The sequence below is a fragment of the Lactuca saligna genome, chromosome 9 (genome assembly GCF_052625555.1).
Source record: "Lactuca saligna cultivar CGN05327 chromosome 9, ASM5262555v1, whole genome shotgun sequence".
In the NCBI taxonomy this organism is placed as follows: Eukaryota; Viridiplantae; Streptophyta; class Magnoliopsida; order Asterales; family Asteraceae; genus Lactuca; species Lactuca saligna.
Window position 1 is genome coordinate 32,585,223 of NC_136425.1, and position 69,778 is coordinate 32,655,000.

Below are 69,778 nucleotides of genomic sequence, written 5' to 3' on the forward strand. Positions count from 1 at the left end.
CAATATTTAGAAAACTAAATTATTGAAGTTTATGGCACACAAATGAATATTGTAAAGGCATGTCGAAAATGCATACCCTAAATGGTTGCTGAAGTTTATGACACACAAATGCATGTCATCTTCATTTATGACAAGGGATTTAATAATAGGCAATGTGTGTCATAAATGCGCGTTGTAAGGTTACGACACGCAAATGCGTGTCGTCTTTCTTTATGATAGGTCCTTCATTGATACACGTTGTGTGTCGTAAATGAGCGTCATGAATGTGTGTCATAATTGCACATCGTAAATGTGTGTCGTAAATAGACGACACGCAAAAGCGTGTCGTCTTTCGTTTACAAGGCCTTCCTTGACACGCATTCACTTTTCGTATTAGCGTTTTACGACACCCATTGTTAATCGTAAAAGGTTGCTTTTCTTGTAGTGTGTGTTGTTAAAGTTCAAGATCTTGGGTTGCAAGATCGAGGGTGTTGCTTCCTGAGGCTTGTGGATTTCTATCCTCATTCTTTCCACTTCCCTCCTATTTTCCTCTTGTTGCTAGGAGACCTGTCGTTCCAGCTTTTTCATCATGGCAAATACCTCGTTGTTGGAAATCAGCACAGGAGGATCCTGGGGTCCTAAGGTAATGACTGGAGACATATTTTTCTTCGGTGCTTCTGAGGCTTTCTTAGGAGCTCCAGGTAAAGGAAGTGAAACGTATTTAGAGGAAATGGGAGGAGTGGAGGAAGATCGACCAAAGTGTATGAGAGGTTGTGATGTTCGGAATAAAGCAAGTATGTAATGTAAATAAAAACAACACAAGTTGTTTACAAGGAAAGCCCTTGATCCTTTCTGGGATCTGCGGCATAAAACCTTGGGAAGTGATAATGATCACCTTCCTTGATGATTTTATTGATTGAAATGGTTGGTTACAGAAAACAAATGTAAAAAATATGAGTACAAGTGCTATAGTTATGCTAAGTATCATGTGTAATGTGATGAATACAAGTGATTTATATAGTCAAAAGCGAATAACAAGAATTCCAAAAATTCGGGGATCCTCCGAGATCAGCTTATAGACGTTGCATGACTTAGTCCTTTGGGTCTTTTGCATGGTTATGACTATTCGTTGAGACTTTCGCTGGTTATTATTGCACATGTGAGAAAGATAATAGAATATATATATATATATATATATATATATATATATATATATATATATATATATATATATATATATATATAACTGTTATAAATGTGAGAATAATAGTGATCAGGATCTTAAAGTATATTTGGGATCCTGAGGTCCGAGAATCCTAAGATTTGAGGATCCTTAAGCTTGAGGATCTTATTGTAGCTCCGAGATCCTATCCCTAAAAAAATGAACATTAACTTAAACCCTAAAAAGATCTAGCAAAGCAAGCCTCAATGTATGATTTGTATACCTTCTGGAGATGAATAATGAGGTGTAGATTTTGGATCCAAGGGCTTGAATGCACCGGGACTTCTCCAATGATCTTCCTTCACCACCAACAACACCAAAAAATAACACAAAATCTTCAAAACTCACACTTAAGGGTTAGGGTTTCGATATACCGGCTAAGAGGGATGGAGGTTGGTCATAAGAAGGTCCAAGGGGGAATAGGATGCTTAAATATGGGACACAACCCTAAAAATTTAGGTATTTGGAAACAACATGAGTAAGCCCAACATACTCAATGTGTACGCCCAACATACACAACAAAATTCACGATCCTTTAATGACTTATGCCCAGCGTACACTTCATGTACGCCTAACATAAGGACCTATTTTTCAAAATAATTTCATTTTTAGGTTGAAAATGGAAATACCTGGAAAAGTTTTGTAACGCCTGGTTTTCGGTATGAATTTATTTTCCAATTATTTATATTTTCTGGGAAGACTCGGTGAGTTGGAAGCCTCATCTCGGCGTATCGAGTTGTTTTCGGCCACAAAGTTTAATGAGTAAACTCCGCGAGTCTGGGTGTCTCAACTCGGCGATTTGGCAACCAAGAACAAAACCTTAATTTTTAGGGTGTTTCACCCTATCTAAAGGCCTTAAGTCCCTTGGTTGGCCTCCTTATTAGCCTCCTCTGTCTAGAAACCGTAAAATCGATCATTACCTTCCTTTATTGAGTGTGTGAGCTTGAGGAGATCCTTGAATGTTCATTTTTGGTTCTTGTTGAAGGAGATAAGGAATTGGGAATTACTTGGCTTGAAAGAGTCTTGGATCCAAAATCACTAGCTCATTTGCCAAGTTTTTGAGGTATCAAGTTCTCACATTCCTTAGTAATTGCTTAGAGCTATTCTGTGGTTAGATTGTATGCATTTAGCCATGGTTGGTTGGTTGTTAGGGGATCACGACATCCCAATGTTTATTCTTTCAGATATAAGATCTTCATGAGATCTTTTGGCATAAAGGTGCCAACTTTATGGTCTTAAGGGCTTCATGAATTCATTAAGTCCTACTTTGAGCCTCTTTTGAGCATCTTATCCTCTCCTAGTCATGCATGTGCATAAAGTTGGAAACTTTACGTGGCCATTCAGCTTTAAGGGTCAGATCTACAGTTTGGGGTTATGCCTTTGGTGATTTAGTGCTTAATGATTAAGCCCTCACCCTATTAAGCCTTGGTTTTGGGTTTGAACCTATTTTGGTGGTTCCTAGGGGTAAATTTGGAAACTTTACCATTCTAGATGCCATTTTAGTTGAGATATGAGTTGTAAAGCTCTTAGTTTCAATAGTGTCGGCTTAATGAATTAAGATGTTGGGTTTTTGGCGAACTCGAAGAGTTTATTGATAAAATCAGCGAGTTGGATCGGTTTCTTTCCAACTTTGTAGATTTATGGAGAAGCACGGCGAGTTAAAGGACAACTCGGTGTGTTGGGTCAACTCTGGCCATTGACTTTGACTTTGACTTTAATCTTTGACCAAGTTTGACCTATAAGTGGATTTTAGGCATTTTGAGTTGTATTTAAGGAAATCGTTTTTGTTTAGGGGTTGAGTAGAGTTGATATTCGTAACTGGGATCTGTTTAGCTATCATTCGGTATACAAGGTGAGTTTCCTTACCGGGTTTAGCGGGTCGAAGGCACCAATTTCGATGCAAGTTTATGTTATGCTGTTAGTATGCTAGCTGTCTTTGTGACTCTTGCATGTGTTTGTGTTTGTGTTTATATGTTATCCAGGCTAAGGCCGGATGTCAGGCGGGGCATGATGAATATTTGTATGATATGCATCTATGTGATTATTACATGTGTATGTGTTTATTTGATATATTTTATTGTATGTTGGGTGAGGCCCATTTTATCGAGCTCAGCTTGATGTCAGGCGGGGTCCGATGTTGGGCTGGGACCGACAGGGCGGGGCACACTATATGTTTATTGTATGGTTTCTAGGTGGTATTTGGGGGGGGACTAACTAAGCTTTCTGCTCACGGTTTTCAGTTTATGTTTCAGGTACTTCCGATTGTAAAGGGAAGAGCTTGGGATGACTACATCGTACACACCATTAGGATTCCACTTATGATGTTTTACTCTGATTTTATGGCAATTGATACATTGGTTTTTATTTGAATCATTGGATGATATTGGAAAATACTATTTTATCTATTATTAAAATGAAATTTGTTTGGGACCATATTTTTGGGTGTTACAAGTTGGATTCAAAGCCTTGGTTTGAAAGATTATGGCACACTCTCGAGTGGTTCAGAACTCAAACTAAGGACTTGGTATAAATTTTCAAAAGAAAAACATTTTTATAAAAAGGATTTCTAAAAGGGGAAAGGGTGTGGTGCATGCAATCAGTCGAACTCAAGTAAGTTATCCCAAAATACCCATACATATTATGTTATGTTTTGAATTTTGAATCTGTGAATTGCATGCTAGATTAGGGCTAAGGGTTTAGGAGAGATGTCTTTGTATGACTACTTGTTAAGATTATAGATTTGCATGTTAGTGCAGATCAGTCAGTAATAGGATCAGTTGATTAGGTTATGCTCTGTTCCGATTACTTGATGCTCAAATGTCGCTTGCTTTGTGCTTTTAGGAGTTATTGCTAATTTTCAGGTAGTTGGTAAGAGAATATGTTAACATTACATATTATGGAAACTAAATAATTTCATAAGGTTAGGTTTAACTCTATTGTGAAGCTCCTGTTTAAGTCCACAATTATATTGAGAGACCTCTCATTCGAAGAATTATCTAGTTTTTATAATATGTAATTTTATTCATGAGCTAGTTAGAGGAGGTTGGCGTGAGTTCCTTCTGCAGATGATGGTGGATAATGGTGTGAAGTTTGTCTTAGAAAAACCTAGGATGAGATTTAGTGTTAGGAGCCTTAGTTATGAGGGATCTGTTGGTTATAGAGCAATTTGGCTGAGTTAAGGCACTTCTTGAGGAAAGTATGGATAGATGTGGAAGGTAGTATGGGCCCATACTACTAGAAGCAGATGATCGGTACTCGATTCAAGGAGGGCTGCAATGAAGCCAGGGAGATTGTGTATTTATGATTTCCCCGATATGCACATCAATGCTTATTCTAATAGCTTTATGGTCTATTTTCAGTATAGTGGTATTGTGAGGCTGGCTAGTGGGAAGTTCCGGTGTTGGCGAGGGTTCAGGCTCGGGTTCTGGAGTTGGACAACTTGATGACCAGACGAAGGAATTCATCATGTATGAGATTACGCGCAATATCCTTGATCAGACTCCTATGATCTTTGGCACAATCAAAGATGGTATTCTGGAGATTCTTGATGAGAGATTGGGTGCCTTTCGTGATGAGATTATGCCTTTGATCGGGACGCACTCTCTGACCTTCATGGAGTTTCAGGCGTGTGCGGCGCTAGAATATCATGGGCTAGGGACCCTATTATGAGCAACAGGTGGTTGGAAGATGTTCCCAATGCCTTTCGTACTAGCCATTGTCCCGAGGGGGACAAGGTCAAACTAGCTCCCTGCCTTCTAAAGGACAGGGTACGTGATTGGTGGAAGGAGGTAGGGCATACTTTAGGAGATGATGTTATTGATTCGATGACCTGGAGTGATTTCTCGACCAGGTTCTGAGCCAAGTTTCACTAGTGATTGATGTGCAGCAGCTGCCGTGAGAGTTCTAGGATCTCCGTCACACTACTGAGATGGTGAATGAGATCACCGCAATGTTCAAGGAGAGGGCACTATTAGTTTTGGCGTATGTAGCGGACGAGGAGATGAAGAAGGCCCGGTATCATGAGATGTTGAGGAGTGATATTCGACAGTTTGTTAGCCGATCTAGCTATAAGACGCTGTAAGACATGATAGTGAGGGCTAGGGAGAGGGAGATTGACTTAGAGGTAGAGAGGAAGAAGAAGCCAGATTCAAAGGCGAGTGTTGAGGGTTCAGGAAAGAGGCCCAAGGTATCTGATTCTAGATAGAGAGGCCAGCATGGTCGTAGCCGTTGTGGAAAGTGTGGAAAGATGCACGAGGGGACGTGCGGAGGGGTGGGTTCTAGTTGCTTCAAGTGTGGCCGGATTGGTCATATCAGTAGAGATTGTATTGCTACCACCCCCATCACTCCACTATCTGATCTAATTTGCTTTCAGTGCAACCAGAAGGGCCATAAGAAAGCCCATTTTTCAATTTTGGCTGCAGCAGGACCAGTGCACGCACCTGTTCATATGACATTGAGGATTACTGATGGGCGTCAGGTCCGGGAAGATGCGCCAGCGGCAAAGAGCAGCATTTTCCAGCTGACGGTGGAGGAGGTGCGTGTAGCTCCTGATGTTGTGACAGATATGTAACTTCTCCTTATCTCTTTACCTATATTAAATTGTTGGTTATGTTTGTGTTTTATTTTAGGATCGTTCCTCGTGAACAGTATCTCTGCCATGGTATTATTTGATTCTGGGGCTACCCGATCTTTTAAATCTCTTGTGCTTTGCTAGAGATTTGTTGGAGCTCCAGGGTAGTTGGATTGTTCTCTTGATGTGGATATTGTTGATAACAGGACGGTCGGGGTTGCAACGATTCTTTGGGATTGTACCCTTCAGTTGTTCAGTGAGCGGTATTCGGTTGATCTGGTTCCCATTCCTACACGGGAACAAGGTCATTGTGGGAATGGATTAGTTGAGCCCTAATGGGGTGGTGATTGACTGTAAGAAGCATTTAGTGCGGGTTCGGACCCCAAGTGGGGGATAGTTGGTGATCCAGGAAGAGAGACCACAGTGTGGTCCGATTATGTGTTCAGCAGCGAGAGCCAGACGGTATCTTCATCAAGGTTGTTCAAGTTTTTTCACTTATGTCATGGATACCCGGGATTTGGGTAAGGCAACTTTGGGTGATGTGTCAATTATGCTCCAATATCCGGACTTGTTTTTGGAGGATTTGTCTGGGGTACCTCCAGAGAGGCAAGCAGAGTTCAGGATTGATTTGATTTCGGGTGCAGCTCCGATAGCCAAAGCACCATATCGATTGGCTCTTCCTGAGATGTAGTAGTTGTCTACATTACTGTAGAAGTTGTTAGACAAGGGATTTATCAGGCCGAGTAGTTCACCTTGGGGAGCCCCGATTCTATTTATAAAGAAGAATGACAGATCCCAACGGATGTGTATCGACTACCGGGAGTTAAATAAGGTAACGGTGAAGAACCGTTATCCCTTCCCGTGAATTGATGATCTTTTCGACCAGCTTCAAGGTGCATCTTGGTTCTCTAAGATCGATTTGCAATCGGGTTATCATCAGATGCGAGACCAGATGAGGATGTGCAGAATACAACTTTTCAAACTCACTATGGTCATTATGATTTTGTGGTGATGTCATTTGTGCTCACCAATGCTCCTATCGCATTCATGGATCTCATGAACCGCGTGTGCAGATTGATGTTGGATCGGTCTGTGATAGTCTTTATTGATAATATCTAGGTCTATTCCAAGACGCGAGAGCAACACGAGGAGCACTTGAGAGAATAGTTTGAGACATTGAGGAGGGAGAAACTTTATGTAAAATTCTCCAAGTGTGAGTTATGCTTTTGCGAGGTGCAATTCCTAGGGCACCTTGTCAATCAGAAAGGTATTCTGGTCAATCCGGCCAAGGTCAGGGCCGTGATGCAGTGGGAGGTTCTGAGGTCTCCATCTGAGATTCAGAGTTTTCTCGGTTTGGCGTGTTATTATCAGAGATTCATCTATGATTTTTCCAAGACTGTTTTTCCATTGACCCGGCCAAGCAAGAAGTTTGTGACATTTTGCTGGGGGCCTGAGCAGCAGGCAGCCTTCAAGACTCTTAGACAGCGCTTGTATGAGGCGCCGATTTTGACCTTGCCGGAGGGTTTCATTGATTTTATGGTCTATTAAGATGCCTTGATCATGGGTTTAGCTGTAGTATTGATGCAACGGGGTCGCATGATCACTTACGCTTTGAGGCAGCTGAAGTCTCATGAGGCGAATTATCCGATGCATGATTTAGATCCCGGGTTGTGCTTTTCTCCCTCAAGATTTGGCAGCATTACCTGTATGGGGTTCGTAGTACTATTTACACTGACCACAAGAGCCTAAGGTATTTGATGGATCAGTTGAACCTAAAATGAGTCATTGTTGTTGGTTGGATGTGGTGAAGGATTATGACTCTGATACCTTGTATCACCCGGGGAAGGCCAATGTGGTGGCCGATGCTCTCAGCCACAAGGCGGTTGTGGCTCCAATCCAATATCTATGCTTGAGGAACACCATGGTTACTCTGTTGTTGGAATGGATTCGTGAGGCACAGGTTAAGGCTATGAAGGAAGAGCGTCAGAAGTGTGAATGGATTGTGGGTCAGGTGGCTTCCTTCGGTTATGATAGGCGTAGATTGTTTACTTTGCATGGGAGGGTCTGGGTTTCATATTGGGACGGGGTACGCCAAGTTCTGATGGAGGAGGATCACAAGTCGAGATTATCCATTCATCCCGGGGCAACAAAGATATATAGGGATCTTTAACCTGGGTATTATTGGTGGTCGTGCATGAAGCGGGATATAGCATGGTTTGTGAAGTGGTGTTTGACTTGCAGGAAAGTCAAGCCTGAGCATCAGTGACCTCACGGCAAAATGCAGCCTTTGGAGATTCCCATATGGAAATGGGAAGACATCACGATGGATTTTATCACGAAGCTTCAAAGGACCGCGCGCGGAGTGGATTCTATTTGGGTCACCATGCATCGATTAACTAAGAGCTCACACTTCATCTTGATCCAGGAGAGTATTTCTGCAGAGGAGATAGCCGAGATTTATGTTCATGAGGTGGTGGCACGTCATGGGGTGTCGGTGTTGGTGGTTTCATATCGGGGTGTTCGTTTTACTTCCAGGTTTTGGAAGCGGTTTCATGATGAGATGGGCACTCGTCTCCATTTCAGTATGGCTTTTCATCTACAGACCGATCAGCAGAGTGAGCTGACGATTCAAACTCTTGAGGATATGTTGTGTGCGTTTGTATTGGATTTTGGTGGGAGTTGGGATATGTATCTTCCGTTAGTGTAATTTTTGTATAACAATCGTTATCAGGCTAGCATTGGTTTACCTCCTTTCGAGATGATTTATGGGAGGAAACACAAGACCTCGATTTGTTGGGGCGAGGTCGGTCAACGGGTCATGGGGAGTACCGAGGTGGTACTCAAGACTACTGAGTCGATTTAGCAGGTTCAAAGCAGGCTCCAGGAAGTTCAGAGTCAGTAGAAGATCTATGCCGACAAGCATCGGTCAGAATTGGAATTCTAGGTGGGAGCTATGATTCTCCGGAAGGTGTCACCTTGGAAAGGTGCCAGGCGATTCAGGAAGCGGGGCAAGCTGGGCCACAGGTATATCGGTCCCTTCATGGTTTTGGCTCGAGTGGGTCGGGTTGCGTATCGTCTAGATCTTCCAGCCGAGCTTAGCTAGATTCATAGCACATTTCATGTCTCTCAGTTGCGGAAGTGCTTGGTGGACAATTCTGTGGTTATACACTTAAAGTATATTCAGGTGGATGACCGCCTGAATTATATTGAGAGACCAGTCGCAATATTAGATCGGAAGACGAAAACCTTGAGGAACAAGGTTGTGGAGCTAGTGAAGGTGCAATGACTACACCTCCAGGGGTCGGAGTGGACTTGGGAGCCCAAGGAGGAGATGAGGGAGCATTACCCAGATTTTATTCGAGGCATCGATTTTTGAGGATGAAGTCGGATTCAAGCGGGAGAAAATTATAAACCCTGGTTTCCGGTATGAATTTACTTACCAATTATTTATATTTTCTTGGAAGACTCGGCAAGTTGGAAGCCTCAACTTGGCATATCGATTTTTTTATAGCTGCAAAGTTTAATGAGTCAACTTGGTGAGTCGGGTGTCTTAACTCAGCAAGTTGGCGGCTGGGAAAGAAACCCTAATTTTTAGTGTGTTGCACCCTATTTAAAGGCCATAAGTCCCTTGGTTGGGCTCCTTACCAGCCTCCTCTGTCCAAAAACCCTAAAATCAAGCATTACCTTCCTTTGTTGAGTGTGTGAGCTTGAGGAGATCCTTGAGTTTTCATTTTTGGCTCTTGTTGAAGGATCTAAGGAATTGGGAGTTACTTGGCTTAAAGAAGGAGTCTTGGATCCAGAATCACTAACTTATTTGCCAAGTTTCTGAGGTATCAAGTTCTCACCTTGATTAATAATTGCTTAGATCTCTTCTTAGGCTAGATTCTATGCTTTTAGCCATGTTTGGGTGGTTGTTAGGGGAGCACGACATCCCAATGTTTATTCTTTCAAGATCTCCATGAGCTCTTTTGGCATAAAGGTGCTAACTTTATGGTCTTAAGGGTTTCATGCATTCATGAAATCCTTCTTTTGGCCTCTTTTGAGCATTTGGGCCTCTCCTAGTCATGCATGAGCATAAACTTGGAAACTTTACGTGACCATTCAACTTTAAGGGCCAGATATGTAGTTTGGGGCTATGCCTTTGGTGATTTAGTGCTTAATGATTAAGCCCTCACCTTTTAAGCCTAGGGTTTGGGTTTGAACCCATTTTGGTGGTTCCTAGGGGTAAAGTTTGAAACTTTACCCATCTAGGTGCCATTTTAGTTGAGATCTGAGTTGTGAAGATCTTAGTTTCGATAGTGTCGGCTTAATGAATTAAGATGTTGCGTTTCTGGCGAACTCGATGAGTTTATTGATAAACTCGGCGAGTTGGATTGGTTTCTTCCCGACTTTACAGATTTATGGAGAAACAGGGCGAGTTGAAGGACATCTCGGCGTGTTGGGTCAACTCGGTCCATTGACTTTGATTTTGACTTTAGTCTTTGACCAAGTTTGACCTTTAAGGAGCTTTTGGGCATTTTCAATTGTATTTAAGGAAATCGTTTCTATTTAGGGGTTGAGTAGAGTAGATATTCGGAACCAGGATCTGTTCAGCTATCATTATGTATTCGAGGTGAGTTTCCTTACCAGGTATAACAGGTTGAAGGCACTAATGTCGGCCCAAGTTTATGTTATGTTATTAGTATACTAGCTATCTTTGTGACTCGTGCATGTATTTGTGTTTATATATTTTTCGGGCGGGGCCTGATGATTATTTGTATGTTATGGATCTATGTGATTATTGCATGTGTATGTGTTTATTTGATATATGTTATTTTTTGTTTGGTGGGGCCCATTTTACCGAGCACGGCCCAATGTTGGGCGGGGACCGGTGACAGGGCGGGGCCCACTATATGTTTATTGTATGTTTATTCTATGGTTGCTAGGTGGTATTTTGGGGGAACTCACTAAGCTTTGTGCTCACGGTTTTCAGTTTATGTTTCAGGTACTTCCGGTTGTAAAGGGAAGAGCTCGGGATGACTGCATCGCACACACCATTGGGATTCCGCTTATGATGTTTTACTCTAATTTTATATCAATTGATACATTGGTTTTTATTTTAATGTTTGGATGATATTGGAACATACTATTTTATCTATTATTAAAATGAATTTTTTTTGGACCATATTTTTTAATGTTACACATGTGTTACAAACCTGAAGAAGAAACTTGGTGAAAAGAAAGGAAGTTGGTTTGAAGAACTTCCTTTCATGTTATGGGCAGATAGAACCACAACTAAAATGGAAATATGTCAAACCCCATACTCTTTAGTATTTGGGGCATAATTCATGATCCCCACAGAAGTAGTAATCTCAACGGCAAGATACCAGCTCCAAACTCAATACATCAATAATAGGATGCTGATCGTGGATCTTGATACAATTGATGAAATAAGGGACCTCGCCAAGATCCATATTGCATCTCATCGGCAGAAGATCGCTAAAGCCCATAGTAGGAGTATCAGGATCTGAAGATTCCAAGTAGGAGAATTGGTTTACATAAAATCATTGCAAAACACCAAGGATCCTAAATATGGTAAGCTAGCACCTAAATGGGAAGGCCCATATCTCACCAGTTCAAAAGCATGAAAGGGGGCATGTTGGATGGCTACTCTAGAAGGAAACCTGTTACCGAGGTCATGGAACACAATACATCTCAAGACATATTTCATGTAATTCAAAGTCACAATGTTTCATTATAACAAAAACAAGGTATGTGCCTACTTCTTGCCTTCACTTTTTTTTATTATTATTAATTTTTTCTCTCTCAAAGAACATTACTGACATAAGCATCGTAGGGGCTTTAGTTAGGCTAACGCCCACCCTAAGCTAACATTTGCAACATGCAAAATCCCAAGGATCCTAGTCACTATGAATAGAGACTAATCTTCTCTCGTCCAATTAAGGGTACTTAATCCCCTCTAATGTTTAAACAGTTAATAACCTCTTTCCTCCGTGTTTAGGTTTCTACACCTCGCTTAAACGCACGATATCTAACTATGGGAAGTGAATAAAGGGATCATTTTATGATTTAGTGACTTGGAAACCCTCTTATTTATAAACATATGTTAAGATCCTAAAGTTTAATCTACGTTTTATAACATTGTCATGGTATCTTAAGTTAGGATCATCCTCATAATATCTTAAGTTGGGATCTTCCCCAGAATTTCTTAAGTTGGGATCTACCCCAAAATATCGTAAGATAGGATCTTTCCCAATATTTACTAAAGTGGATTTTTCCCCAGTGAAGGCTAAGTAAGGATATTCCTCAAAAAATTCCTAAGTTGGACCATCCAAAGAAGGATCCTCTCTATAAAAGAACACGTGAAAATAAAGGGCTTACAACACAAAACTTCTCTAAAAGATAGATGCCTAAAGGAAAATTCTAAATGCCAAGACTACATCTAAGGATCATCAGGTTTTATCTATCCTTATTTCCTAAAAATAATTTTCTTTACAATAAGACTCTTTAAGGCTATAATTAAAAGCTTATCTTTTTTAAGAATCCTAATTGTTTCGAGATCTTAAGAAGATGATTGGTTGTCTCAGATTATTAGGATCCCAAAAAGTTCTTGTAAAACCTAAACCTTTTAGGATATTAATCATCTGGAGATCCTTATGAAAGCCTAACCTATTTTGTTACCACAATAACATCAACCACACAAAATAATATGTAAACAACCATATCATTAAAATAACAAAGGGGTGCCCATCAACCCCACAAAAAAGAGAAATATTGTTTTACTTACTAAAATATTAAAAAAAAAATTAATTAATCAAACCAAATCCTAGGCTCGACTACCTCGAGCCGGGGTCTTTAATGTTTTCTCCTCCTCTTTTCTTCTTCTTCTTCTTCTTCTTCTTCTTCTTCTGTTCTTCCTCCCCCTCTCTCTTCTTATTCTTCTTCTTATTCTTCTTCTTCTTCTTCTTCTTCTTCTTCTTCTCCTTCTTCTTCTCCTCTCTTCTATTTTTCTCTACAGGATCCTGACTAGCATTAACATGCTTACCAATCAACTTAGCCGGGGCTTCACACCAACCGACTACGTTCCAGGATCCTGCATTCCCCACATCCTCTGCAAGGTTGACCTTTTCCTCCCAAACGGCCTCAATTACACTGCTTTTAAGCTCAGTAATAACCTCCTCGATCTCCAGAGAGGGCTCATCCTCTTTATCCACCTTCTCCCTGCTCAACCTTTCCACCCTCATCAGGAGATCCTCATTCATTGCCTTGCAGACCATATCCTACTCCTTCAAGGCTTGTTTGGCCTTCCCAACCATGATCCTCAAATCAACGGTGGATCAGGAGATGTAATCAGATACTTGAAAAAAAAAAAGAATTCCTTCATAAAAAGAGAAATTCAAAAAACAAAGACCAAGATTCAAAAGATACTTACAACTTGAGACTATGAGACCAGCTTCTTGAGTGCCTCCTCAGCTCTGAGATTTTCCAGGCTCAAGTATGTTCCCTCAACATTCTTCCTCTTCTGAGATCCTGCAGTTTTGACAGTAAGATCAATCTAAGCCCTATTTGGATGAAGGGAGGAGGAAGCCTTTTATTTTTAACCATGATGAGACCATTGGACATATCGTCTTACAAATCAAAGAGAACAAAACGAGCACTATAACATGTGGTTTTGGATCATGTGCATTACAAAGGATCCTCATTAATTTAGGATCCCAAAATTAAAACAAATTAAAAAGAAGGATTCTTACCGGTGGCCATTGGAGTAGTGGTGGAAGAACCCTCTTAGAGACAGGAGTGTTCAAACTTGAAAGATCTGTCATTAGCAGGAAAAGCAAGGAAACTCGATGCCTTATCTTTCATGTTCGCAGCAGCAGGAACAACTTCTTCAAGCTTCAAATCTGCATCAAAATAAAAAAGATAAGAAAGTGAATCTCAAGATCCTCAACATAATAACTTAATCCTACTCTTTTTTATCCAAGTTTTTGGAAAGAGATCACCATCGGTGTTAGAGTCACATCTCACGAAGAAATACTTTTCTTTCCAAGCACCATCGTTTTGCTTGGACTTTAAAACAAGATGTGATTTGTTTAGTTTAACTCTTAATAGGAAACGAGAAGAACCAAAGGTAGAAAGTTCATAAATGTGGGCTAACTCGGGTACGCCATTGTTCAGATCCTTGGATTGATTCAATCGTCTTACGAGGCTTCAACTGCCTCGATGCGTGTGCTATCACGTGCCCCCTATGCATCAACACCGCACCCATACCAGATATGGACGCATCACAGTAAACTACAAAGTCCTCCACCACCTCGGGAAGGGATAACACTGGGGCTTTGCATGATCTTTGGCAAATAGTCTCAAATGAAGCCAACTGCTTGGGTCCCCAAGCAAAAGTAAAACCCTTCCGAGTCATCCTGGTGAGAGGGACGACAATCTTGGAGAAATATCTGATAAATCTCCGATAGTTGTAGGCCAAACCCAGAAAACTCTTGATCTCGGTGGGGGATCTCGGCACGTCCCATTCTGGTTAACAAGGTGTCCCAGGAACTAGACCTCTCGTAAACATAAATCACACTTGGAGAATTTGGTGTAAAGCCTCACCATCCACAATACCCCAAGAATCTCTCTCAGATGTTCCTCATGCTGCTCTATGGATCTCGAATACACCAAAATATTGTCGATGAACAGGATCACCAACCGATCCAACATAGGCCTGCATACCCGATTCATGAGGTCCATGAATGTTGCCAGTGTGTTGGTGGGCCCGAAAGGCATCACCATAAACTCGTAGTGCCCATAACTAGTCCTAAAGGCCGTCTTCTGGATATCCTCCTCGTAGACTCTCATCTGATGATATCCAGACCTCATATCGATCTTGGAAACCAAGACGCCCCCTGCAACTAATCGAACAAATCGTCGATCCTCGGAAGTGTATAACGGTTCTTGACCGTCATCTTGTCAAACTCCTAGTAATCAATGCACATCCGGTGTGAACCATATTTTTTCTTAACAAAAAGGATTGGCGCTCCCCACGGCGAACTACTCGGTCTGATAAAACCCTTCCCCAGCAGCTCCTGGAGTTGTGAGGATAACTCATGCATCTCTGGTGGCACAAGGCGATAAGGTGCCTTGGCGATAAGTGTTGCTCCCGGAACCAAATCGATCCAGAACTCCACCTGCCTCTCGAGAGGTAACCCCAGAAACTCCTCAGGAAAAACATCCAGAAACTCACACACTATCGGAACCTCGGAGATAGAACTCGGCCTCTCTGTAGCAACCCGCATATCCATCACATACGCCAAAAATCCCATACAACCCTGTTGTAAACTCTATCTCACTCTGGCAGCATAGTAGAAACCTGATCCAAATCTGGTACCCTCGCCATACACCGTAAGCACTCCCCCACTAGGGTCTCGTATAGTCACCATCTAATGCTCAAAATCGATCATATCTCCAAACCGACTCAACCAGTCCATGCCCACGATGACACAGACATCACCATTCGCGATCGGTACCAGGTCTAGAGGAAACTCAACCCCAAAAATCTCCAGTACACATCCACGGATCACATCAGTAGCATTTTATAGAAACCCTTAGAGGTCGACTCAATGCCTCACGTCAGATACTGATGTGACGACTAAAATCTAACGTCACGAAAGATCGACTCGCACCCAAGTCAAATAACACCAAAGAAGGTACAAAATTCACTAGGAAAGTACTTATACATAGCACAATATAAGCACAACATAACTCAAAATAGCATAAGAAAAAGAACACATACCGGCCACGACGTCTGGTGCTGCGCGGACCTCCTCTGCTATCAGCTGAAAGGCTCTCCCACGAACCCTCGGGATCTCGACCTTCATTGGTTGACTGTCAGTAGCACACAAAGCAGCTGGTGCAGAACCCTGAGTTAATCCCTAAATGATCTTAGGACACTCGACCTTCCAATGGCCGGTCTGGTTGCAGTGAAAGCAAACTGCAAACCCCTTAGGGCAATCCTTCGCCATGTGCCCCTCTTTGCCACACTTGTAGCAGATCCATGCCCGACACGTCCCCTCGTGACTCTTGCCACACTTCCCACAAGTGCGGCCCTTCTGGCCCCCAGCTCTCGTATCAGCGGGCTTAGCCCCTTTCGTCGCTTGCTGCGATTGCACTAGTCTTCATTCCCTACCCCGAGACTCCTCCTCCTCTCTGGTCTATAACTCTAGCTCAATCACCCTGTGCCTTGCATTGGTCTGAAGGTCAGCCAATGTCCAATATGATGAGTTCACCACGAACTCCCATATATCTCTCCTTGGTATTGTCATATAATAACTCACACGTGCCTGCTCAGTATACATGTGCTCAGGTCAGAACAACACCCTATCATGAAACATTTGGGTAATCTCAGTCACCGACTCTTTCTTCTGCTTGAGAGACAGAAACTCATATTCCAAACGCTCCCTCTCCACTGGTGGAACATACTCATCTCAAAACAGCTGTGTGAACCTCTCCCACGTCACTACAGCATGGTTTACAGGAGTAAAATTGGCAGTCACAAACTTCCACCAGTCCTTACCCCCCAGGAGAAGTTGGTTCAACGCAAACCGAACTCTTAAATGATCTGGGAATGAACATGTGTAAAAGCACCCCTCAATTTCAGAGATCCATCTCATGGCAGTAATCGGATCCTATGTCCCATCGAACTCTGGTGGCTTCATGTTGCTGAACTCCCATAGCAACGAGTCACCTCCCTGTGGCCTGGCAACGGAGACAGTTGTGGTGGCTATAGCAGCAGCAGCCTCGGTAACAGCGGCGTACTGCTCATCAAATTTCTCAATCAGGATGGTCTTGATAGACCCAAACATCTCCGGTATCGCCTCTCATATGGTTACGGCCACCTCATCATGAATCATCCTGCAAATCTCATCATCGCTAGCCCCACTACTCCTTGGGTTGTTACATGTACCCACCATGATATCTCTGAAACACAACACAAAATCATCAGAGACTTGCTCGAGTATACTCACACTCGATCACTCACCCCTACTTTCTCCTTGGCATACTAAAGACTCTTACTTGGACTGTCTACAGATCCGGTGCTTTCAGTAGTATGGGCCTAATACTACCTTCCACACCAGCTTGTAGTCACCCCAAGTCCTCCTCCTAGGATCCCAATTTACAAGTACTCTATCTCTCATGAATAACAGAAAACTCTCTCAGTATACCCATCACAAGCTTGTCTAGGTATCTCTTCTAGATTTTCACTCGACTCAAAACTCTCTCTAGGTGATTCTTGCTAGATACTCTTACTCAGCTCAAACTCAAAGCACATAACAGATAGCACCAACTCCTAGGCTAAGGCATCACAAATCAGGCAACTCTAGTCTTAAAATATGAAATACTTAGCCTATCATCTAGCAAGCTAACTAATATCTCAAAAATATCTCATAACACAAAAAATAAGGGTATTTTGAGAAATCACCGTTCGGGCTCTGGCTAATTGTACACACTGCTCCAACTCGTTTTCTCTTAAACTCTATCTCATTTTGGAAAATTATTTCTTTTGAAATTTTTTCTCAAATCCTCAGTTTGAGTCCAGACACATACGAAGATATATCTGAATCCCTCAAACCAAGGCTTTGATACCAACTTGTAACACCGTAAATTTCAAGCCAAATAGTTCATAAAAATAAACATAGTAAACTCATTTTACATTTTCTAAAAAACCACAAATATTTAAAATGTCATCAAAATCCACAAAGTAAAAATCATTATCCCAGAATCCTCAATATCGTCTCAAACAAGTGTGTACAATCATGTCGGTGCCTTCCTGTGATCCTGAGAAGTGCTTGAAACACATAACACATAACACGGTAAGCATGAAGCTTAATGAGTTCCCCAAAATACCACGCTCATCTCATTAGCCTCTCATGGCTATATTCGAATAAGACCCCCGATCAATGTGTCTCAGTGGGACCCTCCAATCCCATAACTCAGGTGGACCCTCCAATCCTAACTCGGTAAACTCAAAATTATACACAACATAAATCACATAGACATAATGCAAGATATCACAATACTCAATGTAAACACATAAGACCATCCGGTCACACATATATAACCTACTCATGGTATGTATAGTGAGAAGACTCACCTCGTAAGGAATCAGATAACCTCGAACTCAAATCACTGGTCTAGCCTCCGCCTAACACATACGATAATTATCCTTAATTAATAAAGACTCTCAAAGAAGCTAGACTAACCCTTCTATGAACTCATAGAAGGGTAAAAGACCATTTTAGCCCTCCAATGCCCTAATAGTCCACAAATTGACCAAACCCTAAAAGTCAACCAAAAGTCAACGGCAACGCGTACAAGCTCTCTATGCTAGGTGTACTTTGATGCCATGCATGCATCGGGTTTTGTCAACCCTACGCTGCTGTGCGTACTGGGATTACGCTCGGCATACGCCCCAATTTTGCTTTTCCTACTCGTTTGGTCTTAATCATTTAAGACCTTAGTTCATATCACAGATCTAGACTCCCTAAAGGCTCTTACTCCATAAAGTTTGTGACTTTAAGCCTTTGTATGGCTAATAAAGTCACAAACACCCAAAACTCTTATTCTCTTATCTCAAAATGCTCATATCTCATGCATGGGTTGATTTAAACGTCCAAGTCTTGATTTTTATGACACTGCACCACTAAAGACACTCAAAGGAGCTGATCATAGTCTCTGGAACTCAATATCTCATAAAGCATCCAACTTTGGGACTAAAATCGTAAAATGATCTAACATGATGCACATATCAAGTGAGTGAGAAAGATATGAGTTTTATACCTCTAAATGAAGCTCCCATCATAGATATGCTCAAATCCACAGCCTGGACTCCCACTCCTTATTCTTCAAAGCTCCTTTTTCACTCCAAGAACATACAAGATCACTAAAATGCTCTCAAATGGACACACGGGCTCAATGAATGAGAATTAGGGTTTGAGAGGGTTGTTTGTCTGAGGATGGTGGCCAGGAATGAGGCCATGATATCCTTTATATTGGGACACACCCCAAATTAGGGTTTTCACTTTGGACCTAGTACACCCAGCATACTAGGTGGCTTCCGCGTCAAAAACACACACATGAGTACGCTAAGGGTACACACGCGTACGCCTTGTGTACACATTTACCACCTTTTTCTCAGATAAGGGATAAACTTGACAATTGCCAAAAGAACAAGGGTTTATAATGTATACCTAGTCTTGGGATGTTACATTTGTCATTTTCTAAAAGAAATGATTTAATATTATTTTCTGTAAATTGACAGTATAATGGTTAACTTAATCAATATTTTACAGTTTTATAAAATTGGTTGAGTCCACCATCTAAGACCACCCCCACCGCAGACATTTCCCACTCCCCAACATAAAATCCCTCACCCAAGGACCCCTTCCCCACAATCAAACTATCACCACCTCTAACAAACCCATTATTTTCTCCATGTTAACCATATAATCTTCTTAGGTGACCCTAAGTGAAGATGTAAATTCAATTACTATCATATAATAAAATAAAAAAGAATTAGGCATATATTTGCTACATATCTATGCCCTCTCCATTATGGTTGTCCTCTTGATATCTTTGTCACTTTCTTCTTTGCAAGGTTGTTAAAATTGTGTTTTAATTGTATAATCGGACGATTCTATGATCATACACATGAATATCGGTCTCGATCTCATTAAACTCATTTTTTTATAGAATCGTAGTGGGATCGTAAAATTGAGTCGTAGAATCGTTCCGATCTTACACTTCTTTTGTTTCTCCCATTTGAGCAATGTACTTTACCTTCCAACTTCAGATAGCCATAACTTGTTCATATGTACTTAGATTTTAATGATCTTTATATCTACGAATTGGTATTCAAGACAACTACAACTTTCTTTTAAATTAATTTGGCTAAAAACTAGGGGTGGCAATTGATGACACGACACGATAAAAATACACGACACGAAACAAAATTGGGACGAAAATGAAATTCAAATTCGTGTTCGTGTCAAATATAAAAAAACATGAAGTCGTGTCGTGTCGTGTTCGTGTTCAAAATTTGACACGAAATTGACACGATTTAGCATTTTTCGGTCGTGTTTTTTGTGTTTGTCGTGTTTATCGTGTTATGTATGATTAAGTATTAAATAAACTAATTAATTGTTATATTACGTCATCTTTTTCGTATCATGTCGTGTTTGTTGTTTTTTAATCGGTTCATTTTCGTGTTAGTTGAAAAAAAAACACGACATCGTGTCGTGTCGAGTTCGTGTTACAAAAAACTTTGTCATGTCGTGTCGTGTCAGACAAAAACACGACATTATGGTCCGATTTGTCACCTCTATTAAAAACTACTATATTTTTATTTTTAACGCCATAAACAAAGTTCTAAACATTTTAGAGCTTGTGGATGCATCATTTGTTATGTTAGATTAGACTCAAAATGATATATTAATAATATTAGCTATCACAAATGTTTTGAACTTTGTAGAACTCTTGGGCAATCAACTAATGGATGGAGATATATTTTTCGTGTGCTGAATTTATAATTTCATTGTATTTGTAGAATTTTACGATCCTAATTTTACAAACCTGAAAATGATCTACTGTGTTGCATTCAATGACCGCATTGTGTGTATTGTTTGTGTATTTTGATATTTTCAATTTCGCTTTGACACAATAGCTAATCATTTCTAATTACAAAAAGAAGTCCCTTGTTTTTGCCTTTATTTTATTAGTCCGAAATTTCACTTTTCAGTCTTTTTAAAATTACTTTTATCCTATTACATCATTCATTCCCTTTTATTATCACTAAATATTCTTAAAGAATAAAAGTACCTTTTGGTGTTCTTTTATTTTTGTTTGATTAGATTTGGGCTTTTTCTTATTTTTAACCCAACTTCTAAATAGGCTAAAATCTTCTTAAGCTCCAAGTTAATCTTTTTGCCATTTGAATATTTGATATTTTAACAAACGTGATGGACATGGATTGCATATACGATCCAGAATTTTATTTTTATCCAATTCGGATTTTATCCAAAAAAAAAAAAAAAAAGCCAAATCGGTTTTTGTACAATATATGGACCGGATTATCCGATTGAATATGGAATGGATAATGACTTAAAAGAGTAATATATTTTTTTAATTTGTAAATATTTAGTTACTGATATTTTTTTCTGTCCATATTTACCCTTTCAACTAATTAAATTGTATACATTCAGTTTTTATGACCGGTTATTCCAAGTTAGTCAGAGAAAATGACTTAATATGGTAATATATTTTTTATTTTGTACATATTTAATCATTAATATTTTTGTACACATTTAGTCCTTAATATTTTTTTGTTTCAAAATAAATCATTTTTGTTTTTGTAATCATTCAGTACTTATGAATTATTTCTGTAAGTTTTTCTCACATCTTACATGTGACAATCATTGATAGGTATTTGGGATTGTTGATGCTGATGTCCATCGCGATCTCGACTGTTTGGTTGCGTAAGTCTTATGGTTTGGCTTAGGTCCTGTGTGCTGAATATCGTAACTTCTTCATACGGTATCATATTTTAACGATCTTTATATCAACGTGTTTGTTTTTTAATTCTACTATAACTTTCGTTAAGATTACTCCCGTTAAAATGTAATATATTTTTACTTACGATTTTATTAATAATAATTAAAAAAAAAACATTCATACATGTATTCATAAAAAACGTATGGATATAAAAATATATTACTTTTTAACGAGAATAATCTAAACGAAAGTTGTAGTAGACTAAAATAAGAACGCATGGATACAAAGATCGTTAAAATCCAATATTGTATGAAGAAGTTATGATATTCATAACACATGACCTAAGCAATCAAGTAGTCGAGATCGTGATGAACATAAGCATCCAACGGGCAGAGCCCCTGGCTGGGATCAAAAATAGTTTTTTCAGATAATTGACCATTGGTTTAACCCTTATCCAAATACCAATTTTTATGGTTTTATAACAATTTGAAACTGTCATATGATAGTTTTCAGACAGATATCATAAATCTGTTTTTTGGTCATTTTTCTGGTACATCTTGAAAAATATTTTCACGGACATTCTCTGATTTCTTATCTCTAAATTTCATATAATTGAATATTCGATTTATACTATCGAAATATTTCAATTTGATAGTGAACCACGACTTTCAGAAAATCCAAACAATCTGTTCGTCTCCTATTTCTAACATAGTTGTTACTAATAGGTCTTGTTTTTATTAAAATATATATGAGGTAAAAAAGATTGTAAAAAGGTTGGTAATAATGTAGGTCTTATGTTTATTAAAATATATATGAAGTAAAATGTTTCAATTGGTTTCTACTTTCTTGTTTGAAAAAATATTCATACATGGCGTTTTCACTTTGCGGAAATCTTGTACGCTTACTTAGACACGTTACTTTCCACGTTTACTTGTAAAATTTCCCACATGTTGATGTTCCATTTTCCCACTTTTCTGTTAGTTTGTTTTCTGTTTAAAAGACTTGGTCCTAAGTAAATGGCTCATTAATTTTTAAAACTTTTATTTATTTATTTTGAACATATTTAAGAGCTATAAAAGTATAAATCAAATGTTTTACAACCAAAAAACAAAATAATAGCAATACTCTAACAATAATAACGAAGACAAGGTGTTTTTGTTATTTATTTTTTTTCCTTTTGTCATAAACACTTTACGTACACTGAACATATTTCTGTATAAATGAATTGTTTTAACGTACAGACAATTTTTATTAGTCCGGGATCCTTTACAATTTGAAAAAAAAAACATTAATTATTTCATTTGTTGTACTATTTATTTTAATAATATATCCGACGATGAGTTAATAATTCAAATTCACTGAGTATTCAATTTAGTTGACATGATATAATAAACTGGTCAAATAGGTTATTGGATCGTGCATTATATAGGGGTGTTTGGATAAAATAAAATTAAAAAAAAATAAAAAATAAAAAAGTGTTTATTGTTTATTACTACAATAAATTAATTTGAGTGTTTAGAAAAAAAATCCAGCTTATTAAGCTAAATAAGCTAATTTTAATAAGTATATTTTCCCATGCTTATTGTTTATTGCTTATTCCCACCACAAATAAGCTATAAGCAATAAGCTAAAAAACTAATTCAAACACCCCTATAATCTTTAATAAGACTCGCATTTCCCCTTCTAAGTTGGAGGATATAATTCTTTGAACGGTGTTTAATTGGATTAAAAATAAAATGAGTTTTGGAAATTGTAATCGGGTAAATTGGTGTTGTTACTCTTTATAATATATATATATATATATATATATATATATATATATATATATATATATATATATATATATATATATATATATATTATGGCTTGTTAGGTAGTGATTTTAATAATAATTTTGTATGTTCAAAAAAGAAAAAAACAAACAAACAAATAACCCGTACAATGCTCATGACCAGTTTTTATAGTTTTTATACATACTAAGAAAAATCTTTTAGTCAAAACGTTGTTTTCCATATTATTATTTTAAAACAATATATTAATAGTTTTCCATATTATTATTTTAAAACAATATATTAATAGGATTCTAAAATTTTAAATGAACATATCAAACATTTTGCCAAGAATTGACAAATCTGAAGAAGTAAAACATTATTCTTTTCAAAAAATTCATTTTATGCACATGGGTCTCATATTTTTTTTTAATAAATGTTATTATAATTAAGCATAAAGTATACATGGCTATCATGTTAAGAATTTTAATTTTTCAAAAACAATTCTAATAACATATGATTTGAATTTTTATTGAACAGATTTACGTTTTAACCGGTTTTGATAATTGGTTTGGATTTTAAAAATAATAATTTGGATATTAATTGGTTTATTTTTTATTAATAATTAATATTGGGATTTTTTTATATTTGTTCTGATGACATATATAAAAACTATTAATTATGAAAAATATTATCATAATTAAATATAAAATTAATATTGGGATTTTTTTATATTTGTTCTGATGACATATATAAAAACTATTAATTATGAAAAATATTATCATAATTAAATATAAAATGCATTAACTATTAAGAATATATTCTATAATTAATAAATTTCACATTTAATTATGATAATATTTACTATAATTAATAGTTTAGTTAATCCTTTTTATGTGTGCCTTTAGAGCACATCTTAGAAAATCTCATTGATATTAATGGATTTGACTCGGTTTCCAAAATATAGTTAGTTTATTTTTTTTTATATGTTACTAAAATGTATCATTTACTTTTTTAATAATTATTTTTTAGAAACTCATTATTAGTAACGAAAATAACCATATTAAGCATTTTATATATTCGGAAGGGAGTTGAACTCTGTATTTCGAATAAAAATTAAAAATAATAAAGAAAATAAAATAAAATATAATATCTAATACCGTTAGGTTATAAGCATTTTGGTTGATAAATATTAAATGACTTAATATATTATATCATAGTTTTTTTTTTTGACTCAACTCATTAAAAATAACGTAATTAAATGTTTAACACATTGAACAACATTATTTTAAATGGTTATTGTTACTGTAGCTCAATCAACTATCGGATTCTATTTTAGATGATCTTTTGTGTTTTTTGCGTTCGAATGGCATAAAGTCCATTAACATGTTTATTAAGGACATGTGACTTGTTTTAAGAGGTTTCCATGCCAAATACCACATAAATTTTATTTATGACACTTTCACCTTCACTGCTAAATCAGCACTCAACAAATCTATATCCTATGATTTTTTTTTATTCCCATGAAAATAAGTTCTCATTCATCAATGATTTTGTTTCTTTCCTCGTGAATTACAATTTATATATTCAATACGATGGTTTTATATATTCAATGTTGTGATTAAAAATCTTCGTGTTGTATCATATGATTCCATGAGATGGATTATTTGCTTGATTCTATTTATTTATCGATGGACTCATTTTTGTCTGATTATGTTTTTGGGATTACAATGGGTTTGTCGACTGATGGTGTTTTTAAATGTGTTGATTTTGATAGTACGCTTCGTTTTGCTGAAGACGATGATGAATCGAAAGGATTGAAGCTAAACTCTTTTCTTTAAAGTCATCTCTCTTCTTCCCTTGTGTTTTGGTTTTGATATTAGACTGTTTTTTATAACACTTGGAGGGTGGAGTTACCAGATTTTGTAGGGGTATTAAGAAAACTAGACCATATAAATTTCAATTCACTTTCAGCTATGGATCCAAATCCTAAGAATGTATCTTTTGCAATAATAATAATAATAATAATAATAATAATAATAATAAAAAGAACAACAAATATTTAATCACATGTCTCGTTCTGTTAATCTTCTCGCTATTGTTGTTGCTTAGGGCATTTCCTCTTTTTCTCATAGTCGATACCCCTCGATTTGGCTTGAAACTCACGAACCTACATTGAAAACCGGCCCATTTTCGACGCACCAAATGGATCATCGTTGTCAGTGCCACTGCTGGGTCCGGTGCTCTTCATGGGATAGTAATGTCGGTGATTAACCCAGTCGTAGTCCCCACTGTCACAATTGCATATGGAGCTTGTTTATCCACCAAGGTTGATAAACATCAATGGAATCCAAATCGAGTGGAGGAAGATAGAGAAATTTGGAGCGCGAGGTATAGAGAAGGTTACTCCCAAGTTGGTAATAGTGTTATAATCTTATGTGGCAGCCATATCATTTAATGAAAATGACTATCTTTTGTTATCATGGAACAAATACCGACTACAATGGGTAAAAGTGACTAAATAAGCATGTTAGTCATAATTTTATGCCCCTAAAATAAAAATAAATAAATAATAAGGGACATTTTAAAGGCTACATTTCAAATTAACATTATATGATTTCATTTTAAATAAACTATTTTAAACATGATATGTGTCTTATTTATGAACTTTCAGTATTAATAGTTTTAGTTGTACAATATGTTATAATTACTTATAATTATCATTTTATCCAAATTAATATAATATACATGCTTATAAAATATATTTAAATAATGATTTTGACATCAATTTAAATTTATTAATTAGTTTGACATTGTTATAAAGTAGTTTCTCTTTCGTAAACTCAACAAGTTAATGTATCAAGATTTGAATATATAATTTTATCAATAGCAATCTATCAAATAACTTACGATAAAAACAATATGGTTTTATTTAGGAAAAAAGCACATAAAGAGCATGCATTTAATTAATTAAGCCTATATTTAAGGAGCCCGGGGTGGTTGTGTCCCATGTTACTAGTTCATATAAAGTTCTCACAAAAATGCATGTCAAAAGTAAAAACGAAGCTCAAGATATCCTCAGCGCCATACCCGGCGACGATCAACGTTCCCGGAGCCACAAACGCCGGAGATGTATCTGTTTATCGGTAACTATCTGTGTGTTTGCCGTTGGTCTCCTCATTCTGATTCTAGCTCTCACCGTCTTCAAATCCAAAAAGCCTGTCACCACCGTTGACTCCGTCGTCCTCAAAGATGTAAACGCTTCTGTCAACCTCATCCCGCCGATGGTTTCTGTGAACGTCTCCCTTGACATATCTATCTCCGTCAAGAATCCTAACAAAGTCGGCATCAAGTACAGGAACAGCTCCACCGCTGTCCGGTACAAAGGCAAAGACATCGGCGACGTTCCTATCCCTGCCGGAATGATTGGTGGCGGCGATACCAAACAGTTGAATCTGACGGTGACTGTTTTTGTGGATCGATTGGCGACGGATTTGGACATCTATGGTGATGTTATCAGTGGGAACTTGCCTTTGTCAACTTATACTAGAATCTCTGGTAAAGTTCGTATACTGAATTTGTTCAACATTCATGTTGTCTCTACTTCGACCTGCAATTTGAAAATCGATATCTTGAATAGAAAAATTGCATATCAAAACTGCCATTACAAGAACAGGTTATAGAGGAAGCTTTGTATGTAATTGTGTGCATGTTTTGTTGTAGAGATAGAATTTTGGATGTTATATCGTATTTGGCTATTCACTTGTTCGTTCCATCCTTGTTCATATTTGTTCTCATAAGACATAAATAATGATATTAGTTGCATGTTATTATTATTATATAATCAGCAGTGTAGCACAAAGAAGGAAACCTATAGAGGTTGGTACAAAACGAGCTTTCAAATTATAAGTCCCCATAATTATCGAGGATAAGCATGAGATTGATGTCAATCAACAAAAAAATGATAAAACGTTGGACAAAATTCTCTCTACCACCTTGATCCTCATCATCACTTTCTTTTATTATACTTTCATTTCTCTTTCAACTAGGAAATGATCGAAATGATCGCCTCTCACTTTCTATGTTAAAGGCACTTGTATTATGCAAATGAGGAATCAGAAAGAAAGAGAAAAGGTTGGGCATGGTGATAGATATTTCCACTATATAGGCTTGCTTTGTATGGTCGATTTTATAAAGGGGCAGTATCCTGATTAGTTTCAAATTTGTATGAATTTTATGGGTTTGAATTTTAATTTTCGAGTTATTTACGCGCGTATGATCCATACATTTTATTAAATGAGTTTGGTATGGATCATTGTCGATTCGCTCCACCTAAAACCCGCCTCATATATATATATATATATATATATATATATATATATATATATATATATATATATATATATAAGATGAATGCTCGTGTGTGTTGTGTAGAAGCATCAATATAGCTGAAATCTCTACAAACATATGTTTTTTAAATATAATAATGTTGTTTTTAAATTTGATATAATAATTTGTATACTAAATAAATATAATATATTGATTATTTTGAAAAATAATTACACGAATGGTCCCTATGGTTTGGGGTGATTTGCGCGCTTGGTCTCTAATTTATTATTTTAACTCGGAAGGTCCATACTATTTGTTTTTGTTACGCGCTTGATCTCTACTGTTTTTTTTTTTTTTTTGTTACGTGTTTGGTCCCCAACTTATTCGTGTAATTTACTCTATTTTGAATTATATGATAATATATACATCTATTAAAACTATATAATCTCAATCTTTTGAATGACATCTACCTGCGGGTTATTCATGAATAAAATTAAATATAATATATGTTTTAATGTTATTTATAGTTGTAGTTATGTTAATTATTTTTTTTTTAATTTATTTTCAACGTTTTAATTTCTATCATTGTAATTATTTAAAACATCAAACAATTTTTTTGATTTTAAAAGTAACAATATAATCATTTATATAAAGTTATTCTCAACTATTGTTATTGTAAGTTATTTTAAGATAATTATTTGACAACATTTAACGATTATAAAAATATCTTTAGGAAATATTTTAGTTAAATTGATCTTACAATTTAGTTTTTACATTTAGCACTACAATTTATCATTTTTAACTATTCACAAAATATTTTGTGGGTTTTTAAGTGGAACTTAAATTTATATTGAAGTTGACCCTATAATATTATATTTAAATTAACACTTTAAGTATTTTGTCCAAACTATTCAATAGTTGTAGCTTTAAAATGATAATGGTTTACATACAACAACATATTAAATCCAACAAATTAAGTATAATATGTTAAAAGTTAAAGACATAACTTTATACGTAGAAGTAAAAATATTATTTTAATATTGAAATTTAGTTTATTTATGATTACATTTTATGTTTGATACTTATGTAACCTTATTAACCAATTTATAATCATTATTAGAAAGAAACTACAATTTATCACTTTTAACTATTTATAAAATATTCTTTAGGTTTTTAAGTTGAACTAAAATTTATATTTAAGTTGATTTTGTAAGGTTATATTTAAATTAACAATTTAAGTATTTTATACAAATTGTTCAAAAGTTGTAGTTTTAAAATGATAATGGTAACATACAACAACATATTAGACCTTATATTAAGTATAATATGTTAAAACTTAAAAACATAACTTTATAAATAGAAGAAAATATATTCTTTTAATATTGAAATTTAGTTTATATATAATTACACTTTAGGTTTTATATTTATTTAACCTTATTAACCAATTTATAATCATTATTAGAAAGAAATTGCAAAGTCATGGGAATGTGGTGAAAAGAAAAATGCTTCATTTATAAGTGTATATATATATATATATATATATATATATATATATATATATATATATAGAGAGAGAGAGAGAGAGAGAAAGAAAGAAAGAAAGAAAGAGAGTTACGTTCAAATATTTCTGACGATTATTGTGTGCTTGAAAGGACCAATGAGATTTTAGAAAAATATAAATCATTAAATTTAAGAATAAAGATAGCTTGGTCATTTTTTCTTTTTAAACCAAAAAATAAATCTTGTATCTTTGGAAAATCATTAAATGAAATATGCAAGATTTTTATAAACCCTAGCTTCCTTCAAATTATCGATACTTTTTTTTTCATCTTCAATTTCGTTGAACACAATTAAATAATAAAAATATTTTTTAAATTGAAATAAAATTATTATATATCATAATATAAAGCAACAAGTCATTTATTATATAATAAATATAAAATACGTAGATGATATTTGTTATCAAAATCTTACATGGGAGGATAATTGTGTGCAATCCGAAAAAGAAAATATAATAAAATAAGCAATTGAATGTAGATTCTTGATGCATGGGGAATGAATTGAAAATCTTTCATATAGGGAATTATAAAGTAATTATGGAAATTATATTTCATTCCTTTTGTAAACCAACCACATTTTGTATTGGATTTTAGTTTACAATTCCTTTAAATTCCTTAGGAATCCAACGAAACAAACGACCTCTAAGAATCCAACGAAACAAACGACCTCTAAGGGTATGCATGATACCATTGGTTTTTGAAAACTTTATATATATAGATTATATTAAAAAGGTAAGATTGATACATGTGTAACTCTTTATGGAATCACGTAATTTACTTAAAATAAAAAGAAACAAAAGAAAAAAAAAAAAAAAAAAAGGTTGGACGCCTATGGGTTATACAAAAACGAAAGATCATAATAGGTTTATAAAGTTGATGTATTATTTTACAAACTGACCCACAAATTTGTAAGAAAATAAAACAGAAATATAAGCTAAACGGTAAACAATTCTATATCTTAATTCTAGAGATACAATAATATTTGATTACATACTATTATAATTTCTTTATCCCTTAAACAAAAAAAAAAAAAAAAACGTTTGATTTAATTTGGTAAATATACTTATTATTTGTTTTGAAACATTTAGAATAGTTGTTTGTAGTTTTTTTTTATTAATAACTCGTCATTAGTAAGATATTTATTAGTATTTTTTTAAACGGTAAATACAATTATATACTAAACTACTCGTAAATTATTTAACATATATCCACAGTGAAACTTGAAGTCTTGACCTCAATGAAAGAAAATAACACCGGATACCGCTGAGCTAGAAGCTCTTTGATGTTAAAGCTAATACTATACTTGCATTAGATTTTATTATTAATAACCCGCTGAACCAACATTTAATTTTTTTACCATTTATTTTTTCATTTATTTTAATTTATACACCCGTGACTTTGAATCCTAAATAATAAATTACAATGCATTCGGTAAGCATTGTAATTTATTATCTTTATGCTTAGGCCTTATAAGGGTTATTTTCATGGTGTATTAATGGGAACGGTTAAGGTTAGTTGACCAACAATTGTTTCGTTTTTGCTAATTTTTATAACAAATTATCATTTTTTATCAAAGTATTTGAATGTTTATCAATGACTTGGCTGGTTCATGTACAACAATGTTAGTTTATTTGCTATTTGACGAGGCCATTTAAGCTTTTTTTACGTAGATGAAACCTAATTTATTTTATATGATTAATGATTATGACTTTTAAATCACATTCATTTTGTTATTTTCATAAATCTATTGTCAGATATTACTTAATTTATTAGTTTTCATATTCATTTGTTATTCTTCAACACTTTGACATGGTAATTTAAGCATCATAGTCACAATGACTTTGTTTTTGGTTTTGGCTTATTGAGGTGGAACCTTATTTACTATTTTACCCCTTAAAAGCCTATATAATAATACCCATAATTGTCTCCAAGCGCTTGGTACAAGTTTGACGGGTTGGTATTCTCCTTGGAAACTATCATATTTCTATGTAAACACAATTTGGTACTTCTGCGAACAGTTGATATTGAATGTGCAAAAGATCTACAAAGATTAGCAACCGTTTGCAAATCTATGATTAACATTATGTTTTTAAAGTTTCAATGTTATTAATTTTATAATCAACCGTGTAATACACAATTTATAACCTAATTGATAATAAAAGAAAGAGAAAGCCTTATATGCTTACAAAACTTGCATGCTCTCTCCTAGCGTCCTAGGTGGGGCAAGCACTCTAACTTTTTTTTTTTAAATGATAAATCTAAACTACTATTTAAATCTATATATGTTCACAACGGGACTTGAACCCTCAATCTCAAAGTGGAAAGGCAAACACTCTAGCTAAAACACTATTACACCAACATAAACAACCCACCCTACACGTATGAATACAATGGGATAGTTAAGTGGAGGCGTTAAAGGTCGATCAACATGTTGGATGAGTTAGACTTATTGTTTTTTTAGGATTAATGTCATGAATATAGTAACCTTTCATGTTTGTTCCATTTAGGTACCATTTATTTTTGTTTCATTTATGAAAAAAAGGTAAGATATGGTTTATTAAATATTTGAACGACTTGACTATTGAGTTAACAAGGATGTACATCTTATTCCAAATCATTCCATCATATATAACCTACTTTTAGTTTCGTTCCACTTACCAACCTTTAAATTCTTTTGAGTTTTAACCACTAAATGTCTAAAAAACTAATAAGTTTCTGGAAATTCTTTCATTGTATAACTCTGTACAATTAGATACATCATTAAATGAAATTTTATACAATTATTCAAATACAAAAACGTATTTTAAATTTTGACTTATTATGTTAATCATATAAAAAATAAAATATTTTAAGTGTTTATACATGTTATGAAACTAATCATGCTATATAGAAGAAATACATAATATAGTGGTGTGTTTTTCTTCTTTTACTTGTCAAAGGCATATAATAGTGTGTTTTGGATTAAAATGATACCAAATAGGTATTTTCTTAAAACTTTGACAAGATTAACATAAAAAAATAAACAAATCCCAATAATAACTATCCATTTCTAGAGAGGGGAAGGGTGGGGTGACTTCCAAATGAGATCAAAATGATACGAACTAAATAATATATTTATAAGAGATTAATTTATTATTATCAATTAAAACAATTAAATAAGTGTTATTCATTGCGAAGTGATTTGTATATAACAGTTTTTTTCATACACATCAATTTATGTTATAAAGAAAAATTGTTTTATACAAATCAACTCCTAGTATTTACTAATCAAAAGCAAAGTAATAAATAAAATAGTTTATTTATTAAATTAAATTAAATAATTTATTTAATAAAGCTAATTAATTAATTAATGAGTTGAGTTACTAACCTGGTTGGCATGACAATGCTTTTCCAAAGTGCATACAATAATTTAAATATAAAAAGAGACAATTTAAGCATTATGGATATAAGCAACAGCTAAAATCTTAATACCATCTCTCTCCCAAACCTAGAAACAAGCACCCATCTCCTTTATTTATGTCGGGGTAAACGATCAAGCACAGAACAAACAAGGGAATGTTATATTTTGGGTATTGATGTCTAGCAGCATTCTAATTACATCGTCAGGATACTGCTAATAGTAACCAATCTTGATTACATTCTCATGCATGAAGATATCCATTTTTAAGAGGTATTGAATTCTATCATCATATAGTTGTGCTTTCGGTTGATCATAGTTTTAATTGGATTGGAATTTTTGGGGATTTTAAATTTTAAGTTGTTTAATTCTTCCGACATGCATGGTTCTATAACTATTTATTAATCATCTAATCCCCGACAATATAATTCGATCCTCCTTTCAACTTTACGAGTAACTCCTCACCTTCATTCATGAGGATAGCAATATACTTTAAGAAAGCATAGTACTTTGGTTTAAAACAACATTGCATAAACATTTAAGTTGATACAAAATAAGTAAATGAAACTAGTCAAATATAAAACAAAGGGTGTTCACTCAACATAATAAAAATATAACCCAACTATTATAAAGAAACTAAATAAATAGATACCAAAAGTGGAAGGTGGTGGTTACCAGTTGTAAGAGGGGGGAGGGGGGGTGTTGAAAGTATGAGGTAGGGTTACTCGTGTGAGATGTGAGAGAGGTGGTTACTAATCATAAGAGGTGGGGGATGGGTGGTTACAAATTATGGGTGATTGGGGAAGCGAGATAACATGAGTCTGATAATTGTACACTAATGGTCGGACTGCAAATGGAAAGTATAGTTGTCATATCTACTAAAAGTATCAATTACAAGAAGGGGGAGGAAGCTTTTATGTAACCTTTTAAATTTCAAGGATAATGACTTGTAAAAGTAACTAAATTTAGATGTCTTAGTCATTAAATTTATTTTTGCGTTCGATCCACCATTGAACTTCTTCAGATTGTTTAAAAAAATACAATTATGGACGATTATTGTAGGTGTAAATCAAATATGTAAACATCGAGTCACTAATTTTTTTTATACTTTAGTAATTAATATTTTTTTTGTACAAAATCAATCACCAATATTATTTTTATTTGTAAAAATACTCTATTTATGTGTAAATTCTATTTATTCTTTGAATAAATTATGTAAATATATATTTTTTGAACAAATTATGTAAGATTAATAGTAAAATTATATATGAAATTAATAAAAATGACTAAACTTATATATCAAAAAAAGATATTAATATCTAAACGTGTATTAAAAAAAAGCTTAGTGACCAAAATTAGATATTTTATTTAATAATGACTAAAAATATATAAAATATTTATTATAGTCTAATGGTGTTTTCTCAATGATCTCAATAAATTCAATGATAAATCAAATCTAACAATAAATTTAAAGTTTAAAGATAGAGAAATTAAATTGATTTCTACTTTTTATGCCTACAAATGTTCCTACCCAATAAAATTATGATAAGTGTTATCATTCCATATTTTTTTAACTAACTCATTAAGGCTATATTAGGAATATATCAATTACAATTAAATTGAATAATGATTTGTCATAATTTTAGTGAGTAGGAATAATTGTAGGTATAAAAAGTAGGAGGTAATTTAAATTCTCTTACAGATAAAATTAAAACCAAACCTAAAATTAAATACTTGATTTAAAGACTAAATATATGCAAAACCTAAATTTGGATTGGCTACCATAGTTATCCCTAAATTTAAGCTTATATGAATATTGATATTGTTTATGTTTATATAGATAGCACTAGAGATTAGAGATATAGATGATCGGTTGAAAACCAAATATAAACCCCAAGACGTAACCGTAATTATCGGGTTTTTTGTGTTTTTTTTTATTTTGGGATGACGAGAACGGGAGTATAAGCAATGTGACTGTGGCCTTCATTCATACTTTACCAATTTTATTAATACAAGTAATCGGGGAGATTCGCCTTTTTCGTTGTTTCTATTCAAATCCATTCAATTATATGATTCTTTCAAATCTAGTAGCATTCAGAAGATCAACATCTACTCAGAACTAATCAACTCTCGCGGCGTATACTTCCTGAATTTTCGATTGCAAAAATGTGTTTCCAATACCTAGATTCTTAATGAAGGGGAATACAAGGGCTTGGGAGTGGTAGTGGTACTACTGGTACTGGAAGCAGCAGGAGAGTTATGATGGCGAGCAGCAGCGGTAGTGGTGTTAGTAGGCCGCCGCCACACTGCGGTGGTCGGAGGAGAGTGGTTGCTACAAAGAAGCGTGACTGGACCAACTGGCTCTCAGTCAACAACAGCGTCAAGAAGATTCAAAGACGTGAGATTTCTTCCAAACGCCAACGTTCCGTTTCCATCAGCAATTCCGTCCACCGGTTTAGGAACATCCGCTTGACGGTAAATCCTCCCTCGTTTACCTTGTTTTCAGCCAATTTTGCAGCAATTTTTGGAAATTCAGTGATCTAGGATGACAAAAACTTGATATAAGTTGATTTTAGGGATCCATAACACCTTGTTATGCATTTAGATCGACCTAATCTACCCATTTGGGAATTCCCAATAGCCATGATTGATCAGACAAGAGTGCTAGTTCTCTTAAACAAACACTTAGATCTTTTTATTTTGTCCTTAATCATGTTTGATGTTTACATATGGTAACATCATCATTTGTATTTCATTTAAAGCACTCATAATTGGATCAGGAACAATATAGCACCCATGATCCCAAGGAAAGCTCATCATTTGCGTTACCATTCTTGACAAAAAGGGCGAAAGTTGTTGAAATAGTGGCAGGACGTGGTATCATATTCGCTCTTACAAGTTCTGGTGTTTGTGCAGCTTTTAAAAGAGGTGATACTGATAGATCGTTCCTACATTATATTCCATTGTTGTCAATTTCTGGTTATATTTGAAACAAGAACATTCTTAATACTTTCCATTTGTCACTCTAAATGCAGATACAAAAAAGAGGATATGTTTCTTGAATATCTTTCCAGATGAAGTCATCCGTAGCTTGTTTTACAATAAAAATAACGACTCATTAATTACTGTGTCTGTATATGCTTCAGACAGTTTCAGTTCACTCAAATGCAGATCAACAAGAATAGAGTCAGTTACTCAGTTTCCACTTTCTACTCCTTAACTTTATATATGTTCTGCTTTTTAAATTATATATTGATATTTGATGTTTATATAAACTGTAGATACATAGAAAGAGGCAAACCAGATTCTGGTTTTCCTCTTTTTGAGTCTGAATCCCTCAAGTGGCCTGGCTTTGTGGAATTTGATGATGTCAATGGGAAAGTTCTTACCTATTCAGCTGAAGACAGGTACCTTTCTGGCTTTCTTTTTATATAATATCACATTTTCCTAATTTGGCTGTGTAAATGTTGTTGCTGATTTCTATTTTCTTCTTGTTTTCAGCATATACAAGGTGTTTGACTTGAAAAACTATACACTGTTGTACTCTGTAGCAGACAAAAATGTAGAAGAAATCAAGATCAGGTTTTTATACAGAATTGATGTACACGAATTCAGGGATAATATTTCACAATTATAATAATGATTTTTGTTTTATGACACAGCCCTGGCATCATGTTATTGATTTACAGTAGGGCTGCAAGTCATGTTCCTCTTAAAATACTTTCAATTGAAGATGGAAGTGTTTTAAAAGATTTCAATCATTTACTCCATCGAAACAAAAAGGTGGAATTCATAGAGCAATTCAACGAAAAGCTTCTTGTTAAGCAAGAAAACGAAAATCTCCAGATTCTTGATGTATGTTCATATATCATTTTTATGGATGTTAGTTAGTTACATTTACATATAGTTTATTTATTAAGTTATTGAAATAAATTACTAGGTAAGAAATGCTGATGTGAAAGAAGTTGGAAGAACAGAGTTCATGACACCATCTGCATTCATATTTCTATATGAGAATCAACTGTTTTTAACATTTAGAAACCGAAGTGTTTCTGTTTGGAATTTCAAAGGAGAGCTTGTGACATCATTTGAGGATCATGTGTTATGGCATCCTGATTGTAATACTAATAACATCTACATAACTAGTGATCAAGATCTTATAATTTCCTTCTGCAAACCTACTGATTCAGATGATCAATCCACTATTTATGGAGATGGAAAAGGTACGTTCAATGTTTTTATTAAATATATTAACATCTGTTATGTCATGTGATGATGATGATGATGATGATGATGATGATGATGATGTAGTTGGTTCGATTAATATAAGTAACATATGGACTGGAAAATGTGTGGGTAAAATAAACTGGAGGAATGGGTGTTTGAATGAAGAAGATGAAGATGAAAGGAGGAAAGTTGCAGGGGCACTTGAAGAAGTGACAGCTCTTTACTATGATGAAGAACACAATGCCATTTATACGGGTAATGCTCATGGTTTGGTTCATGTTTGGTCTAATTGAATTTAGAATGCAACAGATTATGGCTTTTTTTTTTTATAAGTTAAATAGTTTTATGTGTGTGTATATATATGATGATGATGATGATGATGATGATGATGATGCTACTACATATAGCATATGGTGTTTATATATATATATATATATATATATATATATATATATATATATATATATATATATATATATGTTAGAGAGGTTATGTTGAGTAATGGTATACTTATTTGATGCTTGACATTTTGAGACTACAACTATTGATGAGGTCTTGTGGTTCTTATTCTTTTTTATTGCATTGACTTTTTGAGTTGTTGAATCTTGATTTGTTGTAATTTTGGAGCTTGCTAAAAAGAGTTGACACATTATAGGTATTGATTTTGTCACTCTCCTTCAACATAGTGACAAAGGTGTCCTAATAAACTTATGGATTGTTTTTTTTAAACCATAAATTTAACATACTCCTAAACTACTTCTTAAATCCTCTTCTATCTTGTCCATGGTGAGCTTTTTTCATATCTTTCACCCAAGTGTCGAAACATGTGTGTATCGGTGAAAATGATTATTTCATACACATTAACTCTCAAGTTATAATTCTTAAATTAGTTTGGTATAAAACGATACGATAATATGTACATATACTAGAATAATGTCATTCGTTGACCACATGAATAAAATTAAATACAATTCTCAATTTAGTGTTAGTTGTTATGATTATTTAATTCAACAACTATTTATGTTGCTATTTTTTATTTCGATCAATTATTTGAATTTTCAACCATTGTTTGTGAGACAACATGTAATTATGATTTTATGTTAATATAGAAGACTAAAATCTGACATAGAAAATTTTATTTTCTTTACATTTGTATCATACTAATGAACAAATTTATAATAATTATTAAAAACATTTAAAAAGTTGAGGGAGTTTCAATATGATGCAAGAAAGTTGACATCTATTAATAGACATAAAAGCAAAACTTGCAAGCCATTTCCAATGATGGTAGAGGTTGTGAAGCCATTTCCAATGGTAGAGGTCATGACTCATGAGACTATTAAAGATATGGGTTGGTAGCGGAGTGATGATGGGTTTAAGGTAAGGTAAAGGAAGAGTAGTAGTGGTGGGAATGTTGTGTGTATGATTTAGTGTGCAAGAAACAATGAATTTACTTAATTGTTAATTATACGTGATATATGGGGTCACACAAAGACATTAAAATGGTATGAAATAAATAATATATATTTTTCGGTTATAAATTTATTATTTATCGACTAGAATAAGTAAATAAATAATTGGTTATTTATTATATAGCAAATAAAACTAAACATATAATTAAAAAGGTTTATTTATTAATTAGTTTATTTATTAAAGCTAATAACTTATTGATGGTAATTAATTAAATGGATTGAACATGTGGGATTAATCATATATGTCATGTTATGTACATGACATTTTGTATGCCTTAAGCTTGACGAGTTAAGTTCAGATCAGGCTATGTGGATGAAGAAGTTCATCGGAGACTTCGATGTGGTTCTAAGCATTGAAAAATTCATAAAGATCTACTATGACAATGAGGGTGCATTCGGTTTTTTGCTAAAGAACACAATTCACACAAACTCACACGACATACACTCATGAAATATCATTATATTTGAAAGGTTGTAGAAGAAAGAGGCCTTATCCATCAACATAATTGCATTGGGCATGAAGTTGGTTGATTCGTTTACCAAGCAAATACAATAGACGAAGCATGATTCTCAGGTGGGTTGGCATTGGATTTGCAAACGACTTGGCTAGACTAATTTTATTTTAGTTGATTAGATGTCAAGGAACTAAAAATTTTCTATGGTATAATGATCATTATATTAAGATCTTAATATATGTTAGGAACAATTATTTTCATTTTGTTCATTATTGTGTTCCATTTCCATTTTTACTTACTTCCTTGAATGCTAGTTTATTTGGAATTTCGACATCTATTCCTTTTTATGGAAAGATGTTATGAATTAAGATTGATGTGAGGTGTTAGTTAATTACCCATAGAGATAGATATTGCATGGAGATGTGACTATACTCTCATGTACTTTATAAAAGTCAAATATTGGATATCTCCTACTTAGATATTACTTCATGGATCACATCACAAATAATTCTAAAATGGTAATATCTTACGTCCTTAAAACAGAGATACATAAGATTCTTGACTTAGTCTATTATGCTTTAGCACAACGTTGTTTGTAATTGTCACCCATAAATGGAATGACTAGGTGTGACATGATGGGTGGGTGCAGTCTATGTCGACAACGTTTATTTGTTTCTTCTAACCTATAAATGTTTATTTGTTTCTTCTAACCTACAGTAGAAATGATATCAATGATTATGCTAACACTAAATGCATGGCCATGCTTAGAATGGATTGGTATTGGGTCAATTGTGCAATTTGTTTTGTTTGTCACCATGAATCTATGTCGGTAAACAAAATATTGAAGGTCTATATCAAGAACAAAAGGATGCTTGATAACTTACCTATAAGAAAATATTGAAGGTCTATATCAAGAACAAAATGATGCTTGATAACTTACCTATAAGATTGATTCATAGCTTTGGGTTTTTGATTTCTTTACTTGTTCTGGATATAATATCATATGTTACTTTTGGAGTGCTTCTATACAGTTGTAGTGTCATGTGTAAGTGAGAGTCTGTTGGAGATATGACGATTGACACAACAAGTTGATAACACTACTAATAATATATATGCATATTGAGTTGCACACAGAGGGCAATCTAAAATATCGATAACAATAAATATAGGGATTAGTTTGTTATTCATCAATAGTTAGATGGTTTTAGTTAGAAACTATAAAGGAGATAGGCTTTGCTTTGCAATTAGGCATATTTGAATTATGACTAGATGATTATGTCATTATTCAAATTGAATTACCTATAAAACTTCTCTTTTGGCATCCCTTTCCAAGCACTCCCATATTATAACTCTTTCTCCACCCCCTCTCTCACATTTGTTTTTTTTTTTTTTTTTTTTTTTTTATAAAAAGCATTCTGCGGTCTAAAAAAAAAGAACGTGATTCCATAAGTGAGCATGTTCCACTTGTGTTCCTACTGACATTGATTTTTCCAAAATGACATTGGTCTTCTATTACCAGTAACAATGTGTTGAGTATACTGTATACACTCTTCAAATTCCACAGCTGAAGGATACGCTTCAAGTGGGAGTGAAAGGAACATATTCAGAATGAGGTGTTTGGCTGAACAGCATTTTGTTCATCAAATGAAACCCAACACTTCAATGCCACCCAACGATGATTGTCAACAAACCAATAACAAATACAGAACAAAATGGATCAAAGGCTTGCCTCAAACAAAATTACCAACAAAATATAAGCAAGAACAATAACTTGACAGAATATTTTAAAACCCATAATGCAAAAAAACAACTATGTAACCACAACTTTTACTTTTAAATCAAACAAACCGTTCGTTTTACCAGTATCCTTTTGTTGCATAAACATAAAAAAGCCTAAGGCTAAAAGTAAAAAAGTAAAAGTAAAAGTAAAACCCACTCACTCAACCGTGGTGATGCGACCAAAATCGGAAAATGGTAACTAAACATATTGGTGTCATATGTTTTACATTTTTACTGTTTCCATCAAATTATTCAAAACGAAAATGTTCCAAACTCCAAATCACCTTTTTTCATCCTTTCCACTTTAACTACTTCAATCAATCAACAACTTCAATAAGAGTTGTCTCATAATCATCAGGAGCCACAAACCCATGAAGATTCATCACTGTCGCTGCAACATTCGCTAATCCCCCACTCGGCACATCCTTCCTGAACTTCACCCCCTCTGCTAACCCAGGTCCTCCAATCGCAATTGGCACCTACACATTAACTCAACCATGGTTAATTACTTAAACTCAACTCCCCTTCAATTATTTCTCATTATAATAGCTAACTTACTGGCTGAAGAGTGTGAGAGGTTAAAATTTGAACATTTCCTTCTTTATCAAGAGCAGGCTCTCCCTTTTTGTTTCTCTTCACCATGTCCTCAGCATTACCATGATCAGCAGTCACCACAAAGATTCCACCTACCTGCTCTACTGCATCCAGGATCATCTGTTTCACAAAATCAAATTCCTTCATATACAATAAAAAACATAAAACAATTATCAATTTTCTATTATATATATCTTTCTTTTTTTTTTTTTTTTTACCTTAACAGCTTCATCAGCAGCCTTACATGCTACAACAGTAGCCTCAACATCACCAGTATGCCCAACCATGTCACCGTTTGGTATGTTCACACGCACCTAAACACAACAAATTGTTTCTTTTCCATTTTTCATTTAAAAAAAAATATTCAAAATTGCGTTTTACCTGATCGAATCTCCCACTAAGAATAGCATCACGTGCCTTCTCACCAATCTCCAAAGCTTTCATCTTTGGTTGAACGTTAAAAGTAATTCCACTATCACTTGGAATCTCAACATATTCCTCCAGCTCAGCATTGAAATATCCAGACCGGTTTCCATTCCAGAAAAATGTCACATGTCCAAATTTCACTGTCTCACTGTTGAATCAAAAAGTCAAACATGGTCAACACAAGATTCAAGAAATCAAGATTTCTTTTCTTACAAACAAATAAATAAATTACCTGCAAGCGAAAGTGCGGACCCCATTATGAACCAAGTATTCGCCAGATGTCCTATCGATCAATGGAGGAGAAACAAGGTAGTGATTTGGAAGCTTCAATTCTCCATCATACTGAAGCATACCTGCATATCTGATTTTCGGGACCCGCACTCTGTCAAATTTATCAAACTTTTCATATTCAAGAGCTTGTGCAAGCATGGTCATACGATCTGCACGGAAGTTGAAGGTGACAACAGCATCCCCATCAACAATGGGGCCCACAGGGCTTCCACTTTCATCAACAATCACAAATGGAGGTAAGTATTGGTCATTAGAACCAGGAACTTGTCTTAGTGTCTTTACAGCTTCAACTACATTCTTAAACTTGTGTGGAGCTTCACCAAGAACCTGTGCATCCCATCCCCTTTTCACCACTTCCCAATCATTCTGAAATCAAGAGTTTATGACTTCAATTGGGATGCTTTTGGTTTTTTGTAAATAAAACATCTACCACTTACCTCATAACGATCCATGGTGACATACATGCGGCCCCCACCAGAAGCAACTTGTGCATCGATGCCTTTTTTGCGTAGGTCTGAAAGTTCTTTTTCAAGTGTTTCAGCAAAACCGATACTTGATCCATCAAGAACATCACGCCCATCAGTGAGCACATGGAGACGAATCTTCTTGGCACCACGTTCACTGGCTCCTTTGAGCAACAACTGTGATCCAGAAAGTAGGACATGTCAATATGTCATTATGTCAGGCTTCCATCAAGAAAGATGAAGTGAATGCTTGTTGAATAGTTTGTTGCAAAGGTGAAAGTGAAACCTACATACCTGTACTTGATCAAGGCGTGAATGCACACCCCCATCACTCATTAGTCCAATAAGATGCAAGGTGTTGTTTGCAAATGATTCCTTGATGTAGTTGAAACCTTCATCTTCATAAATTTTTCCAGATTCAAGAGCTGCATCCACCAGTTTTGCACTAAAAGAAAGAAGCAAACATCCATATGTAAACAATGGGAGGGAATATTCATAAGCATGTGATCCCCCCTAATGAATGGTATTTAAGGGGTAATTACTAATTAGGGTTAAATGAAGAGTCAAAATCTCACCCTTGGGCATAGATTCTTCCAGCACCAAGAGCATTATGTCCGACTTCACTGTTTCCCATGTCATCTTCAGTGGGAAGACCTACAGCAGTACCATGAGCCCTCACCAATCTCCATTTATCAGGGGCACCCTATAGCAAAAGACATACACATCAAAGGCTATTCAAATCATATGATTACTAATCGATCAAAGAGCAATAAGTTCGGAACAACTGATATCTGAGTTTCAGCCCTAAGCTTAGACAAAATCACCTCCGATAACCAATTGAACTAGCCTCATTTTACATAATAGATTTACTGATCGATCTTCGATTGCATACATACCGAAATCATAATCAGATCTTATTAAGACATACATCAAAAACATATATAAAAATTTGTTCACAATCGTTGATTCGTTATGGTTAAACTCGCTTATTTCTATTGATCTAGAACCAATAACTATATTCAGTTGGGACGTAAAATACATCGACGAATCAAGATCAGTGGTCCTTAAGTCCTTTAGATCTAATTAACAAACAAAAACGACTATCTGCCATTTATGTGGATCAAAATTGACATATATGCATACAAAAAGAGATATACAGATGTACAGCAAGTAGAGAGAAAGTGAGTAGTACGTTTTTGAGAGAATCCATGGTTGGGGTTTCTGCTACATGGATGCAGTTGAACTTATCGGGAGAGGCTTCACCCCATCCATCCAAAACAATCATGGCTACCAGCTTCCCCTTGGGTAGCTTCGGGTGATCGGCCAAATTCCATGAAAATCCAGTGCTCCCCATCTCTCGCTGTCTTTCAATCTCAGTCTTTTCTCTCTAGATCTTCGTTTGGGTTCGATAATGAAGCGAAAGAGTAGGTAGATGTCTGCGGCGATACCACATATGTCTGCAATATTTTATACTGTAATTTCTGATATTTTTTTTGTAGTGCCAAAAAAGTCCTCCAAGAATTGCCGATAGTTCAAAATAGCCCGTTGGTTTTTTGATTTGAATTTTCCAAGTAAAATAAAAAACTAAAAAAAAAATCGTAAAATTCAAATAAAAATACATCTAAACGCTGAATAAATTATATACTTTTTTATTTTTAAAAACTTGTTATATTTCATTTTAGGTGTTCTTACATTAGATTTTTCATTTTAGGTGTTCTTATATGTTGAATTTCCAATCACAATTAGTTTTTTTCTACTATTAGATTTTATTGAAATTTATAGATTTGATTTTCATATAAAAGTGTTTTCTTATTCTAATATTAAAATATATTACAAACATCTTATTAAATATTAAGCATGCTTATTGAAAAAAAATATAAGAAAAAATATAGCGAATTTATTTTAAAACAACTAATTAAACATTAAAATGAATCGTACAAACAAATAGATAAAACAACATTTAAATTGAATGGATATGTTCTTACTTATCATTAAATATTATTATTTGATAGGCTTCATTAGGGAGTGTATTTGCCGGTTTGTATTATAAGTATAAGTTATAAAGTATTAACCATTAACAATTCTTTTGTTAGGTTTTATATGTCAATTATGTTGTTAGTTTATCCAGATTTTGGAGGTCAAAAAAAATTGTATGATTATATATTTATAGTTGACATTTGTAGAATTGTATCTCTTAACTTGATTGAATAAAGTATACTTAAAACAAATCAGTTGGTTTATATGAAAATACATAAAGGGGTTTTCTGACAATTTCAAAAAATGTTAGTTTTCGATTATCCCAATAAGTTAAGGGCCTTAATCATGCGAAAAAGAAATAATGAATTATTTGCAAAAGTATGAAAATACAAAGGGCTTTTCTAACAAAACCTCTAACTTCTGTCATCAACTTGTTATATTCTTATCAATCCCATCATTGATTAATATCTTTTTACAAACATATGAATTTTATCATCAGTTATCGTCAGTTTTTTTTTTTCAAATATATGTCATGGTTTGAAATGGAAAACGGTTAGCATTTGGGGAGGCTTTTTGAAAATATTATTATTTCAAACCCGTATTTTTTATGTTGAAAAGACTTTTGCTTGCATGACCCTATTTTCTTATATATGATTGTTGTTTTCTGGTCAAATATGTGAGTTTGTTATAGTTAAGTCCATCAACTTGTTTAAAAACGTACAAAAGAGGGGTTCAAATTAATATTAACATAACTTCAATATGTAACTAGCTTTTCTATTAATAGTTAAATATTTTATTTAGATAAAATATATGCGTATAGAACGATGTGGATTGCTTGAAAAAAAAAAAAAAAAAAAAAAAAAAGGAAAAGAGAAGGGTGCAAATGCAAATCCTATAAAAGGAGGGTTGGCTTTGAAATAAAAGGAAATGAAAAGAGAATATTCGAGAAGCATCTAGTAAAATAAGCAATTGGTGGTTTAACGCAAACAGCGTGTGTTGTGACGCCACACCATCTTCATTTTTCATGCCTCTTCTTTGAAAAGTCAAACTGACGCAGCCCAAACTCGAATGCGCCCACCGTCTGTCACTATACATAAACTTTTGAGTAAATTACAGTTTCGGTCCCTGTATATTCTCACTTGGCCAACCTTTGTATTGTTGATGGAACTCATCCCTGCAGTTTGGAAAATTAGTCCGAATAAAAAAACAATTTTATCCTACTTAAATTTTTTTATTGTAATCATTTACAATATTTAATAATATGGGTAATGATTTAAAAGAGTAATATATTTTATAATTTTAGATATATTTGGTCTTTTTTTTTTTCATCCATATTTATCCATTCAATTGGTTTAACTTGTACATATTCAGTTTTTGTGAACAACTATTTTAGATAAACCGAAAATAATGAGTTAATATTGTAATATATTTTTCACTTTTTACACATTTACTCTATAATAGTTTTTTTGCACATTTAATTCTTAATATTTTTTGTTGCAAAATAAGTTGTTGTTTTTATACACATTTAATACTTATGATCGATTTCGTTTGTGTTTCTTACGACATCCTACGTAGAACAATCATTAATGAGTTGTTTGAGACTATTGATGTTACCATAGTTTTGGTTGTTTGGTTGCTTATATTTTGTGGTTTGACTTACGTCTTGTGTTCTGAATGTCGTAATTTCTTTACACGATCTTAAATTTTAACAATCTTTATATTCACATGTTTATATTTTAGTCTACTACAACTTTCGGTTAGATTTTAACAATATTTCGTTTAGATCACATGTTCATATATATATATATATATATATATATATATATATATATATATATATATATATATATATATATATATATATATGTTCAAATGTTTTTGACAACTATTGTGTGCCAGTATGCACCAATAAGAATTTAGGAAATTATTAATTATTAAATAAATCATTTAAGGGTATTATAGTAATCTTGGCATATTTAAATATGGTAGATAATTACTATGTTCTTCATTATTCCTTTAAATATGAGATGTAGTCAAAATCAGTTGAAAAAAACCCTAGTCGAGCACGTCTACAGCGATTTATCCTCCCTCTCATTTTCCCAGCATTGGTCCCTGCTATTTAGTGGGGTTTCGGAGGTTTTGGGCTACCGTAGAAGGGGAGATGTGCTAGAGGTTCGATCAGAGGGCAGGAGGGGTTCCAATGGGGCAAAGAAATCAACGATGAAGTCGAATCTTCATAGGCCTTGATCGATGGCAACAGAAGAGAAAGAAAGCGATGGGAGGAGGTATCGATCTTCGATGAGTGACTAGACCGAAGAACAAAGGGAGAAGCAGCGGGGTGGGGCTATTACTTCGATCGAAGCAGGTCAGGAGGCGGAGAGGATGTGGTGGTGGTCGCTGAATCTTCTTCTCCGGTGAAATCTAGGTATTTTTTTTTATTGATGTCTTCCGATTATGGTTTTGGTTAATTAGTTATATGTTGATAATAAATTCTGCTAGAAGTTTGTAGTTTTATTTTGATAAAATTTTAATATTTTATATGTTGATAATGTATTCTAACAGAATTTTGCTGTTGCATTCTAACAAAATTTGTGATAGAAATGGCTTGAATAACTGATGGGAAAGGTTTGAAGAATTAATTAAAGAATGATCACACTCAATGTTTAAGAATGTTGTTATTTTTTAAGAATTACACTTGTTATTTTTTTCAGAATGTTGTTATTATTCAAAGAATCACAATTAATTGTTTGGTATATTATTAGTTCAAAAATCTATTTTGTGTATTCTTTTTCAAAATGTATTTAGTAGTTTATGATTGGCATTATGTTATTCTGATAGAATATGTTATAATGTAGTTATTTTTCAACATCGGATTCTAGAACTTTGTTATTATTCAATAATATTCTAATAGAATAAAATTCTGAAAGAGCATCATTCTAACTAAAAAAATATTCTGACAGAATAAATCGGTTATTTTTACAAATTATGTTAGAATTAAAATTGAATTAATTAAAAAAAATCATATTTTTAAAATTAAGAGAATTACTTATCCATAAATATCTGAAAATTTCCTTTTATAATTGTAGTTAATTGTCCAAAATACTCTTTTGCTAAAATTTGTGTGATTATATGGTACATGTTATCCCATTGTAATATCATACACTCTCAAATCATGTCCATTGATGAATTCCATCCGTTGGTCCAGATTTGTGCATTCTGGCACACAATAATTAGTAAAAACAAAATAACCTAAGCATATATATATATATATATATAATTGTAAATAAAAATATATTACTTTTTAATGGGAGTACTCTTAATGAAAGTTGTAGTAGACTCAAATACAAACGGGTGAATATAAAGATCGTTAAAATCCGAGATCGTATTAAGAAATTACGACGTTAAGAATATAAGATCTAAGACAAACTACAAAACCTAGGCAACCAAGCAGCCGAGATTGCGATAAACATAAGCATCAACAACCCCAAACATCTCATTAATAATTATCACACATAGGATGTCATGAGAAAAATTTTAAGAAATCAGTCATACGTATTGAATGTATACAAAAACAACAAATGCTTATTTTGCAATAAAAATGTAATAAGGACTAAATGTACAAAAAATATTAAGGACTAAATATATACAAAGTGAAAAATATATTATCGTATTAAATCAGTTTTTTCGGCTAACCTAAAATAGTCAGTCATAATGATTGAATATATGTACATTTTAACAAGCTAAAATTGGTAAATATAAACGAAAATAAATGACCAAATATGTACCAATAAAAAAAAAGGTTACATTTTTTAAGTCATTATCCCTTAATAATATAACATTAATAAAAGACCCTACTCATCCACCTCTTTCTTCTACCTATTCACGTCGTCTTCCTCATTCCTTTATTTACCTCTCAATTAAAACCCCTAGTTGCATCAAACGCCTCTGTTCACCGTTTTTGTCTCCAACAATAGACCATTATCTCCTATTCCATAGACATAGGTTGCTCCTTATCTCTCCTTTTTTTTTTCTCACATCCATTTAGTCTCCTTCATTCTCTTCTTTGCCACTGTTTTCCGGCTAAATCTCAACTTCCTATATCAAGCTGCATTTACACCTTATCTACTATCCTTTTATGTAACAAAAATGATAAACCCATCATTATCTCCACTTGTGATTGGATTTTCTGGTCACTCTCATTGGAAAAGGTGAAGAACCCACCATTGTATAAGCTTTCAGCGTATGTTAATTTATTGGGGAAGACATTACATCACTACTAGTGGGATTTAGGTGGGTGGCATTTAGCTTGTTGCATCACCACCATTTCAATGTATAAATTTCCAATAAGCATTAAAAGGTGTGGAACTCTTTAAGATATAGCTTCTTCTTCACGTGTGCTTTATTGAAATTGGAAGGATTATAAAGATACTAGAACTATTTCTAATGATGGTGACGAAATAAATTAAGGCCTTACTTTACTATGATAGGGATACAATAGATAGTTTGATGGTGGATAATGGTGGTAAGGAAGTTGAGGAGCAGGGGAAGCGTGAAGAAGTATGGTGTGATAGGCAGAGTAACAATGGGTGGCATTGTAGATCAAAGTTACTGATACATTTTCCCATACCCCAAGGAGATATGTAGACACCTTAATGAGTTTGTATCCATATGGATTGTGAAATCCAGCCAAAATCAACGATCACCAACACCATCTTACAAGTTTTGTGGTCTTGCAGCTATTTAAATAAATAAGAATATAAAATTATATATATATATATATATATATATATATATATATATATATATATATATAATAAGACTTTTTTAGAAGAAAGATTCTATATATGTCCCATCCCCAGTGGAAGTTACATGGATGGAAGTAGGAGCATCAACAACTCATCATGAAACTCTTTATGTTCCATTGATCTCACGAATGTTTAGGCGGCTTATCATAGATTTAGTCGGAACACATTACTAGGATCACATTTCCTACTAAAACTTCGCTACAAAATCAACGACAATCCCACGTTATGGTGATTTATTTCACATGTAACCATAACATAGAGGATAAAGGTGATGTTTTTTTACTGATAGTGGTAATGGTGTCATCCATCTCATACTATCACCATCGCCTTCTTCAACCCACTATAAAACTTCCCAACGTTACCACCATTCATCATATTTTTATTATCACACCACAGGTTATCTTCCTCTAGGTTTAAACCCAACGGACAACTCCCACCACCACCATAAAAGCAAAATCAGATTCATGATATCACAACTTCAAACCATGAATTGAAAAAACATATATCATAACAAAACTCCTTATTCATTTTGTTCATAATCGTTACTGAGTTACCCCTAAGTTTTCTTTTCATTGTTGATATATAATCTATTCGTACTTTAATTTCATTATATGTGGTTCATTTTCTTTGATTTAATGCTTTAAGCTTCTATAAAGAATGGTAATGGTATAAATATATTCAAATTCGATAGAAAACATCGGTTCAAAAAGACATTCCTCTACTCAAATTAATTTCTAGTTCTCCTACTAAATCTAACCATAACAAAAGTCGATCATTTAAAACATTTTGTTTATGTATTTATGTTAACAGTTAGTATAAAAGTACGGAGTCCATTCAAAGCTTACCATTTTTGGTAAATACATTTAAAACTTCTATTAATTGGTATATATATATATATATATATATATATATATATATATATATATATATGTATATATATATATTGTTGGAACTTTATATATAAAGGAATTGCAAGTTGGCAATTTCCTTTGTATCCCACATTGGTGGGGGGAAGAAACTTTTGTGGGTTTATAAGCCTATTCCCTTGGTAAGCCTTCAAAGGCTTTAGTGGATCAAAGGAATGGGCCAAGTCCACACGCGCGCCTGGCCTAGCTTAGCACTAGCCGACGCCGCGAGTGCGCGAAATGGCGATTTAGGCGCACTTTGCACGACGCATCGGGAGCTGAGGATCTTTTATTTTTGACGAATTTGGGTCAAGCCGGTTTGACCGATCCGGTCAAATGGTTGACCGTCGTTGACTTCGTGGAGGTCAAGTCAGGGTATTCTAGAAGGATCAGGAAACAGATTGCTTGGAGAGCAAGCTGTCGCCCTAGGGTTTCTGGGGCCGGCTTATGGGGGCCCGTTTGATGCCTTCTAGGGTTACGATACCTATAAATACAGCTCCCTAGGAGCCATATAGACACACACGAAAATCTGAAAGCTCTCCCTCTCTCTGCATTTTTTCTTCTAGTTTCCGAGTAGTTGCTTTCTGTTTGTCGATTTCCAGTGCTGTTGGAATATCGATCTAGCTTCATTAAATCCTGGGGTTTTACTCTGTTGCTTACAGCCAATACAAGCGAAGTAAAAACCTTTAAGGACAGGAATCTGATCCGTGCATTTGCTTCAAGATCAAGTCAGCAATTAACAGGTCGGTTTTACCTTTCTGTCTTGTCTTTAATTCGTCCAATAACAGGACAGTCTTCTTCTACCTTTCTTATAATTGGATCTAATCGAGAATGATAGATCTGGTTTCAGGACGAAACTCGGTAATATAATAATAATAATTGGATCTATTATTCGCAACTAATCGACATATAATTCTCAATATTATTTGTCGGTTTCCTTGCGCGTCTATTACTTTGTTATTTACAACAATCTTAAAGGTTTTTTATTTGTGATCAATCAACAGACTAATGGACTCTACTGCTAGCCTCCATTTCATGAACCAAGAGTTTGCCAAACTTGACCTTTTTGTTGGACCCAAAACTGGCACCAATTCCTGATGATCCAATTCCAAAGGAAGGGGAATCTGTGGACCCAACGGTCATTACAGAACTGGAAAAACAAAGGATTCTGCGTAGAGAATCCGAGGAATTGTGTGTGGGTCACATCAAGAATTCCCTATCTGATCGGCTCTATGATCTTTACTCGTCGGTCAAAGATCCTAAAGAGCTATGAAGTGCGTTGGAAATCAAGTATAAGGCACATGAAGAAGGTACTAATAAGTACCTTGTGTCCAAGTATCTTAAGTTTCAAATGGTTGATGACAAACCAATTATGGAGCAAGTGCATGAACTCCAAGTCATGGTAAACAAGTTGAACGCACTCACCATCTCTCTTCCAGAAATCTTTTTGAGGTTGGTGCGATAATCGCAAAACTGCCACCCTCGTGGAAAGATTTCTCTAAGAGAATGATGCACAAATCTGAGGACTACTCCTTGGATGATCTGATGAAACACCTCCGCATTGAGGAGGAAACTCGTATCAGGGACAAGCGAGGTAAAGTTGGACAAAGTGTGCATCATGTGTCAGGTGGGAGTTCTAGCCACAAAAGGAAAATCTGGGGGACAGAACAAGAAGAATTTTGGGCCCAAGAAACAAAGCTTCAAGAAACTAGGTCATCAAAATCCTAACTCAAAGCCAAAAAGGGTCGGTCCTTGCCACGTCTGCGGAGAGATTGGGCACTATGCGAGAGAATGCAAAGATCGCAAATCCATACCGGTTGCACATGCAGTCGAGAAGGTAACTGAAATGGTGGCTAGTGTGAAACTTGGAGAGATTTTCATGATCTCCTCTCTTACTCGAGCAATCTGTGCTCGAGGTTGGTTCGTAGACACTGGAGCCACTGTGCATGTTTGTGGGCAACAAGAAAGCTTTCGCACCTACCAACCCATGCCTCATGAGACGGTTGTCGTCTGTGTTGATGGCCATAGAGCTGAAGTTCTAGGAAGGGGTGATGTTCGGTTGAAGTTCACACGTGGTGAATGGGTGAATCTTCGAGATGTTCTTCATGTTCCTACTATCTCGAAGGGTCTGGTTTCTGTGGACAAGTTTGACAAGGGTGGGTTCAAGATGGTGCTTGAGAGAGGCAAAATTGTGATCACTAAAGGCAGAAGATATGTTGGGAGGGCTAACAACACTTCGGGAATGTATCGTTTATGTCTTAGTGATGAGGGTAATATGAGTGGTCCTAGTGTTGAGAGTGGTGTTGCTAGTGTGTCTAGTGTTGGAAATGATGTAATTGATGGATTGGTTGCTAATGTGAGTGAAGTGAACTTTTCTTGTTATATTGTTTGTTCAATTTCTTTATGGCATAAACGTTTAGCTCACACTAATGTTAAAAACATTGAAAAAATGCAAACTAAAGGTATGTTAAAATATGACTCAAAAGATTTTGAAAAATGTGAAACATGTGTAAAATCGAAGTTCACTAAGAAACCATTTCCATCAGTTAAGAGAAACACATCTTTACTTGAGTTGATTCATTCTGATATATGTGAGTTAAATGGAATCCTTACTCGAGGAGGAAAAATGTATTTCATCACATTTTGTGATGAATTCAGTAGATATCTACATGTTTATTTGTTGAGATCAAAAGATGAAGCTTTTGATGCATTTAAACGATATAAGGCTGAGGTCGAAAATTAACTTGAAAGACACATCAAAATTCTTCGCTCGGATAGAGGCGGAGAATATTTCAACCAAGAGTTTGACACATTCTGCGAAGAGAATGGAATCAAACATGAGAGAACATCACCATACACCCCTCAACATAATGGTTTGGCTGAAAGGAAGAACCGAACTCTTTGTGAGATGGTCAACTATATGTTGAACCAATCGGGTCAACCAAACAATCTGTGGGGGGAAGCACTATTGACTGCTTGTTATGTTCATAACAGGATCACTAGTCGTGTGATTCCTACAAGCCCTTATGAGTTGTGGAAAGGTAGAAAGCCTAACCTAGACTATTTGAAAGTGTGGGGGTGTGTTGCTGATTATCGGACTCCCGATCCTAAGCGAACCAAATTGGGAGCATGAGCTAATAAGAGTATATTTATTGGATATGCTCAAAATAGCAAGGCTTACCGATTACTAGATATTGATTCTGGTGTTGTTGTGGAATCCAGAGATGTGGAATTCTTTGAGGACAAGTTTTCTAAGGATGAAGAAAACTCTAGTCATACAACACTTACAAGTACCTCTCGAGAAAAACTCCCACCCCCTCCCAGTGTGGAGGAACCAAGGAGAAGTACTAGGGCTAGAATTGACAAAAAAAACCTTTGAAGATGATTTCTATTCTTATTTGGTCGAAGGAACACAAAAGAAAGTGACGAGAGAGGTCATATTTTCAATTAATTTGGATGATGATCCTAAGACCTTTACTGAAGCCATGACGTCTCGGGATGCTCCTTTGTGGAAGGAAGCAATCAATGACGAAATTGATTCAATTATGGGTAATGGAACTTGGGAGTTAGCTGATCTACCCAAGGGGAGAAGACCCATAGGATCCAAATGGATATTCAAGAAGAAATATCATCCTGATGGATCCATATCTGCTTATAAAGCAAGGTTGGTTGCAAAGGGCTATAGGCAGCGATAAGGGATCGATTATTTTGATACCTATGCCCCAGTTGCTAGAATTAGTTCAATTAGAACTCTCATAGCAATATCAGCTTTGAAGGGATTTGTATATTCATCAAATGGATGTGAAGACAGCCTTTCTGAATGGTTATCTCAAAGAGGAGATTTACCTGGAGCAACCTGAAGGTTTCGTAATACCTGGACAAGAAAACAAAGTATGTAGACTTGTTAAGTCTTTGTACGGGTTGAAACAAGCTCCTAAACAGTGGCATGAGAGATTTGACACCACTGTGACTGCCTTTGGTTTTCAGCACAATAGTGCTGATAGATGTATTTACTCTAAACATACATCTGATTACATAGTAGTTATATGTCTTTATGTTGATGATATGTTGATCATTAGCACTCACCTAGAAGGTATTGTTGAGACGAAGAAATACCTATCCTCGAACTTTAAGATGAAAGATCTTGGAGAAGTAGATATTATTCTTGGTATCAAGGTGAAGAGGACATGTGGTCAGATTTCTCTGAGTCAATCTCATTACATAGAGAAAATTCTGACAAAGTTTCAACATTTGAACATTAAGGAATTTAACACTCCTTTTGATTCAAGTGTGAAACTTAAGGTGAATTCTGGTCGAGTTGTGGCCCAACTAGAATATGCTAGTGCGGTTGGGAGCATGATGTATGCTACTCACTGCACGCGACCTGACATCGCATTCGCTGTAAGCAAGTTGAGTCAGTATACAGTTAATCCAGGGACGGAGCACTGGAAAGCAGTGGGTAGAGTACTAGGATACCTGAAAAGGACAAGTACTTTTGAATTGACATATTCGTCATCTAATGGAATACTTGAAGGTTATTCTGATGCCAGCTGGATTGATCACACCAGTGATTCAAAGTCCACAAGTGGTTGGATTTATACTCTAGCTGGTGGTGCTATTTCTTGGGCGAGCAAGAAACAGACATGCATAGCTCATTTAACGATGGAAGCTGAGCTAATTGCCTTAGCAGCATCAGGCAAAGAGGCAGAGTGGATTCGAGATCTACTTATGGATATACGTTTGTGGGATATTCCGATGCCTTCAATACCCATGTACTGTGACAGTGAGGCCACACTGTCTAAAGTATATAATGCGGTATATAATGGGAAGTCAAGACATGTAGGTCTGCGTCACAATTTTGTGAGATAACTAATTGAAAGTGGTACCATCAAGGTTGTCTATGTCAAGACAAGTAGGAACTTGGCAGATCCGTTTACCAAACCTCTGACGAGAGATTTGGTTACATCTACCACGAGAGTCATGGATCTAAAACCACAATAGAATCGTTTAGTGATGGAAACCCAACTTGACATTAGTGCTCCTAATTTTCAAGTTTAAAGGGTAACAACGAAATCACTAACGATAGAAGGTACTATCATTCATGATAGATCCATGTGAGGTAGGATAGTGCGTCGTTGCCGAGAATGAGGTTGAGTTACGACTCTTAACGTAGTTTTGGAGACATCTAAGCAACGAAGATGTTGTAAAACTATGCCTATATGATCTAGAGGTGGTGCCGCCTCAAGTGAAGATTAGTGGTTTATCTTCTAAAGGGTCATGAAAAGGATTTATAGCGTATGGCCATAATAGCGCTCAGGGAGAACACAAATATGACTTGTGGTGTGTGGGGGTAAACCGGAGAGGTCATTAAGGTTCATGGTTTAAACCTATAAGGATACCATTGAATCGGTCTCTTCTTGTTTGTTCTCATTAAACTTGGGTTAATCTTCGTGACACCCAAGTGACATCATCTGTCTGAGTGAAAGGAAACTTACCAACTTGGTGGGGGATTGTTGGAACTTTATATATAAAGGAATTGCAAGTTGGCAATTTCCTTTGTATCCCACATTGGTGGGGGGAAGAAACTTTTGTGGGTTTATAAGCCTATTCCCTTGGTAAGCCTTCAAAGGCTTTAGTGGATCAAAGGAATGGGCCAAGCCCACGCGCGCGCCTAGCCTAGCCTAGCACTAGCCGACGCCGCGAGTGCGCGAAATGGCGCGATTTAGGCGCACTTTGCACGACGCATCGGGAGCTGAGGAGCTTTTATTTTTGACGAGTTCGGGTCAAGCCGGTTTAACCGATCCGGTCAAATGGTTGACCGCCGTTGACTTCGTGGAGGTCAAGTCAGGGTATTCTAGAAGGATCAGGAAACAGATTGCTTGACGCATCGGTCGCTGAGGAGCTTTTATTTTTGACGAGTTCGAGTCAAGCCGGTTTGACCGATCCGGTCAAATGGTTGACCGCCGTTGACTTCGTGGAGGTCAAGTCAAGGTATTCTAGAAGGATCAGGAAACAGATTGCTTGGAGAGCAAGCTGTCGCCCTAGGGTTTCTGGGGCCGGCTTATGGGGGCCCGTTTGATGCCTTCTAGGGTTACGATACCTATAAATACAGCTCCCTAGGAGCCATATAGACACACACGAAAATCTGAAAGCTCTCCCTCTCTCTGCGTTTTTTCTTCTAGTTTCCGAGTAGTCGCTTTGTGTTTGTCGATTTCCAGTGCTGTTGGAATATTGATCTAGCTGCATTAAATCCTGGGGTTTTACTCTGTTGCTTACAACCAATACAAGCGAAGTAAAAACCTTTAAGGACAGGAATCTGATCTGTGCAGTTGCTTCAAGATCAAGTCAGCAATCAACAGGTCGATTTTACCTTTCTGTCTTGTCTTTAATTCGTCCAATAACAGGACAGTCTTCTTCTATCTTTCTTATAATCGAATCTAATCGAGAATGATAGATCTGGTTTCAGGACGAAACTCGGTAATATAATAATAATAATTGGATCTATTATTCGCAACTAATCGACATATAATTCTCAATATTATTTGTTGGTTTCCTTGCGCGTCTATTAGTTTGTTATTTACAACATATATTACGTTAAAGAATGTTTAGTTGATATATAGTTATGACAAAACCAATATTAATGAATTTATCTATCAATTTGACTCATGACTTTTTACCATTTTTTAACACATGGATGAGAATAAAATCCTTAATATTTGACTTACCCTAGTTTATGACATTCATCGAGTCATGTGGAACATAATCAATAGGGACGGTTTTAGTATAGGGACACGTAGTGGCACGTGCAAATCCTAATTTTTCCGGACATAGTGTAATTTTTTTCGAAATTTTTCTATTTTTTTTCTACTATTATGCAACCTCTGATTTTCTCGTGACAACCCTACTGTAAAATCTTGCATCCGCCTTTGAGAATCAACCCCTTTTATGCATGGTTGATAGAGGTGTTAGTATTTGAAACAAAATAGCTCAAGGTCCTAATTTGAATGCTTAAATGGTTAAAAGGGATGTAACAAATAACTGTAACTACTATACACGATTCAAAAGATCATAAATGTTGATCTATGGGGCTTGTTGGGACATTACACGTTTTGGCGACCCATGAAATGGTCTTGTATGTATGAATGACCCACTCATTCGGCCCAAAATAACTTCAATTTCTTTCTACGTAAATTTTATGTTTCATTTTATTTTTTATTATCTAGTAATTAAAAATCTGAAATCGGAGATTTTTATATAAAATATTTTCTGGTGAGCTTATAAAGTACGATGGATACAATATATTAATCTCTAGGTTATCGTTTACATCCATCCATCCATATGTTCTCCATTAACATGGTTAGTTTTCATGAAATTAAATCACAAACCATTCTTGTTTTTGGTGACACTTAGTTTAAAATGTATTTAACATACTGCCAATGTGCCATTTAAAGCTTATGTAACATTTTTTTATTACATACATATAAAATTCAATATAAAAGGCGGTGACCTAATTTTCATGGAATTCATTGCTGCCCTTTTGTGGTATTGTAAGGTGTTGTTTGATTTTCTGAAGCAAAAATATATGAAGTCTGTAGACCACCTCTGCAACCCTCTGCGGTAGAAGAGGTAGATCAAATGGCTGCAAACTGTAATAAGAAGCGTGTTTGTTTTTTTAATACCTGCATACTGTTGCAGCTATTAAAAAATTAAAACAAACTAATTTTAAAAACCGAAAATAGCTTTTTAATACGTAAAATTTAATAATGTATAACATTTCGGTAAAAATTAATGATAATTCAGTAAAAAATAATGATATTTCAACAAAAAAATAAAGATATTTTAATAAAAAATAATGATAATTCATCAAGAAATTATCATTATTGAATATAAAAAAACGAAAAATAAATTCAACAAGAATAAAGAAAAAAAAATGTGAACTAAAATTTTAACAACATATAATCAAAATTTCAGTAATAAAAAAAAAAGAGACTGGAAGAGGTTGGAAGAGGCAGTACAAGTGTTGCATCAAATAGAGCACACGCAGAGGTTTTTGACACAGAAGATTTCTAAAAAACAAATAGTTGCGAGATGAAAAGTGTTGCATGTTTGCTGCGTCGCACAGTAATAAGAGGTTTGAAGAGGTTTTTTTTTCCATAAAACAAACAACACCTATTGTATATGATTGTGTTATTGAGGCTTCCTCTTTTTAGTTGTTTAGGATCGGGAAAAGTAGAGAAAAGCTTTTAGTTGTTTATTTTGGGGAAAGTCCTTAATGTCCAACTTACTCTCTTCAAAACAATTGTATATTTGTTTACACTAAAGCAATTGTATTTTCTGATTTTGGTTAGATTAATGCTTCACAAGTACATAACAAAGAAAAATCGGTACATAACTACATAATGTTAAAAAAATTACGATTTAAATTATAAAACGAATAGCAATTATATATATATATATATATATATATATATATATATATATATATATATATATATATATATATATATATATATATATATTGGAGTTTCTTGATAAAATGGTAGTGATTCATACAATAACAATTATAGTTTTATGGAATTTAATAATATTATGAAGTCTTTTTAGTTCAACGTATGTTATGCATTTTGTTTTCTTAGGTAATCTCGTTTTCAAAGTGGCCTAATTGTGATCATTTGATATGAAACATTTTAAAATAGAGTTAACCTAAGTTCGAATTTCATATACTTCAATTTTGAGATGACATGTTCAACTTATTTTTTAACCAAAATCATAATTTTTTTAATAGACACAAAACAGCATAATGAGTTTTTGGGATAATGTGTTAGGTCTATACTTTTCTTTTTATTTTAAACTTAAGCATTATATTTGTATTTCAAAATTTTAATAGTCTGTTTTGGTCCCAATATTATTGGGTAAACAATAGGAATATGAGGTCTATAATTAATTTGTAGGTTGACTTCAAGATCTTTGTATCGTTATTTTTTTATGTATCCTTTGTTATCTAACTTTTTGCTAGGTTAATAAAGTTAATGTCCGTTCTAAAAGAAAAAAAATGAGAAAGACTTTAAACTTGTTGGTTGTTGTCTTGTTGAGCTACATCTCATTGCTAATTTTATGCATCCAATTTTTCCATTTTTTTCCATTGTATGTCGGTAAAAGCTAAGTAAAAGATTTTATTAAACACTTACAGATAAATTATAAAGGCTTAGTAAAAAAGCATTAAGTTTTATGCCATATTGTGCAATTCACTCAACCTCATTTGTTACTCGTTTACTGATTGAACCTTAGCTCGTTAATCGTTATGATCAATAGTTGACTTACCTTATAGATGATAATGTCATGCTAAGACCTTCGGCATCTACGAATTGCAAACATACTTGCAAGGCCACCTCATCAATTTGAAATGTCACATATGCTTTGGTCTTTTATCATGACTTGCAAGTTGATCAATTTGAAATGTCACGTATGCTTTGGTTTTTAACCATGACTTGCAAGTTGATTTTTATTATTTTTTTAATCAAATGACATTAATCAGATATCAAAGAATTTGGAACGAATATGAAGAAATCGATGATCAATTTTCTAATATTTGGATTTTTATGTTTTATAATGTTAAATATTTTAATTTGATTTATAGATAATTACAATTATATTATTTTTTATTTATTGTTATATTGATTAGTATTTATGATATTTTTAAATAAAATATTAAATGGTTGGTGAGGTGGTAGTGGAAACCATTTTTGAAAGATAAAAGAGATTATAGTGATATATGATATATTTTAAAGACTAATGGGCATTGCACTTATGTAGATGATTTAAGTAGTTTTGTCATGACATAAAGACCAGGGGAGTGGGCTACGACCTCTACAGTATTTGGGTGTCACCTAGAACGAAACACAGCCCCCTGACCGTGGTATGGGTGCGACGGAGGCCGTATTGCGACTGTGAGAGGGAGCATTTCATCGACGATTTTAATTGGCTCTCGTTTCTGACCGTTGCAAATGGTCGAAGTTTGAAAAAAATATATTTTTTACTAACACTATAAATACAATATCATTTTAACCAAAACATATTTTTATCATCTTTTTCATTCTAAAACCTACAAAAATGTCATCCTTCAAAAAGTTTACCAACCAAAAAACACTCACCATGAAAACCGAACTCCATGATCTTCACTCGATCAATCGGTTTATTTGTCCTGTTTCTACCACTACGACGATATGCTTCCCTGTTTTCCACAACATATCCAACAACCACAACGGCCTACATAACCACTTCCACAAACACAATCACAACCACAACTCGACCCATATTTTGATCATTTTGATTTTGATTCTCAACTGGAGTTTGTTTCACAAACACAACCTGAATTTTTTCCACAAACACAATCAAAACCACAAACACCCACTTCCGAATCCGAACCCGAATTTTTTCCACAAACTTAACCCTTACAACCATGAAATAAAATAAAAGAGAAGGCGGAATCTAAAATGTAGAAGCCTCAAGAAGTGTTAGTATTAGCACAATTATCGATTGACGTTTCAGAAGATGGGAGCGGACAAAAAGCATGATCGTTTTTTGATGCACGTTAGAGCTGGGTTCCACAAAGGAATTAACCTACAATCATATCGTTCTAAACATCAAGTTTACTCGAAATGGGGAAAAATGAACAAAGAAGTCATGTTTTTTAACGATTTGTATAACATGAAACGACAATGGAAAAACGGTGAAAGTGACGATGTGATTTTGGAGAAAACTTTTAACATTTACCAAAAAGAGCAAAAGAAGACTTTCAAGTTTTTTGAAGTTTGGAATCACTCAAAGGCAACAAAAAATGGCAAAATCAAAAAACAATTGACGAGCACATCGATAGTGGATCAAAACGGTCAAGAACTTTAGAATCCGAGCACATCGATGTGTGTGTGTTTTTTTTAAGTCGTAGGTTTAAGCTTTCTAGTTTTTTATTTCCTAGTTTCCTAAGATTTTTTTTTAATTTCATTTTACTTTTTTTAAAGTAATGTAATAGTCTTAAACCCTACTTTTGTGGCAATAAATTACATGTTCCAGAATAGGCTTACCATGTAGCAATAGCATGTGTCTCCTAAAGAAAGAGGAAGGATCAATGGTGGGAGTTTGAACCTTCTTCCTCTTCTTTTATATATATATATATATATATATATATATATATATATATATATATATATATATATATATATATATATATATATATATATATATATATATATATATATATATATAGGGTGATGCCCAAAGGCTCGTCCAGTCGTCTAATAATATATTCCTTTTTGGTTAGTTACAATTTAAAAAATAAAGATAAAAGATGAAAAAGTAAAGGCGAGACTATGTATAATCCAATCAAAACTATTTAATCAACTAATTTGATTTTACCTAGAGTGAATTGTCCTACCGACTGTCACTAATTGACAAAACTGGACCTTATAATATTCAAATTTTAGTCCATATTATCGTAAGGGAAGTTTAGCTAGTCATAATTTTATTTTATTTTTTGTTTTTAAGCGAAAATTATTAGCAACGGATCTTTTTTTCAACTATGGCATACTAGTAAACTAGTAATGTTTGAATTGATTGGACAATTTATGGCTTTGCAAACACAAACCACCAAACAATTATCGTCTTTTATTAAATACATGACGAATTTTGATCTTGACATTTTCTTGTAGTCATTCTCTACCCCCTTATCTAGATTTTCATAGTTAGCATCAACTAATTATTTGAACGTTTGATGTTGAAATATATCTTTTTTTTATTTTTTGTCTCACTTTGACATTTAATACGGTAAAATACATTGAATTATTTATATGCTTGTACAACTAATACAACGATTAGAACCAACGGTGAGGAAGTAAGCAAGCTTATAATATTAATTAAAAAAGTTTATAACGTAAAGATATTTTTAATTTTTTATGTACATGATGTCAACACGATATATCATTATGAACTCTTGGTTGATAACCAAGCAATGTAACAATGAGTAGAAACTAGACCAAGTTGTTTGCCGACTTTTCTATTTAACAATTAATAATGATTATATTTACCTCTCTGTTTTCAACTTTTAATTTATGTAATTATTTTAATTAAAGTTATAAAACATTTTTTCGTCGATATGATTGGTTATTATTATTATTATTATTATTATTATTATTATTATTATTATTATTATTATTAGTAACAATTTAATCAAAACATAAAATAACTTTGAGTGAAAACTATCAATAATTTACAAAGAAATATCGAATTTTAATTATAAAAATATTGACGATGTGGCCACATGCATAGAGAATTCTGGAATAGTAACCTTTTATGGAAAAGTTTGTTTGATGAAGAACATTTAAGAGCAATGAAGAACAAACAATACTCAATAGTCGATATAAATCAAAGATTGAAATTTTATATATATGATCACATAGCAAAATACTCCTCATCCGGAGCTTGATCCTTTATATAAAACGAAAAAACCAAGCCCTCAACATCATCATTATCATCCATCATCAGTCATCTTCATCATACATATGATGATGATATGATTGATCATTGGATCACAATTTCAAAAAATTGAGAGAGAGGAATTTAATTAATTATACACTATACACTACCCTATGAACTGAATCTCACACATATTATCAACTCCCTCGTTTTCTGAATCTTTATTCATGGATGATCCAAATGCAATCCTATGTACGTATCCAATCGGATCCCAAATTGGCTGTTTTCATTTCTCTGGTTTAATTTATGTAGCGAACCTTCTAGAAGAAGAAGAACCACCGAACATTTGATCTAGAAGGACGACGAGGGCCATAGCAACGCTGGAATCAATCTCAGGCTGTACAACCAAGCGGAAGACATCTCCGCCAAACGCAACCCCTGCCACCGCTTCCTTCCGTTTAATCTCAGCAACGCGCCGCCGCTTGTCGTCATACACAACGCAACTCCTCTGTGTGTAAGACCCTTCGATCTCGTAAGCCACGTTCTTCTTGTTGCCATTAATCCTCGGTGATCCTGATCCCGATCCCGATCCTGTAAAGCTTACATGCGCCAAGGACTTGGAGTTGAGAAAATTAACATGTTTCGTCACCGAGAAACGGGGATTTACCGTCGTCTCGCCGTCGTATATCAGCCAACTATCCGTTAGGGTTAACCTCTGTTGGATTAATGAATGAATGAATTAATATATATTTCAGAACTCAATCGATCAAAATTAGGAATCCTATTAGTATATGTATACATACCTTTCGGCGGATGGTGTGGAGAGAGTGGCCGGAGGCATCCATGAGAACAATCTCGGCCTTGTTAGCGTTGGCGTAGTTGTCGAGTCGAAAGACGAGGTTTCCCGTGGTGTCGAAGACGGTGAATCCATCGCAACTGAAGAGCAGAGATTTCTTCCACACGGTGAGGACGGTGGAGGATTGTGTAACTAATCGCGGTCGATCGGAAGGAAAAAGAGGCGGAAGTGGAACAACAGATTTAGGGTATACTTTTGTCATCACTCCGATTACTAATAACGATTCTCTGTGTAAAAAGATGAGAGAGAGAGAGAGAGAGAGAGAGAGAGAGAGAGAGAGATGTTGTGTTTTTGGGTGGGTGGGTATTTGATAGGAGTTGAAGGTGGTGGTTAAGGGGTCTTTATACTCTCAACAGAAATCTATGTTTTCAAGAATCACGAAAATGCCACCGGGAAGTGGAAAGAATGGAAAAGCCAAGTTTGTAAAATGAATCAAGTTTCAACCGCTCGCTATACTTGGCCCTTGCAATTGCAAACATCAATTGACATTCCCTCCAGAATCTTGCACTTTAAAAAGGCTTTTCTTTTAAAATTTTATTTTTGATGCCTATGCAATATATAGCGTTCATCTCATTTTTTGTCACAAACATCACCAAATTATTATTTATGTCACCAAAGTTTTAAAGATAAGTTATCAAACAATTATACCATTAATATCATTCGTACAAGAGTCTAATGATTAAAGTGCAAAATTCTATATTATAAGTCAAATTTTCAAACCCTTGAATGTTAGAAGTATTATTAGATGTTTGTTTTTCAGAAACAAAAAGTCTGAAGACCAAATCTGTATATCTCGGCAGTATAAAACGTGAATCAAAAACCTGTGTAATATGCAAAAAAAAAATGTTTTTAAAGTATTAGTTTATACGAAAATGCCCTCAGAAAATTCAAATAAACTATTTTTAAAGTATTAGTTTATACATTTATCTATCATTCTCGTATCATTTTTCTAAAGTATTAGTTTACAAATTTATTTTTCATTCTCTTGTTGCCATGTGGTAGTCTCAGAAAATTTTCTCTATTAATTTGGTTTCTAAAATTCAAATAAATCATGATATATATTAGATTTGAAAATTAAAATTTGAAATAGTTTAATTGAGATTTTTTAATATATACTTACTTTTTTCTTTAAACACCATTAAATAATTAAATTAAAATTTATGGATTTGTAACCAATTTAAATATTTTAGAAATTTATATGTTGAGTGAGCGCCACAATGACGAGTCTTATTTCATGCTTATCGTGGACTTTTCCAATGCTTTTAGCCTTGTTGAAACATCCCAAAAATACAGTCTAAAAATTTCGTTTTAAATCATTAATAAAACCATAATTATCATTAAATATGTAAAAATCATAAATTGTGTATCTCAAGAATATCATATCATCTGCCAAAATATATCATAGTATAAACATCTCATGCTGAACAAATGGTGTGTGCAAACCATCCCGAGCTCCTCTTTTGAAAACCGAAGTACGTGAAACCAAAACTAAAAACCTTAAGTACGAAGCTTAGTGAGTCTCTGTGACAGATTGTAGCGTGATAGTTGTACATAGAACTATATTGGGTTTGACAAACTCACACCTTAACTACATGCAACAGTTAGACCGGCAGGTAATGTCATAACATTTCTGACGCCTAAAGAACGTCGTTTCAGGTTAACTAGGTCATAGCATGGTTATAATAGCTCACATAAAGTATTAAAAAACATAGGAATTTACGGGAATTTCATTGAAATTAAAAGAGTTTATGTTGATTTAAACTTGCACTATTTACTATAAGTAAGAAATGTTACTTATACATGTTGGTCTCTGGATATAAGACTACATTACACATTTTAAGGATAATATCGGATTTTTCTGGAACAAACATTACATTTACAAGAGAAAGGCTTTTATCAAGTTAAAACAAAAGCTTATGAACTCACCAACCTTTGTGTTGACACTTTTTCAAACAACTTGTATTCTTAGGAAATCACTAAACAGGTAATCAAGTGCATTTTGAGGATGGGACGTTAAGGCGTCAAACATTTCACATTTTGACAATATATTGTAATTGATTTGGAAACATGTAATTCATACAATGTTGTAACTCTTTCAATTATATATATGTTGGTTGTATTTGCTTGAATTACTACTGCAATTGTGGTTATGATACTATACATGAAGTCCTCCACCCCCGGACGTTTCCGCCATCCTTGGTTTGGGGTGTGACAGATTGGTATTAGAGCACGGTTTATAGTGAATTAACTATATCAAACCACATAAGATATACAAACTATAAACACATTTGGGACTAAAAGTCTATGGTTTTAAAACATTTTAATGGGTTATACTTTTAGAAAACAAATAGTTTTCTCGTTTAAAGTATACATACATGCATTACGTGCTCGCGTAGTGTCATAACTAGGAGAACATAAAGTAAAAAAAGAGGAGTTGTACACTATGAATATGCCTTAGTATATGTGAATAGAGTCTGAGAGGGATATAGCCCGATCAACTATATATGTCCGAGAAGTAATTTACGCATACTAGGGGATAGTCGTAGTGGGAAACAAATCTAATAACCTAACTTCACTCTACAAAGAACGCTCTAAGAACCAAATCTAAACATTTAAAATACTATAGGAGTATTTGTATGATTGCTATACCACAATATTATTATTATCAACCGTTACATGCTACTTACACCCCTATTCTTGCACAGACGACATGGCAAGATTTCATCTGCCAGGAGACCCATACTTTCCCACTCAGCGAAATGTCGGATGGATTGAAGAAGAGCACGATAACCAATCAAAGAAGATCCCGAAGAGGATCCGGAGGAGGAACCCGAAGAGGATCCCGAAAAGGAATCCGAGGAAGAACCAGAGGAAGAAGAAGAAGAGGAAGACTTCGAGGTAGACATGGATGAGGACGAGAGTGAAGAAGAACCAAAAGTCTTCAACCCTCCTTACATCGCTAGGGTACCTACAAACCGCTTTGGCTACAACGGGCTTGAGCCCCGTTGGGCAACAACGATTGAGAGGTGGAGCCGACAACAACGCCAACGGTCACCATATGGTAACCAACGTGGTTACTACGACCTCAGCCACGGGGGACCGGCCGATAGAGCCATACCAGTCATGACTCGATAGATAGAGATTATGGATGATCGCGGTAGGATGATGACCAATCAGGTCCGAGAGCTAAGTGTCATCATAGAGTCAACCACTTCTCGCACCAGAGATCTGGAATGAGACTCCCACTACAAAGACCAACTAATTCAGGACCTTCTCGCTGCTCGAGCAGAAGCAAGGGAGTATCGAGAAAGATACATGGCGCTCGAGGAGAGAATGATTGCCACCGAACGGAGATTGGCAGAACTACAAGGCGCATCGACATCATCCCAGGCTCCATCAGGGAAGGATCGTCATGAGTAGAACTCATTACTGCTCACACATCTTCGTAGTATAGGTTTTCGAGCATGCGTTGGTGCTACTCTTTTGTATGTAGGTTGAACCTGCGACTAAGTGATTACACTATTCACAGGGATTTTGTGCTGTCAAAACTATCTTTTACATTGATGTAATGTAGACCCTTGTGAGGTAAAATTTTCTCAGAACAATATGTACTAAAAGCTTATCAATGAATTTAGCATGCATTTTACTTCATTGGATGTTGACATGAGATTTTACTATGTGGTATTACAAACAATTTACAACTAATAACTCTAAGATTTTTAAGTGTACCTATTGTTATGTGTAATTAAAGAAGTAATCGACCTAGAAATGGTGAGTCCGCCTTAGGACCTGTTCCTTGTTTGGTTGTACACTTAGGGCGGACTCATTAGTATCAACAGCTTATTAAAATTTTAATTACACATAACTGGGGCACATCGAGTGAATCTTAGGAGTGGTTCATACGCGGAACCAAACACATGACTCTGTTTGAGTCACCACTATTTAATTCATAAGTTTAATTGCATAAACTTTTTCTATGAATTACTTGCTAATACAATAAAGTCGGGATATAATACAAATGAGATAAAAAAAAAAAAAAAAAGTAACACTCGACTCGTATTTTTACTATTGAGGTCTTACCGACTTGTCATCTTAAAACTTGTGACAGAACAATGCCACCAAGGAAAAGACCAAGACCTTCCAGCAGCGCAGCACCACCTCCTCCGCTGCCGCCACCACAATTTGATCCAACAATGTTCCAGGCTACAGTAACAGTAGTTGTGGTGGCAACTATGTCGCAAATCGGCACTAATGGCAATGGTGGATCTGGATCTGGTGCTACACCCTCTAACCAGGGTGACAGTTCGGGGCACACAAAGGAATGCACCTGCAAGGATTTCACAAATGGGAAACCCGATACCTTCGATGGGAGCGGGGGCGTCATCACACTGATGCAATGGTTCGAAAGTACCGAAGCAGTCTTTAAAATTTGTGCTTGTCCCGAATCAAGCAAGGTCAAGTATGCAACATTCACTTTCACTGGTAGGGCTCTCACTTGGTGGAATGGCCGAGTTAAATCACTTACCCCGTAGTGGCTAACTCCATAAGCTGGGAAGACTTGAAAGCATTGATGCTAAAGGAGTATTGCCTAAGGGGCGAGATACAAAAACTCAAAGAAGAACTCTGGAACCTCAAAATGTCGGGCACAGATCTTGAAACTTACATTGCCCGGTTCAATGAGCTAGCACTCCTCTGTCCAACAATGGTCACTCCAGAGGGGAAAAAGGTGGAACGATACCTCTAGGGACTGTCATCCTAGATTCAAGATAGTGTACTGGCCTTGAAACCCGCTACCTTTGAAAGTGCTAAGGAATTGGCACAACAACTTATCGATCACATGGCCAGCCGTGGTACCGTGATCGCCACCACCGACCAAGCAAAATGAGGGAACAACAAGAGGAAGTTCTGGAACAATAGAAAGAAGAAACCGACACAGGATCCCACCAAGAAGCAACAGACCGTGGCTGTCCGTGCTACCACTACTGCTACCACTCCAGCACCACCTAAACAATATGCTGGAACTCTCCCTAAGTGCAACTTCCACCACACTGGTGCTTGTCGGGAAATGCACTGCAAAAACTGTGATAGAAGGGGGGGGGGGGGTCTAAGGGCATAAAGTTTGCACCTTTATGTCCTCACAGCCTCTCTAGGCACTAGATCTAGAAGAGTAACTCTTGGGTCGATCCTTACCTACAAGCTAATCTTGGACCAAAAACCCACATAAAGTGGTCATAAATAGATCTAAGAAGAGAATGATCAAGTTTGAGGCTTTATTACCAGAAAATGCAGCTAAAGGGATGAAACTTCTGGATCTACTGTTTCTCTCTTGAGTCCTCTAATTTCTTCCAAAAGCTTCAAAGGCACAAATAACACTCAAAAATGGCTCAAACACTCAAAAAGCATTCTAGGGTTTCGTAGCTAAGGGTTTGGGACAAGGAGGCTACAAATGAGGCTAAAAGGGTGGGGCTTAAGGTGTTTAAATAGGGTGCAAAACCCCGAAATTAGGGTTTCACCCTGACTAAGCTACTCGCCGAGTAGATCACTTAAACCCCGCGCATAGTTTGCCTTCCACTCGAAGAGTTAGGGCTACCAACTCGTTGAGTCCTTCTCTCAAATAAATAAATAATCAAATTAAATGCGTACCACGGAACCGAGTGTTACATTCACCTCCCATTATAGGGTTCGACGTCCCTATTGAACACATCAACCCGTGCCCTAGATCTGATACCATTTGTAACATCCCCCTCTGACACGTATCACAATATTGTCCGCTTTGGGCCAGTCGGTACGAGGACTCCCTAGGGGGTCACCCATCCCGGTACTACTCCCGCCCGATCATGCTTAACTACAGAGTTCTTATGGGATCTGTTGTCCTCACGACTTTAAAACACGTTGTGACAATGAAGGTATTCACACCCCTTTTGAGGAAATGTTTCGTTCTCCTTTCAATTTCGAAAAGATAATTATAACATGTTAGAACTTAAAGTTGCTTCAAAAGCATATCTTTAGTACCAAACGTTTAACATAGGAACATCAATAAGTTTTGTAGATGATATTGTGAATATTATAAGAAATGTGAGAAATTTCATGTAAACATACACAATAAAAAACTATTATTAAATAATTATTTTAATTTAACAAAATGTATTATATATATTTCTTAGATAAGATACGAGAATTTTTCTTCCTTATAATTTCTTCTTGAGATCTAAAAGAGTATCAAAATCCATGAAACGGATGGCTGTTATCATTATATCTTTGTTTACAACAGTAAAAATGAGTTGTTTATTTTAATGATTGTGAAAGGGCTAATAAAAAACGAAAATTTTGTTGAGAAGTATATATGTAAATGAAGCCGTCCCACCAAATTATCTCCTCCTTTCTGGGATACCACCTCTTCACCGCAAACTCATCAACAGCCACAAGTTTCTTTCTTTCTTTAATATTTCCTCCTTTGTTTCCATAATAAAAATATGTTATCTTCCCTCAAATATCTAACATTTTTTAATTTGTCCATTTTTGTTAGTTTATAGTTTTTATTCAATCCAGAAAAATGAGTATCATCTCATGGAGCCCAAAAGAGACATACACATCTTCTAAGTAAGCTGCATTTTAATGCAAGCATATCTTGAAAAGATTTATATGCTATTTAAGGGGTAAAAATTTAATAAATAGTTACGATCAAAATATATCATAG

At 34.9% G+C, this 69,778-nt stretch overlaps 4 protein-coding genes across 4 annotated transcripts; 2 read left to right on the plus strand and 2 right to left on the minus strand.

Moving 5' to 3' along the window:
• The first annotated feature begins 26,118 nt into the window (after positions 1 to 26,118).
• Positions 26,119 to 26,760, plus strand: LOC145016187 (uncharacterized). Its single transcript, XM_078974581.1, has one exon. It carries the CDS (start codon positions 26,119 to 26,121, stop codon positions 26,758 to 26,760), a length of 642 nt encoding a protein of 213 aa, XP_078830707.1.
• Positions 26,761 to 34,269: 7,509 nt separating this feature from the next.
• On the plus strand, positions 34,270 to 37,160 carry LOC145017529 (uncharacterized). Its single transcript, XM_078975548.1, has 8 exons — positions 34,270 to 34,837; positions 35,143 to 35,290; positions 35,398 to 35,548; positions 35,644 to 35,769; positions 35,864 to 35,944; positions 36,025 to 36,217; positions 36,303 to 36,585; positions 36,674 to 37,160. The coding sequence occupies exons 1-8, from the start codon at positions 34,622 to 34,624 to the stop codon at positions 36,880 to 36,882; spliced, it is 1,407 nt and encodes a 468-aa protein (XP_078831674.1). The 5' UTR covers positions 34,270 to 34,621; the 3' UTR covers positions 36,883 to 37,160.
• A 3,167-nt stretch (positions 37,161 to 40,327) lies between these two features.
• LOC145014400 (2,3-bisphosphoglycerate-independent phosphoglycerate mutase) lies at positions 40,328 to 43,516 on the minus strand. The gene is made up of 9 exons (XM_078972767.1): positions 43,263 to 43,516; positions 42,646 to 42,773; positions 42,365 to 42,515; positions 42,044 to 42,247; positions 41,548 to 41,972; positions 41,271 to 41,463; positions 41,108 to 41,203; positions 40,854 to 41,009; positions 40,328 to 40,774 (listed from the first exon to the last, which is right to left on the minus strand). The coding sequence occupies exons 1-9, from the start codon at positions 43,422 to 43,424 to the stop codon at positions 40,613 to 40,615; spliced, it is 1,677 nt and encodes a 558-aa protein (XP_078828893.1). The 5' UTR covers positions 43,425 to 43,516; the 3' UTR covers positions 40,328 to 40,612.
• An 18,654-nt stretch (positions 43,517 to 62,170) lies between these two features.
• Positions 62,171 to 63,405, minus strand: LOC145018182 (LURP-one-like protein (DUF567)). The gene is made up of 2 exons (XM_078976092.1): positions 63,029 to 63,405; positions 62,171 to 62,940 (listed from the first exon to the last, which is right to left on the minus strand). The coding sequence occupies exons 1-2, from the start codon at positions 63,281 to 63,283 to the stop codon at positions 62,530 to 62,532; spliced, it is 666 nt and encodes a 221-aa protein (XP_078832218.1). The 5' UTR covers positions 63,284 to 63,405; the 3' UTR covers positions 62,171 to 62,529.
• Between the last annotated feature and the right edge of the window lie 6,373 nt (positions 63,406 to 69,778).

Coding starts and splice junctions, on each gene's coding strand:
- LOC145016187 (XM_078974581.1), top strand. CDS start 26,119: ATGCATGTCAAAAGTAAAAACGAAGCTCAAGATATCCTCAGCGCCATA.
- LOC145017529 (XM_078975548.1), top strand. CDS start 34,622: ATGATGGCGAGCAGCAGCGGTAGTGGTGTTAGTAGGCCGCCGCCACAC. Junction 35,945..36,024: donor GTAGAAGAAATCAAGATCAG/GTTTTTATACAG, acceptor TTTATGACACAG/CCCTGGCATCATGTTATTGA. Junction 36,586..36,673: donor TATTTATGGAGATGGAAAAG/GTACGTTCAATG, acceptor ATGATGATGTAG/TTGGTTCGATTAATATAAGT.
- LOC145014400 (XM_078972767.1), bottom strand. CDS start 43,424: ATGGGGAGCACTGGATTTTCATGGAATTTGGCCGATCACCCGAAGCTA. Junction 41,973..42,043: donor TCACCATGGATCGTTATGAG/GTAAGTGGTAGA, acceptor TCTTGATTTCAG/AATGATTGGGAAGTGGTGAA. Junction 40,775..40,853: donor CCTCTCACACTCTTCAGCCA/GTAAGTTAGCTA, acceptor GTTAATGTGTAG/GTGCCAATTGCGATTGGAGG.
- LOC145018182 (XM_078976092.1), bottom strand. CDS start 63,283: ATGACAAAAGTATACCCTAAATCTGTTGTTCCACTTCCGCCTCTTTTT. Junction 62,941..63,028: donor TCCACACCATCCGCCGAAAG/GTATGTATACAT, acceptor TTAATCCAACAG/AGGTTAACCCTAACGGATAG.